Source organism: Ahaetulla prasina, chromosome 1 (genome assembly GCF_028640845.1).
Source record: "Ahaetulla prasina isolate Xishuangbanna chromosome 1, ASM2864084v1, whole genome shotgun sequence".
Classification (NCBI taxonomy): Eukaryota; Metazoa; Chordata; class Lepidosauria; order Squamata; family Colubridae; genus Ahaetulla; species Ahaetulla prasina.
The window spans coordinates 373,003,873-373,075,961 of record NC_080539.1 but is presented as its reverse complement, the minus strand read 5'-3'; the positions used below and the strand labels follow the sequence as shown (position 1 = coordinate 373,075,961).

General features: G+C 44.8%; 1 protein-coding gene across 1 annotated transcript; it reads left to right on the top strand.

Annotated features, from left to right (window-relative positions):
• The first annotated feature begins 20,777 nt into the window (after window positions 1-20,777).
• Window positions 20,778-59,058, top strand: LOC131188383 (perilipin-3-like). The gene is made up of 8 exons (XM_058163621.1): window positions 20,778-20,855; window positions 31,221-31,291; window positions 32,423-32,618; window positions 34,649-34,731; window positions 36,693-36,990; window positions 41,255-41,454; window positions 54,386-54,517; window positions 57,792-59,058. The coding sequence occupies exons 2-8, from the start codon at window positions 31,229-31,231 to the stop codon at window positions 58,218-58,220; spliced, it is 1,401 nt and encodes a 466-aa protein (XP_058019604.1). The 5' UTR covers window positions 20,778-20,855; window positions 31,221-31,228; the 3' UTR covers window positions 58,221-59,058.
• Window positions 59,059-72,089: the final 13,031 nt, after the last annotated feature.

Sequence of the window (72,089 nt, the reverse complement as noted above, 5' to 3'; positions counted from 1 at the left end):
CCTCTTTATCTTAAAGTAACAACTCAAGTTTATAAGGAAACATTTTAAGTTCACTTACAAGATAAGTTTATGAGGAAACATTTTAAGTTCACTTACAAGAGAAAAAAAAAATTCAGTCTTGCATTTACTGTGTGTTTAAATGATTTTACCTGTTCCTGAAGCATGTGAATCCAGTTTTTTTCTTTCTCATCAGTTGTTGAAACTGCATTTTGTTGAAACTGCATTATCTTTTAGTAACTGCAATATTGATGTGTTGTTTCTTTTCAAACTCTGCCTGCAAGATATCTACCCCCCCCCTTTTTAATCCTGTTACAATGCCTTTCCTGAGAAGATTACCCACAAAAGTGGGGAGGAGATCCTATTCTAATGTCTTTCAGCCCTGAAAAGATGACTCTGCAACTGGAAGCAGAGCACATGGTTCCAGATGCTGCCCCCAGAGGAGACCTTCCATTTGTTGGAGCCAGAAATTGAGTTTGAATCCAGCCCCCACTGAAAGTCATCACAGCAACCAGATTGGAGCAGACCTTTCCAAACCTGACTGACCAACAAGCATGCCACCCAAAAGATATGAAAGAAAGGACCCTGAGATGTACAAATAAAGACTAAAAGACTCTTTTCAATTCCCAGAAGACAACTGGAAAGACTATGGGGAGGTGGAAATTCATTGTAAGGTTTTCTGTCTTGTCTCATTTACATTGTAATCAGTCTAAAGTACTCATGTAAGGATTGTATTTGAGTGGCTACCACAGCAAGTTCTGAACACGTTAGATTTTTGTCTGGTGGGAGGAAATATGTCCAAAATGTTTGTATTGCCTGTATTGTAAAAGTAGCTGCATACACAGGCACACACAGAGAGACACACCATTCAGAATTAGTCTATTCCTTCACTTACCTCCACACAAGACTTCTAGGTTGATTTTGCTCTGTGGCACTAAAAGCCCAAGGAGTCAGATCTCCTGCTAATTCCATGGGGAGGCATCCCCTCAGGCAATTCCTCTCTTGAAGAGATAGCAGAAAAGTGATATCAAAACCCAAGCCCTGACTATGACTCACAAATGATGCTGCCCAGTTGCCCAGTAAAGCAAGATATGTTGCACTGGTGGTCTCATGAGTAGAAGTCCCAGGGCTCATTGTGTGTAATTTAAAAAAAAAAGAAAGAAAGGACCCTGAGATGTACAAGTAAAGACTAAAAGACTCTTTTCAATTCCCAGAAGACAACTGGAAAGACTATGGGGAGGTGGAAATTCATTGTAAGGTTTTCTGTCTTGTCTCATTTACATTGTAATCAGTCTAAAGTACTCATGTAAGGATTGTATTTGAGTGGCTACCACAGCAAGTTCTGAACACCTTAGATTTTTGTCTGGTGGAGGGAAATATGTCCAAAATGTTTGTATTGCCTGTATTGTAAAAGTAGCTGCATACACAGGCACACACAGAGAGACACACCATTCAGAATTAGTCTATTCCCTTCACTTACCTCCACACAAGGCTTCCCCTAGGTTGATTTTGCTCTGTGGCACTAAAAGCCCAAGGAGTCAGATCTCCCTGCTAATTCCATGGGGGAGGGGCATCCCCCTCAGGCAATTCCTCTCTTGAAGAGATAGCAGAAAAAGTGATATCCAAAACCCAAGCCCTGACTATGACTCACAAATGATGCTGCCCAGTTGCCCAGTAAAGCAAGATATGTTGCACTGGTGGTCTCATGAGTAGAAGTCCCAGGGCTCATTGTGTGTAATTTTTTTTTAAAAAAGAAGAAAGGAAAAAGCCTGGATTGCACACTGATTAACCTCAATTTGGACTGAAAAAATCTTGGATAGACTAAAGTAAGAGCTAGGGCAGGTTTAGTAACCAACCCTTGGAAATGAGCAGCCTGTAATTTAAAGGAAAACCATGGCTGTGAAAATTTTGGGATGTGTGCTTGCTTGACCTGACTGGAAGCTCTCAGAAAGTGATATCTAACAGCTGAAATTAATTGGCATAGAAAATTGGATACTGTAAAATTCTTACCAGAACTTTTCCCCTGGCTGCTAGACCTTCATGGTTGAAAGCTTTTGGGAGCCACTGAAGGAATCTTTTTTTCTGTTGTCTCTATCAATGGCTTCCTTTGCATCAGGAAAATTAAAAGCACCCACTGATTTGATCAATTTTAATTTTTGCCAAGAGCATGTTTCAAAACTCACGTTTTGAAAAAAAAAAAAAGTAGGGATTGTAGGAATTTAGCACCCACCCCCCTCCTAGAAGAATGAAATATTCTAGGAAATATTTTAAAAAGCAGAATATTATACCTTCCTGGATGAGAAATGGAGAAACATATTTTAAAGACAAAGGAGCTCCCTGCAACTTCCTGACTCCCCCCCACCTTTGTCAATGGGCCATTAAAAGCCTCAGCTAAGCTCACTCAATCCCCCCATGATTTGCAACACAATACAACTGAAACTCACCACATGGCAAGGCTCAAGCAAGCTTGAGAGACAGCCAGCAAGGCTAGCTAAGACCCCCACCCCCTGGGAGTCTGACAACCAATCAGGATACTCTTCCTGTGCCCCAGAAAGGTCAAAGCTCAGAAAAATCATAAAACCAGGGAGCACACAGGATCTCGGGCCCCTTTTCTGTTCAGGAACTCAAGCCATGTGATCCTGACCACCATTAAACCATCTTTCCAAGCAGCCTCCACGTTTCCAGTGTCTTTGTCCCCACTTGGAACTGAACCCAGATGGATATTTCTTCCAACAGAAGGAAGGAAGGAAGGAAGGAAGGAAGGAAGGAAGGAAGGAAGGAAGGAAGGAAGGAAGGAAGGAAGGAAGGAATTGTTGGAAGAAATATCCATCTGGGTTCAGTTCCAAGTGGGGATAAAGACACTGGAAACATGGAGGCTGCTTGGAAAGATGTTTTAATGGTGGTCAGGATCACATGGCTTGAGATCCTGAACAGAAAAAGGCTGAGATCCTGTGTGCTCCCTGGCTTTATGCTTTTTCTGAGCTTTGAACTTTCTGGGGCACAAGAAGAGTACCCTGATTGGCTGTCAGACTCCCAGAGGTTGGGGGTCTTAGCTAGCCTTGCTGGCTGATGTAATCTTCCCAGGTGCCATGTGGTGAGTTTCAGTTGCTAGATGGGTTCTATTATGATGCAGATGATGGTTGATAAAGGTGGGGGGAAATGAGTGAGCTTAGCTGAGGCTTTAATGGCCCATTGACAAAGGTGGGGTGGGAGTCAGGAAGCTGCTTTGTCTTTAAAACATGTTTCTCCATTTCTCATCCAGGGAAATATATTCTGCCTTTTTAAATATTTTCTAAAATATTTCATTCTTCTAGGAGGGGGGTGGGTGCTAAATTCCTACAGAAGGAAGGAAGGAAGGAAGGAAGGAAGGAAGGAAGGAAGGAAGGAAGGAAGGAAGGAAGGAAGGAAGGAAGGTCCAGTTGCCTCCTGAAAAAGCACCTTTGGGACAACCTTGAATTGGATGGCTGAGAATCTCTGCGGACTTTCCGATTCACTTAACAACCATACTGACTTATCAACTGCCGTGATTCACTTAGCAGCCGTGGCAAGAACGGTCCATCAAATAAGGGAGGGAAGAGCGGGAATGTACTTAAATTGGTTTAACAAACAAATTCGCTTAACGAACGAACGTCTCCCTCCTGATTAGCAGAAAGATGTTATTTCAGCCGCTTCTCTTGCATATTGTTTGGTTTGGTTCCTTAATTATTTTCCTCCGCCTCTCCCCACCCAACCTCGCTTTCTAATTGGGGAGAAAACAAACGAGTTACCCACTATTGTTTCAGCTTGCAAATGGATGACAAAGGCTCAAGTCCCTTGGAAGTTTTTAAATTAAATCCAATCGCTTCGAAGATATTCGGCAATTGGCGGTGATTTAACCGAGCAATAAAACCCAAGTTAAAATAGCACTTGCTGTATCCCAGAGCGGGTTTTTTTCTTCTTCTGGCATTTATTTGCTTATCTGCTCCTTCCTTTAAATAATCCCTGCGATTGATGTAAACAGAAATAAAGGAAAATTAAGAATTAAGGCAGGGGGGGAGGAGGAGGAGGGAAGGGAAGGGAATACTGCAGGGAAATAAAATTGACGGAGGAATTTGGGCTGGATCTGGCACGGGGACCAATTCAATTGGCATCTAAGCTAGCTCGGCACCCGCCAAACTCTTTAAAAAGACGGTGGCCAGAAATATTGAATCCAACAAGAAGACCCATCTCCAGAATACAATTTTTACGAGATTAAATCCGTTTCCATAGTAATAATAATATCAGAGTTGGAAGGGACCTTGGAGGTCTTTTAGTCCAACCCCCTGCCCAGGCAGGAAACTCTACACCGTTTCAGACATATGATTATCCAACATTTTCTTAAAAATTTCCAGTGTTGGAGCATTTACAACTTCTGCAGGCAAGTTGTTCCACTGATTCATTGTTCTAACTGTCAGGAAATTTCTCCTTAGTTCTAAGTTGCTTCTCTCCTTGATGAGTTTCCACCCATTGCTTCTTGTTCTACCCTCAGGTGCTTTGGAGAATAGTTTGACTCCCTCTTCTTTGGGGCAGCCCCTGAGATATTGGAACACTGCTATCATGTCTCCCCTAGTCCTTCTTTTCATTAAACTAGACATACCCAGTTCCTGCAACCGTTCTTCATATGTTTTAGCCTCCAGTCCCCTAATCATCTTTGTTGCTCTTCTCTGCACTCTTTCTAGAGTCTCAACATCTTTTTTACATCGTGGCGACCAAAACTGGATGCAATATTCCAAGTGTGGCCTTACCAAGGCATTATAAAGTGGTATTAACACTTCACGTGATCTTGATTCTATCCCTCTGTTTATGCAGCCCAGAACTGTGTTGGCTTTTTTAACAGCTGCTGCACACTGCTGGCTCATATCTAAATGGTTATCCACTAGGACTCCAAGATCCCTCTCACAGGTACTACTATTGAGCAAGGTACCACATATACGGTACCTGTGCATTTTGTCTGCTCCAGCTCACCGCATCAATATGTGGTGTTCTCACTGGCTGATTTGGAAAACCATACTATGATGGTGTGGGAAGGCTCCCCCCTCCTCCTTCTAGAGCAGGGGTGCCAAACTCAAGGGGTGCTTAAATCTGGCCCGCAGTGCCAGCCTGGAAATAACAAAGAACTGGCCCGCCATGCCTCTGGCAGCTAAAACAGGGCATGTGGGGGAGCTGCGCACGGCCCCCACAAATCAGGAGTGAAATGTTCCCGGTTCGGACCAGATCACCTGATCCAGTAGTGATGGCAGGAGCAGGAGCGTCGGGCGAAGGGCGGATGCAGATGCCATTTTGGCTCTGGCGCGAATGGCGCCTGCTGAGAAGAGCCCACGAGAAGAGCTGAGTCGGACTGCGGCTCGCCCAGACCTACCGCCCGTAGATCATCCTCCCGACAGCTGGAGGAGACCTTTGTCTCGTTAGACCCCGGCTGCGGGAAGGTTGGAATGTCGGGCGGCGGCGGATGGCGGCGCCATTTTGGCTGGGCGTGGCGCGGAGTGGCGCCCGCTGAGAGGAGTTAGGCGGTTCGCGGTTCGCTACCAGGCGGCCGCATGAGTCACCAGCGGCCAATTACCGGCGCTTTTGGCAGCGTGCCTTGCATCGGCGGAAGCGTCTAGCGGCAAGGATACCATCTGCGGTTTTGACATCAACACCAATGACATCGTTGGCGGCCATTACCATCGGCGCCATGATCATCTCGACGACGGCGGCCATTTTGGAAGGCGCGGTGGCGCGCACTAGAAATGGCTGGTTTGCTGCAGCCGCCATCATGACATCGGCGGCGGGGCGGGCCGCTGATCTTTTAGCGGCTCTGTTAACAGCATTGATACTAACGACCCTTTCGATGGCAGATGGCGGGGTCCATTCGCCGGGGGATGGCGCCCTCTGGAAAGAGTTGGACGGACTGCGGTTTTACTGCTGGACTGTCTGTCATTACCGCGGCGGACGGTTTGCCGCATTTTCTTTAAGCGGCTACCGCCGGTTTGGACATGGACTGCTCGGGCAGGCGGAACTTTGACTTTAGTTGACGGGCGATACCATGGGCAGAATCCACCAGCCCAACTTCCATCCTTTATTCCATCAGACTGTTGCCGTACCGGCCTTTTGCCATGGTCTGTAACTATTCAGGTTCTGCCTGTTGTCCGCGATACCATCTATCGACCTGGGATTTCCCTTTTTTTTCCCCGCTGTCATTTACATCTTAATCGCATGAAATATCGTCTGCGAACTTCTTCGACTGCGAGGTTCCCCGCCTCGCAGGAATGGCCCTCTGGGTTATCGAGGCCGGCCTTTGAGGGTCTTGGGACCCGGAGAGGTGGCATCGAGGAAGAAGAATTTGTGGGGCTTTATATAGGTTTTTAATAAGGGTTTTTAAAGGGGAGGGTAGTGTCGGGTGGGGAAGAACCCGTCGGGAGGGGCAGGTCTAGTCCCGGAAACTGTTCCGGCGTTTATCCATTAGGTCCGAGGGAGGGTGAGGTGCGTTCCAGAGGTGGAAGTTGGTTCCATCTGTACGGTAAGTGGGAGGGGCAGATATGGCGGAAGCAAGGGGCCATATCGCTTTCTGGGAGCTCGTGCTCGCTGTTTAAAAGCGATCACGTGCTCCGGCCCCCCAGTCTTTTCCCGTTCCCCGGTAGGCCAGGATCCTCAGAGCCCGGGCCTCCGGTTGATGTTATGTAATGCCCGGTCCGTGGTTAATAAAGCCCCCCTGATTTGTGACCTTATTCAGGGGGAATCCACGGACTTTATGGGCATTACGGAGACCTGGTTGGGCGCAGAAGGGGGCGTGCCCCTAGTTGAACTGTGCCCTCCAGGTTTCCGAGCATTCCATCAGCCGAGGGCCCAGGGTAGGGGTGGAGGGGTGGCGGTTGTTATGAAAGAGGGTCTGGAGCCGAGAGAGACCACTGTTCCTCAGATAGCCGGCTGCGAATCCCTTCTTGTGAAGTGGGGCCATAAGAATCAGATGGGTCTGTTGATCGCGTACCTGGCTCCTTGCTACGTGACTACAGCCCTGCCTGAGCTGCTGGAGGTGCTAGCCGGGGTGGCGGTGGAGATCCCCAGACTTTTGGTCATGGGTGACTTCAACTTGCCATCGGCCGGCTTGTCGTCGACAGTGGTTCAGGAGTTCCAGGCTTCCATGATGGCCTTGGACCTGGTTCAAATAACTGATGGCCCTACCCACGCGGGGGGATCCGCGCTGGACCTGATTTATATCTCTGGACAGTGGTTTAATGATCTGGTAGTAAGAGATTTAGTGATGTTACCGGTGTCATGGTCAGATCATTTTCTCCTCTGCCTAGACTTTCAGACCGCTATTCACCACCAGGGGAGGAACCAATCGTTGGTTCCGTCCCAGGCGCCTGATGGACCCTGAGAGGTTCCAGGCGGAGCTTGGGCGTTTCCTGAGGATCTTGCCCACGGCACGACCGAAGAACTAGTTGCGGCCTGGGAACAGGCGCGGCTGGGGCTTTGGACCGTGTCGTGCCTTTGCGACCTCTGACCCGGCGCAGATCTCAATTAGCTCCTTGGTTCTCTGAGGAGCTGAGAGATGAAACGCCGGAGAAGACGCCTAGAGAGCGTTTGGAGGTCCAGCCGTTCGAAGCTGATCGGACACTAGTTAGGTCTTTTCAAGACCTACCTAGTGGCACTGAGGGTGGTGGCGCTCGCTTCCTCCCTCATTGCGTCGGCAGATAACCGCCCGGCCGCCCTGTTTGGGTAACCCGTTCCTCCTTCACCAGGGGGGATGACCTACAGGGACGTGCCGAGGAGTTTAACGGTTATCTATACGATAAAATCGCTCAGCTCCGGGATAGCTTGGACCAAGATTGCGATGATCCGGATGAGATGACTGAGGCGTCTTGTTGATACCGTTTGGGATGAGTTGATTCTGTGACTCCGAGGCGTGGACAGGCTGCTGGGAGGCTGCATGCCACTACATGTTTACTGGACCCGTGCCTCCTGGCTGGTGCTGGCCACACAGGAGGTGACACGAGGCTGGCTCAGGGACATTTATTCATTCAAGACTGGACTGATTTTTAGATTTTAAATTTCTAAATTTTAAATTTTAAATTTTAAATCTTCTGTAATTTTATATGGGGTATTTTAGGTTGGTCAATTTGACGGTTTTAATTCGCCACTATTGAATAGGTATTTTAAATTGATTTTTAACTTTGTATACTTATTGCTTTTTATCTTGGCTGTACTGCCCTGAGTTCTTCGGGAGAAGGCGGTATAAAAGTTTAATAAATAAATAAATAAATAAATAAATAAATAAATAAATAAATAAATAAATAAATAAATAAATAAATAAATAAATAAATGGCAGCGGATGGTTTGGAGGGTCAAAATCCCTTAAATATTTGAAATTTCCTCAAGAGGGTTTTTAAAGGGGGGAGGGTAGTGTCGGGTGGGGGGAAGAACCCGCCGGGAAGGGCAGGTCTAGTCCCGGAAACTGTTCCTGGCGTTTCTCCATTAGGCCCAAGGAGGGGTGAGTGCATCAGAGGTGGAAGTTGGCTCCATCTGTACGGTAAGTGGGAGGGGCAGATATGGCGGAAGCAAGGGGCCATATCGCTTTCTGGGAGCTCGTGCTTGCTGTTTAAAAGCGATCACGTGCTCCGGCCCCCCAGTCTTTTCCCGTTCCCCGGTAGGCCAGGATCCTCAGAGCCCGGGCCTCCGGTTGATGTTATGTAATGCCCGGTCCGTGGTTAATAAAGCCCTCCTGATTTGTGACCTTATTCAGGGGGAATCCACGGACTTTATGGGCATTACGGAGACCTGGTTGGGCGCAGAAGGGGGCATGCCCCTAGTTGAACTGTGCCCTCCAGGTTTCCGAGCATTCCATCAGCCGAGGGCCCAGGGTAGGGGTGGAGGGGTGGCGGTTGTTATGAAAGAGGGTCTGGAGCCGAGAGAGACCACTGTTCCTCAGATAGCCGGCTGCGAATCCCTTCTTGTGAAGTGGGGCCATAAGAATCAGATGGGTCTGTTGATCGCGTACCTGACTCCTTGCTACGTGACTACAGCCCTGCCTGAGCTGCTGGAGGTGCTTGCCGGGGTGGCGGTGGAGATCCCCAGACTTTTGGTCATGGGTGACTTCAACTTGCCATCGGCCGGCTTGTCGTCGACAGTGGTTCAGGAGTTCCAGGCTTCCATGACGGCCTTGGACCTGGTTCAAATAACTGATGGCCCTACCCACATGGGGGGATCCGCGCTGGACCTGATTTATATCTCTGGACAGTGGTTTAATGATCTGGTAGTAAGAGATTTAGTGATGTTACCGGTGTCATGGTCAGATCATTTTCTCCTCCGCCTAGACTTTCAGACCGCTACTCACCACCACAGGGAGACGGAACCAATACGTTGGTTCCGTCCCAGGTGCCTGATGCACCCTGAGAGGTTCCAGACGGAGCTTGGGCCGTTTCCTGAGGATCTTGCCCACGGCACGACCGAAGAACTAGTTGCGGCCTGGGAACAGGCCGCGGCTGGGGCTTTGGACCGTGTCGTGCCTTTGCGGCCTCTGACCCGGCGCAGATCTCAATTAGCTCCTTGGTTCTCTGAGGAGCTGAGAGAGATGAAACGCCGGAGAAGACGCCTAGAGAGCGTTTGGAGGTCCAGCCGTTCCGAAGCTGATCGGACACTAGTTAGGTCTTTTTCAAAGACCTACCTAGTGGCACTGAGGGTGGTGAGGCGCTCCTACGCTTCCTCCCTCATTGCGTTGGCAGATAACCGCCCGGCCGCCCTGTTCCGGGTAACCCGTTCCCTCCTTCACCAGGGGGAGCGGGATGACCCCTTACAGGGACGTGCCGAGGAGTTTAACGGTTATCTATATGATAAAATCGCTCAGCTCCGGGATAGCTTGGACCAAGATTGCGATGATCCGGATGAGATGACTGAGGTGCGTCTTGTTGATACCGTTTGGGATGAGTTCGATTCTGTGACTCCCGAGGACGTGGACAGGCTGCTGGGGAGGCTGCATGCCACTACATGTTTACTGGACCCGTGCCCCTCCTGGCTGGTGCTGGCCACACAGGAGGTGACACGAGGCTGGCTCCAGGGGACATTTATTCATTCAAGCGGGACTGGACTGATTTTTTAGATTTTTTAAATTTCTAAATTTTAAATTTTAAATTTTTAAATCTTCTGTAATTTTATATGGGGTATTTTAGGTTGGTCAATTTGACGGTTTTAATTCGGCCACTATTGAATAGGTATTTTAAATTGATTTTTAACTTTGTATACTTATTGCTTTTTATCTTGGCTGTACACTGCCCTGAGTTCTTCGGGAGAAGGGCGGTATAAAAGTTTAATAAATAAATAAATAAATAAATAAATAAATAAATAAATAAATAAATAAATAAATAAATAAATAAATAAATAAATAAATGGCAGCGGATGGTTTGGAGGGTCAAAATCCCTTAAATATTTGAAATTTCCTCAAGAGGGTTTTTAACTTTGTATACTTATTGCTTTTTATCTTGGCTGTACACTGCCCTGAGTTCTTCGGGAGAAGGGCGGTATAAAAGTTTAATAAATAAATAAATAAATAAATAAATAAATAAATAAATAAATAAATAAATAAATAAATAAATAAATAAATAAATAAATGGCAGCGGATGGTTTGGAGAACCGGTAGCAAAAATCCCCCGCCCATGCCTCCCCCGCATTTGCCCCCCCAAAACCCTCACCAGAGGGTTTTTTTTTAACTTTTAAAAGCATTTTTTTCTTCAGCTGGAAAAATGATTTTAAAAGTAAAAAAAAAAGCCTCTGATGATCACACGGCTCAGCTGGAATCGTCAGAACCCTTTCGAAGCATTTTTTCTACAACCTCTTCAGCCGACTGGGTGAGCATTGCCAATAACAATAAATAATAAAAATAATAAAGTACACAAAACAATAAGAGGTACTAAAAACCAACTTTCACACTTTACACACACACAACACAACACGCACAATGTAAAAGCAGCTGCATCTCACCGAAAATGGCCCCTGCAACAAGCAGAAACCTCACACAGCCACAAAAAGCCCAAAAACCAACTTTCACATTTTACACACACACAACACAACACAACACAACAGACTCACACACAATGTAAAAGCAGCTGCACCTCACCCAAAATGGCCCCTGCAACAAGCAGAAACCTCACACAGCCACAGAAAGCCCAAAAACCAACTTTCACATTTTACACACAACACAACAGACTCACACACAATGTAAAAGCAGCTGCACCTCACCCAAAATGGCCCCTGCAACAAGCAGAAACCTCACACAGCCACAAAAAGCTCAAAAACCAACTTTCACACTTTACACACACACACAACACAACACAACAGACTCACACACAATGTAAAAGCAGCTGCACCTCACCCAAAATGGCCCCTGCAACAAGCAGAAACCTCACACAGCCACAAAAAGCCCAAAAACCAACTTTCACATTTTACACACACACAACACAACACAACACAACTGACTCACACACACACACACACAAAATGCCACATACAGCTTTGTGAGAATTTGTGTGTTTGTGTAGTTAGAGCGAAACTACTATTTGGAGGCAACAAAGCTCACTTAACCCCTGTCTTGCTTAGCAACAGAAATGTAGGGCTCAATTGACGTCGTAAGTCGAGGACTGCCTTTAACCCGAATAGTTCTGAATAAGGATGATGTCTAACCCATCAGGAGGAATCCTACCAGAGAAAATTAGTAAATAACATATTTATTCGATTATACATGTAATTACAGCAGCAAGAATTGCTTTTGCGCGAAATTGGAAAGCAGAGAAAATACCCCCGGAAGGAGAAATTTTAGATTGTGCAGAAATGAACGGATTAACTCTGATGATTAAAGAAAGAGAGGATTCGGAATATTTTAAGATATGGGATAAATTTTACCATTGGTTAGAAGAAAAGTATAGATGAGCAATGGATAAATTATGTAAGAAAGTGATAATAATGTATCTGTGGAAAAGTGTTAATAGTTTAAATTGGAATGAAGAAAGAAGAAACCCCGAGATGTCACACGGAAGGAATTACTGATGTTTTTTTAAATGTATGTTTGTCTATAAAAAAAAAAGGGGGGGGACGCGGTGGCTCAGGGGCTAGGACGTTGAGCTTGTCGATCGAAAGGTCGGCAGCTCAGCGGTTCAATCTAGTGCTGCAGCGTGATGAGCTCCGTTACTTGTCCCAGCTTCTGCCAACCTAACAGTTTGCACGTAAAAGTGCAAGTAAAAATAGGACCCCTTTGGTGGGAAGGTAACAGCGTGCGCCTTTGGCGTTGAGTCATGCCGTCCAGATGACCACGGAGACGTCTTGGACAGCGCTGGCTCTTGAACACAAGAAGCGATCACCCCTAAGTCAGGAACAACTAGCACATATGTGCGAGGGGAACCTTTACCTTTACCTGTCTATAAAAAATATTTTTTTTAAAAAAAAGGATGTATCCTCCCTTTTAGGAAGCATCACTTTCATGGGGGGGGGGTGTTGCCACGGTAACAAGAGTCTTCACAGCAAAAGGAATATAGAAGATAGTTGCCATAGCCACTAACTCTTCCGTCCTCCCATCCGAGATTCCAGTTTTCATGCGCTCCAGATGTCATTATATTAATTGCAGAGGTCCCACAGTGAAGGGCCAATTGACTTAAGTCCTGGTTATTGTGCCAGCCAGCCAGCCATGCCCTTCTCTAGAACATTCCATTCAGGGGGTGAAATCTAAAATTTTTCCCTACCAGTTCTGTGGGCGTGGCTTAATTGGTGGGCGTGGCTTGGTGGTCAGGTGACTGAATGGGCATGGCCAATAATATTAAATAATAAAAATAATAACAAAATATACAAAACTTGGGAGCGCACTGGTCTACCTTTTTTAAAAATAGAGGCACCGGTCTACTAATTGCCTTTTTTTCGGAGCGCACCGGTCTACCTTTTTTAAAAATAGAGGCACCGGTCTACTAATTGCCTTTTTTTCGGAGCGCACCGGTCTACCTTCTTTAAAAATAGAGGCACCGGTCTACTAACTGCCTTTTTTTCGGAGCGCACCGTTCTACCTTCTTTAAAAATAGAGGCACCGGTCTACTAATTGCCTTTTTTTCGGAGCGCACTGGTCTACCTTCTTTAAAAATAGAGGCACCGGTCTACTAGCCGTCTTACAGCGCTGATCAGTTGTAGTGTGGCCCTTTGAAGCGCCGCGGCAATCATTTAAGGCTGTTTGCAGTTATATCACCACCAAGAGCTTCAGGGACAGAGAAGAGGAACAGCGAGGTGTGGGCGGTGCAGGGGGGGGGCAGGGATGTTTGCTACCAGTTCTCCGAACTACCCGCCCCCATCACTATCAGATCGCACGATCCGGTCCAAACCAGAAGCATTTCACCCCTGATTCCATTCCCTTCTTGCCAATGTGCTGGCTGGGGAATTCTGGGAGTCAAAGTCCACACATCTTAAACTCACCCTGCTAGAGAAACACTGCTTTAGATCAAGGATCTTCAAACTTGGCAAACTTTTAAGACTGGTGGATTTCAACTCCCAGAATTTCCCCAGCTGTCTGGGGAATTCTGGGAGTTGAAGTCCACGAGCCTTAAAGTTGCCAAATTTGGAGATCTGCTGGCTGGGGAATTCTGGGAGTCCACAACTCCAACTTGACAAACACCGGCACCTTCCACCTACAAAACTTGCAAAGATGTTCCCAAATAATAATTCAACATATTGGAAATGCAAAAAAAATTCAGCAACATATTGCCATCTATGGTGGATGTGACCGGCAGCAATAAAATTCTGGGCAAATATCAAAAAATGGCTAGAAAAAAATAACAGAACAACCAGTTGAAAGCAAATCGGAAACTTTTTTTTTTTTTTACATTTATATCCCGCCCTTCTCCGAAGACTCAGGGCGGCTTACATTGTGTAAGGCAATAGTCTCATTCTATTTGTATATTTATATACAAAGTCAACTTATTGCCCCCCCCAACAATTTGGGTCCTCATTTTACCTGCCTTATAAAGGATGGAAGGCTGAGTCAACCTTGGGCCTGGTGGGACTTGAACCTGCAGTAATTGCAGGCAGCTGTGTTTAATAACAGGCTTCTTACAGCCTGAGCCACACCGCGGCCCTTATTAGAAATCTTTATGAGAACATTCACCAAAGAAATAAAATATATAATTTTACACATTATAACAACTGTACGAAGAACACATGCGCAAAATTGGAAACAGGAAAAGATACCAACAGATGAAGAAGTGATAGGGAAAGTTTTATCCTGTGCCGAAATGGACAAGTTAACAAAAGAAATTAACGCGAAAGAAGAGACAGATTATTATATAATCTGGGAGAAATGGTATAAATGGCTTGACTCTAGAAATAAAGGGAAAAAAATAAAGGGGAGAAATTAAAACGTACTGAATGCATTAGAAATGTACAATATGTAATTAATAAATATGTAAGAATCTAGAAAAGTAAAGCTATTAGTATTAGATAATTAAATGTAACTAAAGAAAAGGGGATAAGAAAGATAATAAAATAACAAATGTGATATGGGGAAAAGGTATAAAAGCGAAAGAAGACCACTAAGAAACGCTGTTTAGAAATATGAAATATTTAAATGTTATGTGTTTTGTGTTTGTCAGATTGTGTATCACGTTAAAACAATAAAAAGAGAGAGATAGAGAAACACTGCCTTAAATCAAGGATATCCAAACTTGACAAAACTTTTCAGACTTGTGGAGTTCAATTCTCAGAATTCCCCAGAGGCTCCAAAATTGGAGACCTCTATTTTAAACCATTGCCGGGCACCGTAGCCGTGATTCCTCCTTAACAGCTCGCCTGTTTGGAACCCTCACCACATCTCTGACATCAATACAATTGAGCGAGTTCAGAAATATTTTACAAGAAGAGTTCTCCATTCCTCTGAAAACAACAAAATACCTTATCCCACCAGACTTGAAATCCTAGGCTTAGAAAACTTGGAACTCCGTCGCCTTCGACAAGACCTAAGTTTAACTCACAGAATCATCTATTGTAATGTCCTTCCTGTTAAAGACTACTTCAGCTTCAATTGCAATAATACAAGAGCAACCAATAGATTTAAACTTAATGTCAACCGCTTTAATCTAGGTTGCAGAAAATATGACTTCTGTAACAGAATCATCAGTGCTTGGAACACTTTACCTGACTCTGTGGTCTCTTCCCATAATCCTAAAAGCTTCAACCAAAAACTGTCTAAAAATTGGAGAACAGGAGTTGAAGGTGTTGAAAGAGATTCCTTCAAAGATGTTAAGAGACAGGAAGGAATTTGCTTTTTTTACACAAGAACTTAAAAAACATCAGATTCAATTCAGATGGGAGGTGCCAGTTGGACTGACAGTATTCTATCAAGGAAGGAGATATAGAATTGACACTGTTTTAAAGGCAAAGGATTTTCTTTCTACAGTTTTGAAAGTCGAAATAGAAGTGATAGAAAAACTTCAAGAGACTCAAGAAGGCGTGGTGATCCAAGAGCCTTTATTGCTGCCAGTATTAGAGGAACCACAAGAGCAAAGGGTGACAAGAGGGCCCTTAAGCGTAAGAAGAGCAACAGTCTCAAAGTAAAAGTCAGGATCCCAGTATGGAAGCTGTGGGAGGAGCTAGACGGAAGATACCGGAGGAGGAGCTTCTGTTATCTGCTTCAAAGCTTCAGGAGGCCAGTAATGGCAAATAGAATCTTGTCATGGAATGTTAATGGCTTGAATTCAGCTCAGAAAAGAAGGAAAATATTTCACTACTTGAAACAATTTAAAAATGATGTGATTTGTTTGCAAGAGACACATATAAAATTATCAGACCAAAAATATTTAATTAATTCAAAATTGGGTAACCATTTTGTTGCATCAGCTTTGGAAAAGAAGCATGGAATTGTTGTATATATCAGGAAGGATATACCAGCTAAGTTAATTGAGGCAGATATTCAAGGAAGATTTATTGCTATTGAACTGGTGATAGATGCAAAAAAGACTTTGTTGATAGGTATTTATGCACCTAATCAGCAACAAGAAAAGTTTTACAAAATGTTACATGAGAGGTTGACCCTCTGGGATTATAGTTCGTTTATTTTATTAGGAGACTGGAATGGAGTAATTGATACAAGAAGGATAAGAGAACCTCCTCCAAGAAGATACCTATACATGCAAAATTACCAAAATCCTTTTTTGAAATGATGGAAGACTTTGAGTTTAGAGATATATGGAGGTTACGGAATCCAGATGAGAGAGATTTTACTTTTTTCTGATAGGCATCAATCTTTTCACGTATTGATTTAATTTTAATTTCTAATGACTTGCTTTCTAGGGTGAAGAAAACGAAGATATTTCCGAGGTGTTTAACTGACCATAGCCCAGTATGGATGGAATTATTACAAGGGAAAAAAGGTGGTAGAACATGGAGGTTGAATGAAAATCTGTTTAGATATGAGGATAATGTAACTTATTGTAAGAAACAGTTAAAAGAATTTTTTGATTTTAATATGTACAAAGGGACACCTATAGGAACTGTGTGGGAGGCGAGCAAAGCGTTTATTAGAGGGATATTGATTTACTTGGACAATAGGCAAAGGAATAATAAACAAAGGCAGCGTAGGTATTTGGAAGAAGAAATTCAAAGGAAGCAACAGTTATTAATTCAAAACCCACAAGATCACAAACTTAAAGAGGCTATAAAAATATTACAGAGTCAATTTAATATGTTAATGGCAGACCAGGTGGCAACGAATAAACATAATACCTTTTGTAATGCAAATAAACCTGGGAGATGGTTGGCATATAATTTAAGGAAGAAACAGAAAGCACGTGTCATACAAAAAATAGAATATAAAGGTAAAGAGATATACCAACAGGATAAAATTAAAAAGGCATTCTCAGAATTTTATACTGCACTATATGCAAAAGACAAAATATTGAATAGGGACATTTATGATTATTTGAAAGATTATAAGGTTAATATTCTAACATTAGAACAGAGGGAGGAGCTGAATCGGCCGATAGATACTGGAGAAATAGTGGAGGCAATTAAACAATTAAAAATGGGGAAAACCCCTGGTACAGATGGTCTTACAGCAACTTATTATAAAAAAACACAGGATGAAATATTAGGCCCACTTAAAGAATTATTTAATCAGATACAATTAGGAGTGGGAATACCCCCGTCATGGAAAACATCTTTTATTTCACTGATACCGAAAGAGGAGCAAGACTGCTCTAAACCTGGTAACTACAGGCCGATTTCACTTTTAAATAATGATTATAAGATTTTTGTAAAAATAATAGCAAATAGATTAATGTTAGTTTTACAACAAAGAATTCATACTGATCAATCTGGTTTTATAAAAGGGAGGCAGATGAGGAATAATGTTAGACAGATTATTAATATATTGGAATATTTGGAAAAGAAGAATACTTCAGCGGCACTTATTTTTTTGGATGCAGAGAAAGCCTTTGATCGATTGCATTGGGATTTTTTATTTAAATTAATAGAGAAAATGCAATTTGGAGACTGTTTTATTAGAATAATTAAAGCGATTTATGGAGAGCAAACAGCACAGATTATAGTAAATGGTAGCTTGACAGAAGTTATTAAGATTGCGAAAGGAACGAGACAGGGATGTCCCTTATCACCATTATTGTTTGTTTTGACTCTGGAACCATTATTAGATAAAATACGAGAATTAATGAAAATAGAGGGAATTAAGATTAGACAATATGAGTATAAAGTTAGAGCTTTTGCAGATGATAACATAACATAACATAACATCAGAGTTGGAAGGGACCTTGGAGGCCTTCTAGTCCAACCCCCTGCCCAGGCAGGAAACCCTACACCATCTCAGTCAGATGGTTATCCAACATTTTCTTAAAAATTTCCAGTGTTGGAGCATTCACAACTTCTGCAGGCAAGTCGTTCCACTGATTAATTGTTCTAACTGTCAGGAAACTCCTGAAACAAAACTTGATTAGTTTCCACCCATTGCTTCTTGTTTTACCCTCAGGTGCTTTGGAGAATAGTTTGACTCCCTCTTCTTTGTGGCAACCCTGAGATATTGGAACACTGTTATCATGTCTCCAGTAGTCCTTCTTTTCATTAAACTAGACATACCCAGTTCCTGCAAGTTCATTATCCTCCAGTCCCCATGTGATGATGTTTAATTAAAAATCCTATAAATTCAAGTAGATTTTTGTTGGAAGTAATTGATAAATATGGAAAGGTATCAGGATTTAAAATAAATCAGAATAAAACAAAAGTGATAATTAAAAATATGTCTATACAACAGAAACAAAAACTAGAGGAAATGACAGGATTTGAGGTAGTAAAAAGGTTAAATATTTAGGGTCTATTTTAGCTCATCGAACAAGAAACTTTATAAGAATAATTATGACTTGCTATGGCAAAAAGTTCAGAATGATATGAGTGGCTGGAAGAAATTGCAGTTATCCCTATTGGGAAGGATTGCGGCTATTAAAATGAATGTGTTACCTAGATTTTTGTTTCTGTTCCAGATGATACCAATAATTAAAAGGATAAAAATTTGGAAGATTGGCAGATTGGGATTAACAAATTTATATGGCAGGGTAAAAAGGCGAGGTTAAAATGAAAATAATACAGGACTCACGGGAAAGAGGTGGTTTAAGAATGCCTAACTTTAAATTATATTATGAAGCAGTAGCCCTTTCAGTAATAAGTGACTGGTTTAACTTAACAGAGGAAAGAATTTTGAATATAGAAGGTTATGACTTGTTATATGGATGGCATGCGTACTTATTTTATGAAAAAAAGTGGATAGGGCTTTTAAGAATCATGTGTTGAGAAGGGCTCTTTTGCGGGTCTGGAAAAAATATTCCTATAAATTAGAATACAAGATTCCTATATGGGCGAGCCCTAGGCATGCAATAGAGAATATAAATATAGAACAGAAACAGGAAATGATTACTTATAAAGAACTTTTGTATGCTGAAGGAGGTAGATTGCAATTAAAATCATTACAGGTATTAAATGAAGAAGGGAGGAATTATACTTGGTTTCAATATGGGCAAATAAGTGCTAGATGGAAAGAAGATCAAAAAATTGGTATAATGCAAAGGGAGGAAAATTTAATGAAGCAAATTAGAAATCAGACCCAGGAGCATATAAAGAGATTGTATAATGTGTTGCTTGAAATAGATTCGGAAAGGATTTGGTAAAGGATTGTATGATAAAATGGGCACAGAATATTCAGGAACCAATAATGTTGGAAACATGGGAGAAAATTTGGGTTAGAAATGTTAAGTTTACACAAGCACAGAATTTAACGGAAAATTTTTATAAGATGTTTTATAGATGGCACTTAGATCCCAAAAAATTATCATGTATGTATCCTAATATCCAAGCGAAATGTTGGAGGTGTGATTGTGATGATGCTACATATTTTCATATTTGGTGGACTTGCAAGAAAATTAAGGTCTTTTGGATAAGAATTTGGTGGATTATTCAAAATGTACTGAAGAAGAAGATAAAGTTCCTGCCACAATTTTTCCTTTTGGGAATTATAACGGATTGTACAGGATTGAGACTAAATTGATTCTGAATTTAATAACAGCAGCAAGACTGTTGATTGGACAATACTGGAAGAAAGAAGAGATACCTACAATAGAAGAATGGATATTGAAAGTTATTAATTTGGCTGAGATGGCTAAAATCTCAGCGTTTTTAAAAGACAATACGCAGGAAAGATATTTAATTGAATGGAAAAAATGGATTGATTATCTACAAAACAGATATCAGATTAAGAAATATCAGATTGCCTTTGAATAATTAGAAAGTTATTTTATGTAATGGGAGGGGTTGGGAGATGAAAAGCTTTGGATGTGGTTATTTGGATTGGAAGGAAAATTTTATTCTATGTTTGGTTTATGTATAACAATACCTTGTGATTGACCCGGAAGCGGGGAGGAGGAGGAGGGGAAGGGGTTGTTTTTTGGGAGGAGGAGAAAAAGGAAATGTTTTGTTTTTTAAAACTCTTTCAATAAAAAAAAAACAAAAAAAAACTTTCTACTATTGACCTCACCCCATTCCTAAGAGGACCATAAGGGGCGTGCATAAGCGCACAAACGTGCCTACCGTTCCTGTCCTATTGTTTTTCTTTTCTTCTTCCTATATATATATTGATGCTTATACCTCCTAATATTTACTCATATATATGTTCATATACTATATAATCCTTTTTCTATGATGTTGTGACAAATAAAATAAATAAATAAATAAATAAAAATCCAAACTGTAAACCTTGCCATCTATGTCCTATTATTCCCTTCCAGCCGCATTCTGCATATGCCCAGAGGCACTTTTTCTCTTTTTTCCCCCCTTTTCCTCTGCACACATTCTACCGCTCTTCCCTTCTTCCTTACCTCCCCCCCCCCCCCGCCACTCAACAATATTCCGGGGCTTCTAATATTACTAATAATTATTAATTATAAACCCCTTCCTTTTTTTCTTTTCTTCCTTTCTATCTTTTCTTTTATGTACACTGAGAGCTTATGCACCAAAGACAAATTCCTTGTGTGTCCAATCACACTTGGCCAATAAAAATTCTATCCTATCCTATCCTATTTTTTTCCGCCCTATCCAGAAACGCCTCGCTAAATTTTCAACCCACGTGCAGCGCGAAGTTTCGCTCTCCGCCCGCTTCCGTCCCGTCTCTTTCCTCATTGGCTGAAGTCCAGCCCTCCCCTTCGCTGATTGGCTCCGACGCGCTGCGATGGAACGAAAATTCCCGGGCCAACGTTCTAACCACGCCCACCCACCCCCGCTCTGGATCAGCTGCAGTTGTTCGCTGGTGGAGTTGAGGTCGCGACGTCGATTCACACGGGAGTAAGAGGGTAAGGAGTAGCTCCACCGGGTCGGAAACGTACGTGCAATGGGGAGGAAAAGCGTGGGAATCGGAGCCGCCGGCTTCGAGGGAGACTTTTTCCCCAATATTCCGCGCTTCAGGGAAAATCCAGAAGTTCGGTGACTTGAGATTTTAATGCGGGGAAACTCGCGCGTGGGAACGCGTGCCTGCGAGTTTCTGTTGTGCCTCCTTGAAACTCGTAAAGGAGCTGCTGCTTTGCACGCCCGAACTTGTAGATTAGACTATTTGCCCTGCGGGGTGAACTAACCGCGTGGTTTCCTCTGGTGCGATTTTTTTTTTTTAATAAAACAGATTTTAAATATTTAAAAGGTTTTTGTTTGTTTTGTTTTGTTTTGTTTTGTTTTCCCCTGAGTTGTCATATCAAGCCAAGCGGGCGAACAATGAAAATCCTTGTGCCCGTTTTGATTTAAAAAAAAATGTATATTTATTTATTTATGCCATGTTTTTTTTTTCCAAAGTGATTCGAAGTTTGCCAGAACTTTAAAGAAAGTTTTTGGAAAAGATCTATCATTTGATTAAAAAAAAAACCCAACCCTAAAGTGATGTCAAATATTTCTTTCCCGGCCGGGTTCAACTTTCTTCTTTAAAAGGAGAAGTGGTTGATGTGGAAGGAATCCAGCTGTTGTTGGTTGTGATTTTCTGTTTTGTTTTTAAAAAACTTTATGGGCTGTTTTGAAACGTTTTTTGATACGTTTGTATATTGTTTTTGTTGGATTGTTGTTGTGAGTTGGCCAGACTTGCTTAGATGAGGTGGGAGGCATTAAAAACAATTTATCCCGCCTGTTTCCTCCTCTCTCTCTCTCTCTCTCTCTCTCTCTTTCTAGCTTTCCCTCTCTTACACATACACACTCATCCTGAATACGTGCAATCACACACACACACACATATGATTAGCCCCTGATTTTCGACCACAATTGAGCTCAAAATATCTGTTCTTAGGTGAGATGTGTTGAGTGAGTTTTGCCCCATTTTACGAACTTTCCTGCCTTCATTGTTAAGTGAAACACGGCAGCTGTTAAATTAGTAACACGGTCCTTAAGTGAATCCGACTGCCCCATTGACTTTGCTGCTCAGAAGGTCGCAAAAGGAGATCACGTGCCCCCCTCCCAGGACATAAATATGAATCAGTTGCCAAGCCTTTGAATTTTGATTGTGGGACCAAGTGGTGGTGGGGGGAGGTTTGCTACAACGGTCGTAAGTGTGAAACATGATCCTAAGTCACTTTTTTTCAGGGCTGTCGTAACTTTGAACGGTCACTAAAGGAGTGGTTGTAAGTCAAGGACTGTCTGGACACACTTCAAGATGATGATGATTATTATTATTATTATTTTACTTACACAAAATGACAGTATACACAGCAAACAAGATAACTATGCTGGATTTCGTATCACAGATCACTAGTCGAACCCTTCCCAAGCGTTTAGGACTGCGTGATGTATCGGCGAATTATGCGAGCAGATCCCAATAAGGTGGCCTTCTGCAGCTGACCAATGGTGATCTTTTTATTTTATTTTTTATTTATAATTACATTTCTATACTGCACCATCTCCCGAAGGACTCAGGGCGGTTTACAGCCAACACACACCAATACAATATAAATATAATAAATAACAATATTTAAAAACAATGAAAAGCAAATATTTAATGGCCGAGTCACTAAAATGGTCAGAGACCGATTAAAATCCATTAAAATTTTGTTAAAATATGTCTTAGGGTAATCCCGCTCGGTGAAATAATAATTGGTCAGCGCCAATTGCTTTGAAGTGCTTGCCTAGGTCTTTAGGCACAGCTCCCAGTGTGCCGAGTACCACTGGAACCACCTGCACTGGTTTATGCCAGAGTCTCTGCAATTCGATTCTCAAATCTTGATATCTGGTGACTTTTTTCAAGTTGTTTCTCATCAATTCTGCTGTCACCAGGTATAGCAATGTCGACTATCCACACTTTTGTCTTTTCCACAATCTTATTATTATTATTTCCCTCCAGAAATTAGCATTTCTTTTATATCAGGGGTCTCCAACCTTGGTCCCTTTAAGACTTGTGGACTTCAACTCCCAGAGTCCCTCAGCCAGCAAAGCTTTGCTGGCTGAGGGACTCTGGGAGTTGAAGTCCACAAGTCTTAAAGGGACCAAGGTTGGAGACCCCTGTTTTATATAGATCGGTGATGGTTAACCGGATGAATGCACGCACGCATGGCCGAACCCCCAAAATTCAATGCAAGCGCACCCCCACAGATGCCCACAGTCCCCACGCATGCGCCCTGGGACCCCCGCACCCCATTTTCGATTCCAGGTTGATGCAGGAGACTTTTCAGGCCCAAATCAGGGCGTGGTGTCCCCCCACCCCCGCACCCTATTTTGTGCCTGAAAGCCCCCAACTTTCCCCCCCCATGCATGCAGTCTGCCACCGTGCGTGGGTGTCCCCCACATGCGCCCCACCCCCTTTGGTCAAAACCTGAAGACCAGCTGGCTGGTGTGAGTCACCCATGCATGTACAGTGGAGCTGGGCTGGGGCGACAACTGGCGTGAGCACGAACAGGGCTCTGTGTACCACCTGTCATATATTCGCCATCATGGCTATAGATGCTAACAAGAAAGCTGTAGGCTAAGTGTGATTTTAATAACAGTTTTTATTAGGCTTTTAAAAAAAAAAGGATGTCGCTGCAGCTTCCTTCCCACTTCTAGAATCTTTGGGTGCCAAAAAGTTCATCTATCAGAATTAAGAGCTGGAAAGGACCTTGGAGGTCTTCTAGTCCAGCCCCCTGCTCAAGCAGGAAACCCTCTACCATTCCAGACAAAGCACCAGTGAAGAAGCATCCACAACTTCTGGAGGCAAGGAGTTCCTCTGGTTAATAGTGCTCATTGTTAGGAAGTTTCTCCTTAGTTCTAAGTTGCTTCTCTCCTCGATTAGTTTCCACCCATTGCTTCTTGTTCTACCCTCAGGTGCTTTGGAGAATAGTTTGGCTCCCTCTTCTTTGTGGCAGCCCCTGAGATATTGGAAGACTGCTATCATGTCTCCCCTAGTCCTTCTTTTCATTAAACTAGACATACCCAGTTCCTGCAATCATTCTTCCTATGTTTTAGTCTCCAGTCCGCGAATCATTTTTGTTGCTCTTCTCTGCACCCTTTCTAGAGTCTCCACATCTTTTTTGTATTGTGATAAGAACACAGAATTGGCTCAGCGTAACAGAGTTGGAAGGGACCTGGAGATCTACTAATCCAACCCCCTGTTTAGGCAGGAGAGACCCAAATACAATTTGAGACAAGTGGCTGTCCAGGCTCTTCCTAAAAACTTCCAGCGTTGGAGCATTCACAACTTCTGGAGGGAAGCTGTTCCGCTGGTTAATTGTTCTATCGGGAAATTTCTCCTTAGTTCTAAATTGCTTCTCTCCTTGATTAGTTTCCACCTATTATTTCTTGTCCTGCCTTCATGGGGGCTTTGGAGAATAATTTGTTCCCCTCTTCTTTGTGGCAGCCCTTCAAATACTGGAACACTGCTATCATGTCACCTCTAATTCTTCTTTTCTCTAGTCTAGCCAAACCCAAATCCTGCAACTGTTCTTCATATATTTTACTTTCCAGGCTTTTTATTTATTTATTTATTTTATTTTATTTATTTGCATTTATATCCCGCCCTTCTCCGAAGACTCAGGGCGGCTTACATTGTGTTAAGCAATAGTCTTCATCCATTTGTATATTATATACAAAGTCAACTTATTGCCCCCAACAATCTGGGTCCTCATTTTACCTACCTTATAAAGGATGGAAGGCTGAGTCAACCTTGGGCCTGGTGGGACTTGAACTTGCAGTAATTGCAAGCAGCTGTTTTAATAACAGACAGACTTAGTCTGCTGAGCCACCAGAGGCTCATCTTAGTTGCTCTTAGTTGCTTAGTCATCTTAGTTGCTCTTCTTTGCACTTTTTCTATAAAAGTCTCAACATTTTTTATTTTTTTTTGGTAATGTGGGGACTAGATTGTTGGCTGATAAAACTGAGGACTTTGAGCGTGTTGGGAGTTCATGACTCCTGACCGTGTTGATTTGTGAGGAATGGGAGAATGGAAGGATAGGATAGGATAGGATGAGATGGGATAGGAATAGGGTATGATAGGATAACAATAGAATTACAATAGAATTACAATAGCATATTATTACAATAGAATATTATTACAATAGAATAGAATTAGAGTAGAGTAGAATAGAATAGAATAGAATAGAAATAGAATAGAACAAGAATAGAATAGAATAGAATAGAATTACAATAGAATAGAATAGAATTTTATTGGCCAAGTGTGATTGGACACACAAGGAATTTGTCTTGGTGCATATGCTCTCAGCGTACATAAAAGAAAAGGTACCCTTCATCAAGGTACAACACTTACAATGCAATCCTAAACTGCATTAACAGGGATACAATCAAGATCAAGTGAGATACTAATACCACTCTATAAAGCCTTAGTAAAACCACATCTAGAATGCTGCATCCAGTTTTGGTCACCACACTCTAACAAAGAGGTTGAGACTCTAGAAAAAGTGCAGAGAAGAGCAACCAGGATGATGAGGGGACTGGAGGCTGAAAAATAAGATGGACGGTTGCAGGAACTGGGCATGGCTAGTCTAGTGAAGAGAAGAACCAGGGGAGACAGGATAGCATCTTCCAATATTTGAGGGGCTGCCACAGAAATGAGGGGGTCAAGTTATTTTCGAAAGCACCTGAAGGCCGGACAAGGAACAATGGATGGAAACTGAACAAGGAGAGATTCAACCTGGAAATAAGGAGGAATTTCCTGACAGTGAGAACAAGCCACCCATGGAACAGAAGCTGCCTTCAGAAGTTTTGGGAGCTTCATCAGTGGAGGCTTTCAAGAAGAGACTGGACTGCCATCTGTCAGAAATGGTGTAAGGTCTCCTGCTTGGGGTGGGGGATTGGACTAGATGACCTCCAAGGTCCCTTCCAACTCTGTTAATCTGTTAATGTTCTGTTAATAACATTTTCTCAGCTTCCTCTTTGGGGGATAAAAATGTTTCTCAGGATTTAAATTTGTGGGAATATCCTTGATTGGCTTGAAACATTTAATGCCGAAAGAGAAACATTATTTTCTGAACTGTGGCTCCTGGCCAAATTAAAAGGACCTTGGCTAGTCTTTCAGCACAGAAATAGAATATCATAAAATGGATCTGCCTTGCCCTTCTAACAATGTTGGTTTCTGCTTTTCAGTGACAGGAGCTTATATATTTTTTTAAAAAAACCAGTTTGGTTTCCCCCTTTACTGTCAATCGGTGGGAAACTTCACCTCTGTGGTTCAGACTGGTAAGACAGTCTGTTATTAACAGCAGCTGCTTGCAATTACTGCAGGTTCAAGCCCCACCAGGCCCAAGGTTGACTCAGCCTTCCATCCTTTATAAGGTAGGTAAAATGAGGACCCAGATTGTTGGGGGCAATAAGTTGACTTTGTATATAATACACAAATGGATGAAGACTATTGCTTGACATAGTGTAAGCCGCCCTGAGTCTTCGGAGAAGGGCGGGATATAAATGCAAATTAAAAAAAAAACCTTTCCCTGTGAAATGGGCCTGCAAGGCCATAGGTTTCCACAAATATGTTAGATGGGGGGTTGGCTTAGAAGATCTCCAAGGTCCCTTCCGATTCTATTATTCTGCTCCTTCAAATAACCTGTGTAAATTCAGCATTTTATTTAGTTCCTTACTTAATGTAGACTACAGAATAACAAGAGTTGGAAGGGACCTTGGAGGTCTTCTAGTCCAGCCCCCTGCTCAAGCAGGAAACCCTACACCATCTCAGTCCAACATTTTCTTAAAAATTTCCAGGGTTGGAGCATTCACAACTTCTGCAGGCAAGTCGTTCCACTTATTAATTGTTCTAACCCTCAGGAAATTTCTCCTTAGTTCTAAGTTGCTTCTTTCCTTGATCAGTTTCCACCCATTGCTTCTTGTTCTACCCTCAGGTGCTTTGGAGAATAGTTTGACTCCCTCTTCTTTGTGGCAACCCCTTAGATATTGGAACACTGCTATCATGTCTCCCCTTGTCCTTCTTTTCATTAAACTAGACATACCCAGTTCCTGCAACCATTCTTTAAATGTTTTAGCCCCCAGTTCTAGTTTAATCATCTTTGTTGCTCTTCTCTGCACTCTTTCTAGAGTCTCAACATCATGGCGACCAAAACTGGATGCAATATTCCAAGTGTGGCCTTACCAAGGCCTTATAAAGTGGCATTAACACTTCACATGATCTTGATTCTATCCCTCTGTTTATGCAGCCCAGAACTGTGTTGGCTTTTTTGGCAGCTGCTGCACACGGATGGCTCATATCTAAATGGTTGTCCACTAGGACTCCAAAATCCCTCTCACAGTTACTACTGTAGGAATTTAGCACCCACCCCCCTCCTAGAAGAATGAAATATTTTAGAAAATATTTTAAAAGGCAGAATATATTTCCCTGGATGAGAAATGGAGAAACATGTTTTAAAGACAAAGCAGCTTCCTGACTCCCCCCACCTTTGTCAATGGGTCAGAGACAGAAACCCATTGTCCCCACCTTTGTCAATGGGCCATCATCTGCAACATAATAGGACCCATCTAGCAACTGAAACTCACCACATGGCACCTGGGAAGATTACATCAGCCAGCAAGGCTAGCTAAGACCCCCACCCCCTGGGAGTCTGTCAACCAATCAGGATACTCTTCCTATGCCCCAGAAAGTTCAAAGCTCAGAGAAAGCATAAAGCCAGGGAGCGCACAGGATCTCATCCCTTTTCTGTTCAGAATCTCAAGCCATGTGATCCTGACCACCATTAAACCATCTTTCCAAGCAGCCTCCATGTTTCCAGTGTCTTTGTCCCCACTTGGAACTGAACCCAGATGGATATTTCTTCCAACACTACTATTGAGCCAGGTGCTACTTACTGGTGCAGGAATTCTGTGTAGGTCCATTTCAAGGACATCTGATCATCAGCCGTTCATTGGCGTCCTTAGCACTGTTTCTGAAGAATGACATTCTAGAACAGACGTCCTCGACTTATGACCATAACTGAGCCCAGAACTGTGATCGTAAGTCCCTTGTGGTCGTACATCAACCTGCATTTAATATCAATTGGCATTTTGCGTACTGATAATCTGTGTATATTTTACAAAGCTGAAAGGCGAGATGTAGAAAGCAATCGGGTAAAGGTAAAGGTAAAATTGAATAAATAAATAATAAATAAAGGTTCCCCTCGCACATACGTGCTAGTTGTTCCTGACTCTAGGGGGCGGTGCTCATCTCCGTTTCAAAGCCGAAGAGCCGGAGGATTTCTCCGTGATCGTGTTTCCGGGATGACTCAATGCCAAAGGCGCACGGAACGCTGTTCCCTTCCCACCAAAGGCGGTCCCTATTTTTCTACTTGCATTTTTTTACGTGCTTTCGAACTGCTAGGTTGGCAGAAGCTGGGACAAGTCACGGGAGCTCATCCCGTTACGCAGCAGCACTCGGGTTTCGAACCGCCGAACTGCCGACCTTTCGATCGACAAGCTCAGCGTCTTAGCCGCTTGAGCCACAATCACGTAAAGGATTGGGCTTGTGCCAGTTTGCCTAATAAGGGGTACGAGCCCCGTTGCACCCCATTGTGTCGTCACCAAATAAGGAGAGAATTCTGCAGTCGACTTGCCTGAACATGTTGTACCCAGGGATTGTATTTCTGTGTGCGAGTCGCCACAGGGTGACATTCCTGGCACGAGCTTAAAAGAACGATAGCCATCCCAAAGTGACTAAGGACTTTTTTGTGCCCCTGGCAAGCAGCCCAGTGGGACAGGAGTTAATTTTCTGAGCATATTTGTCTGGCACATCAAGGCTCTTTTATTCTGGAGTGACTAGAGGTTATAATTTAAGATTTATTTTGGATTATGATTGTTAGTTTTGATACCCTGCATTTTGTTCTGGGAAGTCGGGGGTGGGGGGGAAGGGGAACTGGGGGGGGGTTGAGGGTAGAGGATGGAGTGATGGTTAATGTACAGGGATTATTGAAGATGTATAAATATAATTAATGTAGGGTCGGGTCTGCCCAGTTACCATTTTAGAACGGTGGGGAGGGAGAAAAGAGGAGAGAGTAGGACGTAGGAAAGAGGAGAAGAGGAAGGAAGAGGAAGGAAGAGGGAGAAGGAAGGTGTAGGGTGGAGGGAGGAGAGGATGTAGATAAGAGAAGGGGAGGAAGTTCTGGAAAGTAGAAGAAGGTAGAAGTGGGAAGAGAGTTAAAAGGAGGGGGTGGTGACTGGGCAAGCCCGACTAATTGTATATGATTGTACATTGGATGAGTTGTTGGATATGAATGTAAAAATAAAACTTTTTTATAAAAAAAAAAAAGGCTGTTTTATTCCTTGCCTATCCTCTTCCCTTCCCGCTCGATTGGGTTCTCAGATTATGCCCTACAGAAATGCGATTTGCTAGCCCGGGGAGACCTTTGAGGGCCAACCCAGCTTACTTTTAGCCCCTGGTGATGTCGTTCCCATTTTTCAGCTACGTCATGAGGACTAGAAACAAGGAAGCATTGCAAAAGACCAGGCGTTTTGGTTTTTGAAAAAGAAAAAAACAAAACACCTCAGGAAAAATGGTTACTAAGTGAGTTTTGCTCCATTTTAATAATAATTAATAATAATAATAATAATAATAATAATAATAATAATAATAATAATAATAATAATAATAATAATATCATCAGAGTTGGAAGGGACCTTGGAGGTCTTCTAGTCCAAGCCCCCTGCCCAGGCAGGAAATTTTACGAGCTTTCTTTCTTGCCACCGTTGTTAAGCGAATCACCACCGTCATTAAGTAAACCACAAAATTGTTAAAGTGAATCGGGCTTCCCCACTGACGTCGCTTGTCAGAAGGTCGCATCGGGGAATCGTGTAACACAGCAACCGTTATAAATATGAGACTGAATTTTGATCTCGTGACCGTAGAGATGCCTCAGTGGTCCGAAGTTTGTGGAAAACGGCCATAAGTCACATTTTTTTCAGTACCGTTTGTAACATCGAATGGTCACTAAACAAATGGTTATAAGTCAAGGACTACCTGTATTAGTTCTTTCTGATTCTCTTCCGTCGTGCTGTTCCTTTCATCGGTTTTGCTGTTTTAGTCTTCTTTTAATTGTTATGAGATGTTTTAACTGATCGCACAATTCTAAGGAATTCCTGGTGTTGACTCGACAGAGGTTGACAGATGTTGAGGCAGCCTTTCTCAAACGTGGCGGCTTGAAGGTAAGGTGGGCTTCAACCCCCAGAATTCCCCATCCAGCCGGTTGCCTGAAGCATTCTGGGAATTGAACTTCAACTTTTTGAAAGTTGACAAGGTTGGGAAACAGTGTATTAAGTAGTGAGTTCAAGAGTCTTCCGTCAATGGTTGAAGTGAGCTTATAGTCTAGGAATGAGACAATGGGCCGTTGTGCTTTTAATATGCCGTATTTAAGGTCATTGTAAGGGACTGAGCGTGCTTAGTAAGTAATATTTTCATTGGAACTTTTTATATGGATATTTCTTCTTCTCCTTCTCATCCTCCTCCTCCTCCTCCTCCCCCTTCTCCCTTTTTCTCTTCTCATCCTCCACCCATCCTTCTCATCCTCCACCTTCCTCCTCTTCTTATTTCTCCTCCCGCCCCTTCTCCTCTTCCTCCTCCCCCTCCTCCTCTTCTCCTTCTTTTCATTCTCCTCCTCCTCTTCCTCCTCCTCCTCCTCCTCCTCTTCTCCTTCTCTTTCTTCTTCACCCCCTCCTCCTCCTTCTCTTCTCCTTCTTTTCTTTCTCCTCCCTCCTCTTCTTCTCCTCTTCCTCTTCTCATCCTCCTCCTTGTCCCACTCCCTCTTTTCCTCCTCCTCCTCCCCTCCTCCTCCACCACCTTCTCCTCTTCCTCTTCCTCCTCTTCTCATCCTCTTCCCCTCCTTCTCGTCTTCTCCTTCCTCCCCTCCTTCTCCCTCTTCCTCTTCTCCTCCTCCTCCTTCCATCCTCCTTCTCTTCTTCCTCCTCCCTTCCTCCTCCACCTTCCTCCTTCTTCTCCTCCTCTTCTCCTTTCTCCTCTTCCTCCTCCTTCGCCCTCTTCTCCTTCTCCCCCTCCTCCTCCTTCTCTTCTCCTGCTCTTCCTCCTCCTCTTCCTCCCCCTCCTCCTCCATCTTTAGATTATTGCTGTCCTATACCTTTGTAGATTTCACTGATAACATTTTAAAAACGAATTAAGAAATAAAATACCATAGCGTCCCTCCAGTTATCCTTTCCTCCCCCCCCAATCCCCTAATTTTAAACCCGCTCAAAAAACCGGGCAACACGTTCCAATTCCCGCCTCTTCTGCTTTTCAGCGTCACCCATGTCGTCGGAAGAAAATGTGGAGAACCACGCGGTTCCTGATGGCCAACTTTGGGAGCAGCAGGTAAGTTCTCTAGGCCTGGATTCCCCCTTCATTCCTATAAACCCTGGTAGGTTTTCACCCGGATTTGCTGAATAAGCCATCGTCGGGTCAGGTTACAGCGATGGCGTGGAAACCACAGCAGTTGTGTCCACGTCACATCCTGGACCAGGGGTCTGCAAACTTGGCTCTTTTAAGACTTGTGGACTTCAACTCCCAGAAGTCTTTGCTGGCTGAGCAACTCTGGGAGTTGAAGTCCACAAGCTTTGCCGGCTGAGGAACTCTGGGAGTTGAAGTCCACAAGTCTTAAAAGAGCCAAGTTTGCAGACCCCTGTCCTAGACCAAAGGTCTGCAACCTTGGCAACTTTTAAGCAGGGGTGGGAGTCAGCCGGTTTGGATCGGTGCGGGCGAACCGGATGTTCATTTTAATCTGGTTCGGCGAACCGGTTATTCCAAGGACTGGCTGACCCCGCCCACTCCACCCCTCCCAGGAGTCTCCGCATGGCCCATTTTGGGTGCCAGGTAAGTGCAGGGCACGCATGGAGGCTCTGGGAGGAAAAACCCGGGTGTACCGGAAGTCCGGAAACAGCCCCATTACAGGCCTCCAGAGCCCAGGGGAGGCCGTTTTTCACCTTCCTGGAGGTTCCAGGAAAGCCTCCGGAGCCTGGGGAGGGCAAAAAAATGGGCCTACTGGAAGTCCGGAACGGCCCATTTCCGGCCTCCGGAGGGTGTGCGAAGCAAACCGGTTGTTACAACCGGTGAGGCCCACCACTGACTTTAAGACTTGTGGGCTTCAACTCCACATCACATCCTAGAACAGCTAGAAAGCTGGCTGGGGGAATTCTGGGAGTTGAAGTCCGCCAGGCTTAAAGTCGCCAAGGTTGGAGACCCCTGTCCTAGAGCAACCATTGCTGGCTGAGCAAATCTGGGAGTTGGAAGTCCACAAGTCTTCAAGTTGCCAAGATTGGAGACCCCTGTCCTAGAGACCCCGACTGGCCATTTGATAACTTGGGGTCCAGTTGGGAAGCTTTGAGGTCTGGTTGGCAAGTGGCGGCTGCCAAGCCTCAACCCCCCACTCCCACCCCCTTCCAACTCAAGGCCGCCGGGATCGGCCGCCGATTTCCGTTGACTTCACCAGGAATTTTGTCCTTGCAGAATGTGATGGGTCGGGTGGCCAGCCTGCCCTTGGTGAGTTCAACCTGCCACCTGGTCTCCTCGGCCTACGCGTCCACCAAGGAGACGAGTCCCTACTTGAAGTCCGTCTGCGATGTGGCCGAGAAAGGGGTGAAGACCCTCACGGCAGCTGCCCTGTGCGGTGCCCAACCTCTGGTCACCAGACTGGAGCCTCAGAGTGAGTAAGAGGGTTGGAGCAATGTTTTTGTCGTGTCCCGCTCCTCCGCTGACGGCCGGGTTGGGGAAGTCCGTATCAGGCGTGCCTCTGCAGCTCTGCCAAAGTCCTAGCAAAGTTCTCAAGGCAGGCAGGAGACCAGGAAGTGACTTCAGCAATCCAAGGTAGACTTTGCCTTACTCAGAGAATGCCAGAAAGCAGATCCTTTATATAGGCCACGGGGTGTGGCTCCATGACTCAGCACTTATCCAGGCCTGCCCCTCCCTTCCTTTTGCTGACGCCGCCTATCAATTCTCCTGAAGCGAGGATCTCTCCAGGCTCCAGCTGTTGGTAATTCACATTCCTCAGGCTCACATGCTGTGGGGGAGGGAGAGGGGTCTAGTTGCTCCGTTTACCTGGGCATGGTGCCAAGGCTAGGGGCTGGAGGCATGTCAGGCCCCTCTTCTTGCTCGGCCTGTCTGGGCATGGTGCCAGGGCTGGGGCCTGGAGGCATGCCAGGACATTCCTCAGCGTTTGGCAGGAGATAAGAGGGAGCCGGCTGCGGGGAAAGCGAGCGAGACACAACAGTTTTGTGGGGAGGTGGCTGGAGTAGATGGGCTCCAAACTTGGGCACTGAAATGGACAGCCCTGTTGTGTGTGTGTGGTGGGGGGATGAAGCGGTGGAGCCCTACCTTGACCAGGGGGATGGACTGAATGACCTTTTAAGGGTCCTTCCAGATTTTCTGCCCTGTGGCCGGCCTGCTTCACGAGTTGTGGTTGGAGCTTGTTGGATGAGTCCGATCTTTCTTAATCTTGGAAACTTTTAAGACACGTGGACTTCCACACCCAGAATTCCCCAGGCACGTGGGCTTCCTCTCCTAGAATCTCCCAGTCAGCATACTGCCTGGGGAATTCTGGAAGTTGAAGTCCACATGTCTCGAAGTAGCCGAAATTGAAAACTAGATGACCTCTGATATCTTCCTAGCCCTTCCATTCCAGGCGTCTGCCTAGAATTAAGACACTCTTAATCTTAAAACCGGCCCTGCATACTTCGATGAACAATCAATACAAGTCTGATGCCCAGCCATCATTCAAACAATCCTGAGGACTAGCACCTTGAAACATTTTTTTTGCAGATGTGATGGTTGGCAAGGTGATGGGAAAAAACAAACAGAGCTGCTGATCTGGTGTGTTGCTCACGTCTTTGTATTTTTTGGGAAGTATCCCCAAATAGTTTGAGAGATGTGCAAAAAAAAAAAAAAAAAGGTCCATTGCTGAGAAAATATTGGAAAGTTTAAGCATGCTGGCTGTGGAATTCTGGGAGTTGAAGTCCTCAGAGGATGGCTGGGGAATTCTGGGAGTTGGTCCTCAGAGGTTGGCTATGGAATTCTGGGAGTTGAAGTCCACAATGCTGACTGGGGAATTCTGGGAGTTGAAGTCCACAATGCTGGCTGGGGAATTCTGGGAGTTGAAGTCCCCACATGCTGGCTGGGGGATTCTGGTAGCTGAAATCCATCCATGCTGATTGGAGAATTCTGGGAGTTGAAGTCCCCACATGCTGGCTGGGGAATTCTGGGAGTTGAAGTCCACAATGCTGGCTGGGGAATTCTGGGAGTTGAAGTCCCCACATGCTGGCTGGGGAATTCTGGGAGTTGAAATTCCCAGATGCTGGCTGGGGAATTCTGGGAGTTGAAGTTCACAATGCTGGCTGGGGGATTCTGGGAGTTGAAGTCCCCACATGCTGGCTGGGGAATTCTGGGAGTTGAAATTCCCAGATGCTGGTTGGGGAATTCTGGGAGTTAAAGTCCCCACATGCTGGCTGGGGGATTCTGGGAGTTGAAGTCCCCACATGCTGACTGGGGAATTCTGGGAGTTGAAATCCACAATGCTGGCTGGGGAATTCTGGGAGTTGAAGTCCCCACATGCTGGCTAGGGGATTCTGGGTGTCCAAATCCACACATCTGGAAATTGTCAGAAGATTTAGAAACCCTTCTTAGATCAGTGAAGGGGATTGTGCGAACCCAGCTGAGCCGTTCTTCTGTGTATCTTCCCAGTTGCAACAGCCAGTGTGTACGCATGCAAAGGACTGGATAAACTGGAAGAGAAACTCCCTATCCTGCAGCAGCCGTCTGACAAGGTATGGGGGGGGGGGCCCCTTCGCCACGGGCGTTCCGATTTCATGACGAACCCACTTTGGCTTGAATCACGTCGCAGAGTCAGTCTGCCGCCTCAGCAACTGACTGATCTCTGTGTGGTCTCCCATCCATCCTGGAGAAACACAAGACGGCAGGCAGACCCAGGAACTTCACAGGGAGTGGATCCCTGAGGCAGCTCTACTTTGGACCAAGCTGGCAGGTTGAGGGAACCCACTTTCCTGAGTTCAGAGAAATTTCAGGGCTTTTGCATCTATAATAATAATAAATAACAACAACCACAACAACAGAGTTGGAAGGGACCTTGGAGGTCTTCTAGTCCAACCCCCTGCCTAGGCATCTGTTAGTCTTGGATTCAAGAATTCCTGTATATACCTCATTTTGGGGTAAAGTTTTGAAACGAAACCACTTCTAGCCAAGGAGAGGCAGCCCTTGACCTACGGCCGCAACTGAGCCCCAAATTTCTCTCGTTGAGTGACTTGTGACCCACTTTGCGGCCTTTTTTTGCCACGGTTGTCAAGTGAATCACTGCAGGTGATAGGTTAGTGACACGGTTGTTAAGTGAATTTGGCTTCCCCATTGACTTTGCTTGTCAGAAAGGGATCAGGTGACCCCAGGACACTGCCACGCGTCTGAATTTCGATGACGTGACCATGAGGATGCTGGGACAGTTGTAAGTGTGACAAAATAGTCACACAGCGCACTTTCTGTGCTGTTGTGAACGATCCCTAAACAAACAGTACGTGTCATTTTTTTCCTTCCCCCCCCACCTCATGTTCCTTACATTAAAATGGATATTTATCCCCTTATTTAGATGCATTCTGTGGATTCCTTCACTTATTCATTTAGAGCGAATTCAGGGGTGAAATCCAGCAGGTTCTGACAGGTTCTGGAGAACCGGTAGGGGAAATTTTGAATAGTTCGGAGAACCAGCAAATACCCATCTCCGGCTGGCCCCAGAGCGGGGTGGGAATGGGGATTTCGCAATATCTTTCCCCCTGTCACTCCCACCAAGCCATGCCCACAGAACCAGTAGTAAAAAAATTTGGATTTCACCACTGAGCGAATTTATTCAGGATCTCTTCTTAAAAACGTCCAGTGTTTGAGCATTCACAACTTCTGGAGGCAAGTTGTTCCACTGATTAATTGTTCTAACCGTCAGGAAATTTCTCCTTAGTTCTAAGTTGTATCTCTCCTTGATTAGTTTCCACCCATTGCTTCTTGGTCTACCCTCAGGTGCTTTGGAGAATAGTTTGACTCTCTCTTCTTTGGGGCAGCCCCTGAGATATTGGAACACTGCTATCATGTCTCCCCTAGTCCTTCTTTTCATTAAACTAGCCATACCCAGTTCCTGCAACCGTTCTTCATATGTTTTAGCCTCCAGTCCCCTAATCATCTTTGTGGCTCTTCTCTGCACTCTTTCTAGAGTCTCGGCATCTTTTTTACATCGTGGCGACCAAAACTGAATGCAATGTCCATGAGCTCAAGACCTATTTATTCATCCGTGCGGGACTGGCTTCATGATTTTTAAATTTTATAATTTTATACTTTTAGAGAGTTTAATTTTAATAGGATATTGTTTTATATCTCAGCCCATATATAATAAGTTTTTTAATTGTTGTTTTAATTGTATATTGTTCTGTTTTTATTATGGCTGTGAACCGCCCTGAGTCCTTCGGGAGAAGGGCGGTATAAAAATCTAATAAATAAATAAATAAATAAATAAATAAATAAATAAATAAATAAATAAATATTCCAAGTGTGGCCTTACCAAGGCATTATAAAGTGGTCTTAACACGTCACGTGATCTTGATTCTATCCCTCTGTTGATGCAGCCCAGAACCGTGTTGGCTTTTTTGGCAGCTGCTGCACACGGATGGCTCATATCTAAATGGTTGTCCACTAGGACTCCAAGATCCCTCTCACAGTTCATTTCCCTTCCCAGGTGGTAGCAAACACCAAAGAATTGTTGTCCAACAAAGTCACGGGAGCCCGAGACGCCGTGTCCAGCACCGTCCATGGGGCGAAGCGAGCCGTGTCCAGTGGCGTGAACGGGATGGTGGACATGGCCAAGGGAGCCGTCCAAGGCAGCATGGAGATGACCTGCTCTGTCGTGGCAGGGGGTGTGAACGGCGTTATGGGCTCCAGAGTGGGCGAGATGATCACCGCCGGTGTGGATACTATGCTGGGAAAATCCGAAGAATTTGTGGATTATTATCTCCCCATGACAGATCGAGAGCTCGGTGGGTACTAATTTCTAATTCAGCAGCTTGCCCTAATCCAGATGTTGTCAGGTGGTCCTCGACTTAACGACCACAACCGATCCCCCAAAATTTCGGTTACTAAGCGAGAGAAACGAGTTTTGCCCCATTTTGTGAGCTTTCTCGCCACAGTTGTTTTTTTTTTATTGAAAAAGTTTTAACAAACAAAATATTTTTCCCCTTTTCCCCTTCAAAACCCCTTCCCCCCCCCCCGGCTTCCCGAGTCAATCACAAGGTATTGTTATACATTGTTAGTATATATATATTGGTAACTAACAATATATTAATATATATTGTTAGTTACCACCTTTAAAGCGCTCCATGGCATAGGACCGGGTTACTTACGGGACCGCCTGCTGCTACCGGCGATCTCCCATCGACCAGTGTGCTCCCATAGGGAGGTTCTCCTCGGGGTGCCAATGTCGGCTGGCGACACCCAGGGGGAGGGCCTTCTCTGTGGGGGCACCAACCCTCTGGAACACGCTACCACCAGGTATCCGTCAACTCCCTGATCTTCGGACCTTTCGACGCAAGCTGAAAACATTTTTGTTTCACCATGCAGGACTGGCCTAGTGGGGTTTTAATAAGGGGTTTTATTGGTTTTAAGTTCTTCAATCAACTCTAAATTTTCCTTTGTATTAATTGATTTTACTTTGACTGTAAACCGCCCTGAGTCCTTTGGGAGAAGGGCGGTAGAGAAATCGAAACAACAACAACAACAACAACAACAACAACAACAACAACAACAACAACAATAATAATAATAATAATAATAATAATAATACATGAACCAAACATAGAGTAAAATTTTCCCTTCTAATCCAATTAGCCTCAGCTGAGTCTTTTCATTTCCTAACCTCCCCCATTACATTCTAAAATAATACATCCGAATTATTCAAAGGCAATCGGATATCTGTCTCGCCACAGTTGTTAAGTTCGTCACACGGTTTTTAAGTGAGTCTGGCTTTTTCGTAAAAGGGGATCACGTGAAACACACATGCACACGCCATGGACTCTGCACCCGTCATAAATATGAGTCGGTTGCCCAAAAGTCTGAATTTTGGATCACGTGACCACAGGGCTGCTGGAGTGGTCATCAGCGTGAAAACCCATCATAAGTCACTTTTTCAGTGTGACTGTAACTTCGAATGGTCACTAAATAAACCATTGTAAGTCAAGGACTTCTTACGCTAAATAGTAGTATTGAAGAAAAAGGTCATAAATTGCAGTCATTTTTTTTTTTTTTTGAATGTATATCCCGCCCTTCTCCGAAGACTCAGGGCGGCTTACACTGTGTCAAGCAATAGTCTTCATCCATTTGTATAATTATATACAAAGTCAACTTTTATTGCCCCCAACAATCTGGGTCCTCATTTTACCTACCTTATAAAGGATGGAAGGCTGAGTCAACCTTGGGCCTGGTGGGACTTGAACTTGCAGTAATTGCAGGCAGCTGTGTTAATAACAGACAGACTTAGTCTGCTGAGCCACCAAAGGCCCCTTGCCTATGGGATGTGGCCAGCAGCCTTTGATACGAGCCAGTTGCCAAGCATGTCAAATACAATTGTGTCAAGAGTGTCAAAATTTTGGAACCAGCAAAATTGTAATAGCATTAGCCCTTAATAATAATAATAACAATAATATTTTAATTTGTATACCGCCCTTCTCCCGAAGGACGCCCTTCTCCCGAAGGACTTAGAATTATATATCACTTCACAGAGCTTTCCGGCCCCCTCTAAGCGGTTTATGGAGTCAGCATGTGATCCCCAACAATCTGGGTCCTCATTTTACTGACCTCGGAAAGATGGAAGGCTTGAGCCGGTGAGAGTCGAACTCCTGGCAGTGGGCAGAGTTTGCCTGCGATACAGCACTACTGTGCCACCAGAGCTCTTGCGACAAAGAAATGGGGGGGGAGAAAAACGATAGATCGATATTGTAGATAGTAGAGAGAGAGAGATTAGGTAGGTAGGTAGATGTAGATATAGAGATAGATGGACGGACGGACAGACAGACTGACTGACTGGATAGATGGATGAATGGATGGGCAGAAAAATAGATTAAAAAATGGATGGATGGACAGACAGATAGTGGATGGATAGATAGAGGAAGGATGTATGGATGGGCAGAAAAATAGATTAAAAAATGGATGGATGGACGGACAGATGGTGGATGGATAGATAGAGGAAGGATGGATGGTGGATAGCTAGAGATGAATGGACGGATGGACAGAGAGACAGAGGATGGATGGATGGATGATGGATAGAGATAGGCAGAAAAATCGATAGAAAAATGGATGGATGGATGGATGGACAGATGGTGGATGGATGGAGAGATAGATGATAGAGGAAGGACGGATGGATGGTGGACAGATAGAGATAGATGGATGGACAGAGAGACAGGCAGATGGTGGATAGATAGATGAAGGAAGGAAGGATGGATGGATGGATGGGCAGAAAAATAGATTAAAAATGGATGGATGGATGGACAGATGGTGGATGGATAGAGATAGATGGATGGATGGATGGATGGACAGACAGACAGGATGAATGGATGGGCAGAAAAATAGATTAAAAAAATGGATGGATGGACAGACAGATAGTGGATGGATAGATAGAGGAAGGAAGGATGGATGGATGGATGGGCAGAAAAATAGATTAAAAAATGGATGGATGGATGGACAGATGGTGGATGGATAGGTAGAGGAAGGATGGATGGATGGACGGACAGACAGACAGGATGGATGGATGGGCAGAAAAATAGATTAAAAAATGGATGGATGGACGGACAGATGGTGGATGGATAGATAGAGGAAGGATGGATGGATGGTGGATAGCTAGAGATGAATGGATGGATGGACAGAGAGACAGAGGATGGATGGATGGATGGTGGATAGATAGAGATAGGCAGAAAAATCGATAGAAAAATGGATGGATGGATGGACAGATGGTGGATGGATAGAGAGATAGATGATAGAGGAAGGACGGATGGATGGTGGACAGATAGAGATGGATGGACAGAGAGACAGACAGATGGTGGATAGATAGATGAAGGAAGGAAGGATGGATGGATGGATGGATAGATAGAGATGGATGGACGGATCGATGGCTAGATAGAGGAAGGATGGATGGATGGATGGTGGATAGCTAGAGATAGGAAGAAAAATCTATAGAAAAATGGATGGATGAATGGACGGACAGATGGTGGATGGATAGAGAGATAGATGATAGAGGAAGGATGGATGGATGGATGGTGGATAGATAGAAAGAGATGGATGGACAGAGAGACAGACAGATGGTGGACTGATAGAGATAGACAGAAAAGTAGATAGGAAAAACAAATGGATGGATCAATGGACGGATGGACGGACAGATGATGGATGGATAGAGAGAGACAGAGAATAGCAATAACACTTAGACTTATATACCGCTTCACAGTGCTTTACAGCCCTCTCAGTAGTGGTTTACCGAGTCAGCCTCAGACGGAAGGCTGAGTCATCCTTCAGCCACTGAAGATCGAACCCCTGGCGGTCGGCAGAATTAGCCTGCAATACTGCACTCTAACCCCTGCGCCACCAGACCTCGTAAAGTCTACCCTTTCAAAGTCCGTTGTAATTTCAAACGATCGCTATGGGACCGGTCGTAAGTCGAGGACTACCCGTACCTGTAACTACAACTCTCCCGGCTATGAGGTGTTGTGTTGTGTCTGCGCCCCCCAAGCCGGGCCCCCTGCCAGAAAGTGACTTGGAAAGTGAGGGGGAAGGGCCATCAGGACTTACCTCGGGAGCACCGGCTTCCCTGGCTCAGCTCCAGGAGCCAGAGGCAGACCAGGTGGAGGAGATAACGAGGCCTCCATCCCCTGACTCTTTCCCCCCCCCCAGGCCACGCCTCCAGACCCAGCTGATGGCAATCAGGCCTGGCTGGACCCTAGGTTTCGTAGGCAGGAGAGGCGGGAACAACAGAAGCAGGGGTGGGGCAGGCCTAGGAAGTGCTGAGTCATGGAGCCACATGCCACAGGATATAAAAGCAGCGAAGGCTGCTGTGCCTCTTCGTAGCAGGCAAATCAACTGCTTAACTAAGAGCTGAAGTACCGTTTGTTCCTGGGTGACACATCGGCCTCAAGGGAGATAACGGAGTCACTTGGCAGACACTCGCTAGTTTGCTGCCAGAGCTGATAGTGCCAGCTAATTAAGCCATTGCTTGGACAGAGACGAGGGGGGACAGAACGTGTTGTCTTTTTGTTCTTCCAGCTGAACTGGCCACCTCCGTGGAGGGCTTCGAAATCGGCACGGTGGATCAGCAGAAGGAGCGGAAAAGCTATTTTGTGCGCCTGGGTTCCTTGTCCGGCAAACTCCGCCAGCGCGTCTTCCCGCATTTCCTGGCTAAGTTGAAAGAGGCCAAAGAAGGCACCCAAGATGCCCTGGGCCAGGTCCACCAGACCTTAGTGCTGGTAAGCGACACCTCCTTTGAACAGATTTTCTCCAGAGGTTGTGGGCGATTCATTACTGGAAGTTGTTTTAAGAAGAAACTGGATGGCCATTTGTCTGAAATTGTCCAGGGCAGGGGTCAGCAAACCTGGCTCTTTTAAGACTTGTGGACTTCAACTCCCAGAGTTCCTCAGCCAGCTTTGTTTCACTGATTAATTGTTTTAGCTGTCAGGAAATTTCTCCTTAGTTCTAAGTTGCTTCTCTCCTGGATTATACTTCCATATTTCCATACTTCCACCTCTCACAATACTTGACAACACAGTATCAACAATAGAAACCTTCAAATTTCTGGGTTCTATCCTATCGCAAGACCTAAAATGGACAGCTAACATCAAAAACATCATTAAAAAAGGACAACAAAGAATGTTCTTTCTGCACCAACTCAGTAAGCTCAAACTGCCCAAGGAGCTTCTGATCCAGTTCTACAGAGGAATTATTGAGTCTGTCATTTGCACCTCTATAACTGTCTGGTTCGGTTCTGCAACCCAACGAGACAGACACAGACTTCAGAGGATCATTAGAACTGCAGAAAAAACAATTGCTACCAACTTGCCTTCCATTGAGGACCTGTATACTGCACGAATCAAGAAGAGGGCCGTGAAAATATTTGCAGATCCCTCACATCCTGGACATCAACTGTTTCAACTCCTACCCTCAAAACGACGCTATAGAGCACTGCACACCAGAACAACTAGACACAAGAACAGTTTTTCCCCGAAGACCATCACTCTGCTAAACAAATAATTCCATCAACACTGTCAAACTATTTACTGAATCTGCACTACTATTAATCTTCTCATCGTTCCCATCACCAATCTCTTTCCACTTATGACTGTATGACTGTAACTTTTTGTTGCTATCATTAAGGGTTAAAACGTACCCTATGACCATCATTTGTGTTGTAAATGTACCTTGATGAAGGGATCTTTTCTTTTATGTACACTGAGAGCATATGCACCAAGACAAATTCCTTGTGTGTCCAATCACACTTGGTCAATAAATCCTATTCTATTCTATTCTATTCTATTCTATTCTATTCTATTCTATTCTATTCTATTCTATTCTATTCTATTCTATTAGTTTCCATCCGTTGCTTCTTGTTCTACCCTCAGGTGCTTTGGAGAATAGCTCGACTCCCTCTTCTTTGTGGCAACCCCTGAGATATTGGAAGACTGCTATCCTGTCTCCCCTAGTCCTTCTTTTCATTAAACTAGACATACCCAGTTCCTGCAGCCGTTCTTCGTATGTTTTAGCCTCCAGTCCCCTAATGTTGTGACCCAGGTTCCTGGACCCAGACTCCTGGACTCGGATGATTCAGAAAATGAGGGAGAAGACCTGGCAAGCCCTGCTTCTCTTGAGCCCTCTCCCTCCCTGGCACCCACTCAAAGGGAGGGGCCGGCAAGGCCTGATTCTCCCGGGCCTTCTTCTGATTTGGCAACGCCCCAAGAACAGTTTTGGAGGGACGCAAGATTACGAAGGCTTGATCGACGTGCGCAGCAGCGGAAGAGTTGGGACAAAGCCAAGTCATAATTGTCATGCAGTGACATCTGCAGAGACTATAAATAGGAGGCGGACTTCCTGGTTTTTGTCTTGGACAAAGCAATGAATTTGGCGCAAGCTAATTCATGGAGGGAAGAATATATTCGTGAGTAATTCTGGCCTTATCTATAATTTCCTCGTTATCTCCAGAAACTTGGCAGGCCCGTGGGTAGACGTGGCCAGGACATGTATCTATGTAAATAAAAGGAAAAAAGGAAGGCCTCTGACGGACTCTTTGCTGGGAGTATTGGGGAAGGAAACAGAACATTTTGTCCAAGACCTGACTAAAACATCTTCCACCAAAGATGGATCAGCAGCAGGTACAGCAGCAGTTAGAGCAGCTACAGCGGCTAATCAACAGCTCCAGCAGCAAGTGGCTCACTTGGCAGGCCAACTTGCTGCCAGGAATGTGCCTGCAGCCCCCATCCTCCCACTCCTCCTCCTCGCAGTGCCCGATAACCGTGCGGATAAGTTTTCTGGGCAGCCTGAGATGTTCCCGACCTTCTTGGGACAGTGCCAGCTCTACATGGCTATGAGGCCAGAGGATTTCCCAGACGACCGGGCTAAGGTGGCCTTCGTGATTAACCTTCTTTCCGGCTCGGCTGCTCGATGGGCCACGCCCTCTTGCTCCAGGACAGCCCCTGCTGGCGGACCAACAGCGTTTTGGCAGCACCTCGCACCATGTATGAGGACCCGTTCGAATGCTGACGGCAACCAGGCGCCTTAAGGAACTCCGTCAAGGGAAACGCCCCTGCAGGAGTACATCACGAATTTCGTCTTTGTGCCAGGACTCTGACTGGAATGATGCAGCGCTGGTGGGACGTTCAGGAGGGACTCTCTGGGCAATTACAAGACGAGCTGGCCCGCGGGGAGGCGCGGCGGACCCTCGACAACTTGGTGCCCCTTTGTCTCCGCCTCGATGCCCGTCTGCAACGGCGACCGTCCCGTCGCACCCCCCGGGACCCTCCGTCGACATCTGCACCCCCACTTCCTGCACCACCAGCACCCAGGGTCGCCCCACGTTTTGTAACCGCTGCGGAAGAGCCCATGGAGTTGGGAGCGGCCAGACCTCGCCTAACAGCCCAGGAGCGGAACCGGAGGCGCCAAGGGGGATTGTGCCTGTACTGTGGGGAGCCCGGCCACTTCCGCTTCTTGCCCCAGAAAGCGGCGGCACGACGCCGTCCCCGAATCACAGCGTGACCAATCGAATGGAGCAGGCCCGACCTCGGGAAACCCTAGGTCGGGCACGCATTAAGCCCCACTGGACGCTATGGAAGTAGACTCTGGGCCCCTCGGCATCTGATTCTGGACACACGGATATGGTTGGGGAACCAGTCGGACGGGCTCCAGGCGCATGCGCTGGTGGACTCAGGGGCCACAACAAACTTTATGGACCAGGCCTTTGTGACCCAGTTTGCGGTCCCCGTGGTTCCGGTGGACCCTCCGATGCGGGTAGAGACAATTGATGGACGAGAACTGGTGTCCGGCCCCATTAAATTCGCCACCCAGCCTTTGCGCCTGGCTATTGGGGACCATGAGGAGGCGATCCAGTTTTATGTCACGGCGGACCTTCATTTTCCCTTGGTCCTTGGGTTGGCCTGGCTTTGGACCCACGATCCTCAGGTGGCCTGGTCGCGGAACGCCATCTCTTTCCCGAGTCTGCAGTGCGTCGATCACATCCGCCACACCTGTGCCGGCCAGAACGTCCCCACCGCTGCCATCACCTTGCCTCCTGAGCTGACGGACTTCGCCGATGTGTTCAGCGAGAAGGAGGCGGACCGACTACCCGCATCGGCCCCACGATTGCCCGTGGACCTTCTGCCCAACGCACCACTGCCTGTGGGACGCCTGTATTCCATGTCGGAGCCCGAGTTGGCCGCCTCAGGGACTTCCTGGACAAAAACCTGGCCCGAGGGTTCATCCGCCTTCAAAGTCCCTCTCGGCCCCGGTCCTCTTTGTGAAGAAGAAGACAGGGACTTGCGCCTATGCTGTGATTACCGCCGGCTAAACGCCATTACGGTGCGGAATCGCTACCCCCGCCGCCATCCCGGAGCTACTGGAAAGGTTGCGGGAGGCCACGATCTTCACCAAGCTCGATCTCCGGGGCCTACAACCTGGTGCGGATACGAGAAGGAGACGAATGGAAGGCGGCATTCGGCACCCGATACGGACACTACGAATACACTGTCATGCCATTTGGGTTGACCAATGCTCCGCCGTTTTCAGCACTTCATGAACGACGTGTTCCGAGACATGTTGGATCGGTTCGTGGTTATCTACCTGACGACATCCTGATTTACTCCCGGTCCAGGAAAGCCACCTTCGACACGTCAGTCTGGTTCTGCAACGCTTGGAGCAACAACTCAATGCGAAGCTGGAGAAATGCGTCTTCTTCCGGACTTCCATAGAATTCCTCGGCATATCATCTCGCCCGAGGGCATAGCCATGGACCCATGTAAAGTAGAAGCTTTGTGTAGCTGGGAAGCCCTCGTCGGGTGAAGGATGTTCAGCGCCTACTGGGCTTCGCCAACTACTACCGGACCTTCATCCCGGCTTCGCCACACTGACAGCTCCACTTACCCAGCTCCTCAGGAAGAAGGTTGCATTCGGTGGGGTCCCCGCAGCAAGAAGCATTCACAGCCCTCAAGAAAGCCTTCGTCACGGAACCCGTCCTGAGGCATCCCGACCCGCTCCGGCCTTTTGTGGTGGAAACGGACGCGTCAATGTGGCTCTGGGAGCGGTGCTGCTACAGGCTCCGACGAATGGTGGCACACTTTTCCCTGCGCTTACTACTCCGGAAACTCAACCTTCCGAGCGCAACTACACTATCTGGGAAAAGAGTTGCTGGCTATCAAGGCTGCATTCGAGGCTTGGCGACACCATCTGGAGGGCCCGACATCAGGTGGAGGTCGAGCGGACCATCGGAATCTCGAGCACCTCACCACAGCTCGGAAGTTAAACCAGCGGCAGATCCGGTGGTCGTTGTTTTGCCCGGTTCAACTTCCGCGTGACCTACATTCCCAGCGGTCACAACCGGAGGGCGGATGCCCTGTCCCAAGCCAGAGTACCTCTGCGCCAAGGACCCCTTCCTCCACGGACAGTGCTGCCGGCAGAAGCCTTGGCCGCAGCACGGAGCCAGTGGACTTGCGGGCCCAGGTGCGAGGCGCAGCGCCAGGACGCCTGGTCGCAGCAAAGGAGGCGGAGGTGGGCCCCACGTCCCTTGGACCTTGGAGGAGGACTTACTCAAGTTTCGGGGGCGATTATATGTGCCCACAGGACCACTCCGAGCCCTCGTCATGACCCAGTGCCACGACAACCCTGCAGCAGGACATTTTGGGTTCTTCAAGACCCTCCACCTGGTGACACGGACCTTTTGGTGGTTCGTGCGGCATGATATACATGCCTACGTGACATCCTGCGTACCGTGCCGGCAAGCCAAGACCGCCACGGGGGCCCCTCCCGGGCTCCTCCAGCCCTTGCCGACACCCGACAGACCCTGGGGGGCGATCTCTATGGATTTCCTGACAGACCTGCCGCCGTCCTCTGGGTTCACCACGGTGCTGGTGGTGGTGGACATGCTCACCAAGATGGCACACTTCATCCCATGCCGCGGACTGCCCACAGCCGCAAAAACGGCCCGTCTCTTTCTGCAGCACATCTTCCGCCTCCATGGTCTACCGGACAGGGTGGTTTCGGACCGCGGAGTTCAGTTCACAGCCCGCTTCTGGAAGAGCCTGATGGCCGCGTTGGAGGTGCAGGTATGTCTGTCGTCATCGCACCATCCGGAGACCGACGGGGGTACAGAGAAGGTCATCGGTATACTGGAACAGTATCTCCGTTGCTTCATCAACCAGCAACAGGACAACTGGGCCGACTACCTGTCTCTGGCGGAGTTTGCTTTTAACAACTCTCAGCACACCTCTACTCAGATGACCCCGTTCTTTGCCAATGTGGGGTACCATCCGCGGCTCTTCCCTCTGGCACCACCGGACTCTCCTGTTCCCGAAACGCAGACCTTCCTGACGGAATTGCATGCGGTCCAACAGTTGGTACGTCAGCAGCTGAATCGGGCAAAGGAGGACTACAACGGTCCGCTGACCGCTCCCGACGGGCAACGCCCCGCTGGCAGTTGGAGACCGGGTGTGGCTCTCCACCAAACACCTCCCGTCCGACCGGCCGGTAAAGAAGTTGGACCACCGATTCATCGGCCCGTTCCCTGTCGAGGCAGTCATCAACCCCGTAGGCTACCCACTGACCCTGCCACGATCCATGCGGGTCCAGCCCGTTTTCACGGTCCCTCTTGGTTCCTGAGGCCACACCGAGTCCCCTTCGGTGCCCAACAGCACCCGTCACTGTCGCCGAGGACGGGTCGGAGGAATACGAAGTCCACAGCGTACGAGACTCTCGCTGGCTAAAGGGTCGTTTCCAATATTTGATCGCGTGGAAGGGATACGGGACTGATTTCTCCTGGGTAGGTGCCTCCGACGTTCATGCCCCTGACCTGGTGCAGGCCTTCCATGAGCAGAACCCAGCCCGACCGCATCCCGATCGTCAGCCGCCGGGGAAGGGCCCTGCGGTGAGGGATAGTGTTGTGACCCAGGTTCCTGGACCCAGACTCCTGGACTCGGATGATTCAGAAAATGAGGGAGAAGACCTGGCAAGCCCTGTTTCTCTTGAGCCCTCTCCCTCCCTGGCACCCACTCAAAGGGAGGGGCCGGCACGGCCTGATTCTCCCGGGCCTTCTTCTGATTTGGCAACGCCCCAAGAACAGTTTTGGAGGGACGCAAGATTACGAAGGCTTGATCGACGTGCGCAGCAGCGGAAGAGTTGGGACAAAGCCAAGTCATAATTGTCATGCAGTGACATCTGCAGAGACTATAAATAGGAGGCGGGACTTCCTGGTTTTTTGTCTCGGACAAAGCAATGAATTTGGCGCAAGCTAATTCATGGAGGGAAGAATATATTCGTGAGTAATTCTGGCCTTATCTATAATTTCCTCGTTATCTCCAGAAACTTGGCAGGCCCGTGGGTAGACGTGGCCAGGACATGTATCTATGTAAATAAAAGGGGAAAAAAAGGAAGGCCTCTGACGGACTCTTTGCTGGGAGTATTGGGGGAAGGGAAACAGAACACCTAATCATCTTTGTTGCTCTTCTGTGCAAATGAAGGATAGAATGTGTAAATGCCTTTTGCATTGTGTAAGAAGAGCTATGCATGCTGGACGATGGAAGATTTTTGGTAAACATAACATTTTGGGCAACCTCTCCCATCTCTGCTTTTTGACCTTTGTTAGATTGAACGTGTCAAACACGGGGTGGACCAGACCCTGCAGAACGGCCAAGAGAAGCTCCATCACATGTGGTTGGTCTGGAGCGAGATGCCTCCTGCAAACTTCAAGCCCCTGAATTCATCAACGCAGGTAACTTTGCAGGTTTTTTTCTGACCTGTTTAGGACCAGATTCTTTCTATCTATCTATCTATCTATCTATCTATCTATCTATCTATCTATCTATCTATCTATCTATCTATTTATTTATGTTTATTACTTTATTTATTTTATTTTTAATTTGTTTTTTGTTTTGTTTTATTATTTTATTTTACCTTTATTTCACTGTTATTTATTTTGTTATTTTCATTTCATTCATTCATTAATTTCATTAATTTATGTATTCTATTATTATTTTATTTATTTTAAGTTGTTTTTTAATTTTGTTTCATTTTTTGTTTTTTTTTGTTGATTGTTTTATTTTTATTATTAGAGATATGAGTAAGAGTTTTCAGCACATTTTGTGCTGAAAACGCCCTCGGCTTATACTCGGGTCTATACGGCTTATACTCGAGTTTTTTTTTTTTTTTTAAGCCCCTCGGCTTATACTCGAGTATATACGGCTTATACTCGAGTTTTTTTTTTTCTTTTTTTCACATTTTACCGGACGGAAGCCCTGCCGGTGCAGTGAGAGGGCGGGGCGGGGAGCCGCCAGCCTTCTCAGCTGAGGGAGGAGGGTTTCCCAACCGGTAGGTGCCTCATTTCCCACCCTCGGCTTATACTCGAGTCCCCAGTTTACCCCAGTTTTTGGGGTAAAATTGGGGACCTCGGCTTATACTCGGATCGGCTTATATTCGAGTATATACGGTATTTCTTTTGTTTTAATGATTTGTTTTATTTTTATTTTTTTTAGCTTTGTTACTTCGTTTAGTTTTTATTATTTTGATTTATTAATTTGTTTTTTTAGTTATTATTTAGTATAGTTTTTATTATTTTGATTTACTAATTTGTTTTATTTTTATTTTCTTTTTAGTTTATTATTATTTAGTTTAGTTTTTATTATTTTGATTTATTAATTTGTTTTATTTTTATTTTTTTAGTTTATTATTTAGTTTTTATTATTTTGATTTACTAATTTGTTTCATTATTATTTTTTTTAGTTTATTATTATTTAGTTTGGTTTAGCTTTTATTATTTTGTTTTGTTTCATTAATCAAATTTAGTTTCGTTTAGTTTTGCTGTGAACAAATTTCCTCTCTCGGTACTAAACCAATCAACCAGTACTAAACCTACACTAAACCAATAGCATCTTGCAACATGTTAAACCATGGTTTATAAACCAGGATGCCTGCAATCGATTAGCATTCCAGTTACAGACCACCAAACAGGAGTTTGGTAGTCGGTGATAACGTAGCCTCTGTCTAATTGCTTCTGTTCTTTAAAAGTCAACGTTATATTCTCAACCTTTAACTTTAAGCCTGGTGGACTTCAATTCCCAGAATTCCCCAGCAAAGCAAAGCTGGCTGGAGTATTCTGGGAGTTGAAGTCCTCCAGGCTTAAAGTTGCCAAGGTTGGAGACCCCTGGTATCAGTAGTTCTTGATTTATGGCCAGAGCTGGAATCGAGATTTCAATCACTAAGTGAATCAGTCAGTAACCTGATTCCGGGACATTGCAGCTGTCGTAAATATGAATCAATTGCCAAGAATTTGAATTTTGATCGCGTGATCCTGGGGATGCCGTAATGTTTGTGCCAAAAATGATCACAAATCACTTTTTTCAGTGCTGTAGTAACGTCCTCTTAGAATAGAATAGGATAGGATAGGATAGAATAGAATAGAATAGAATAGAATAGAATAGAATAGAATAGAATAGAATAGAATAGAATAGAATAGAATAGAATAGAATAGATTTTTTTTAATTGGCCAAGTGTGATTGGACACACAAAGAATTTGTCTTGGTGTATATCCTCTCAGTGTACATAAAAGAAAAGATACCTTCATCAAGGTACAACACTTACAACACTTAATGATAGTCATAGGGTACAAATAAGCAATCAGGAAACAATCAATATCAATATAAATCATAAGGATTGCCAGCAACAAAGTTACAGTCATACAGTCATAAGCGGAAGGAGATGGGTGATGGGAACGATGAGAAGATTAATAGTAGTGCAGATTTAGTCAATAGTTTGACAGTGTTGAGGGAATTAATTGTTTAGCAGGGTGATGGCCTTCGGGAAAAAATTGTCCTTCTGTCCCTTTGCCCCAAATAATAACTTTGCGTAATCACCATTTTGATCAACAAGGTTCATTGTATTCTTCAAACTTTGACCTTATTGAAAGGGGGGGGGGTAACCTCTTTTTTTTTTTCACTCTTTTTTTTTAAAGGGCTAAACTTTTTTTTCTTAAAGAAGAGTGGAGAACTCTTCTTGTAAAATATTTCTGGACATGTTCAATTGTATTGATGTCAGGAATGAGGTATGGATTCCAGACAGGCAAGCTGTATTCAAGAATTGGTCTAGCAAATGTTTTATAAGCTCTGGTAAGTAGTGTAGTGTTTCTGGAGAAGAAGCTACGTAAGATTAGGGTTATATTTTATATTTTAGTAATACAGTGTTTTATATAGTTTTAACGTATGTATGTAATGCTTATAGAGTTGGTGGGGTTTTGTAATGTTTTAAAATGGTGATAGTTATATTAATGAAAAAGGGAAGATGTTACAAGGGTTACGTCTGCAGTCTTGGCAGGATTAGTTTGAGATGTGTTCCCCGATTCTCGAGGAGAGCCACTCCTGTGAGGTATTTTCGGTTCCTGTCATATGTAGATATATATATATATATATATATACCAGTAATGATGGCTTGTTTTTGTGACCCAGGCCCAAGTAGATAGTAGAAAACTCAGTCTGTGAAGAAAAACAACAACACTTTATTCAAACAGCTGAGAATTACTTCATTCCCAGCGTCGTTCCACTAAATTAAAGCAAATTCCTCCCAACGCAAATTCCTCAGTCCTATCGCAAACCTTGGTCCAATTAGGCAAACTGCCAAAGCCCTTTCTTGGCAAATGTTCAGAAGTCACAAAAATAAATACAAGATGTAGACGAAGAAGAAGACGCAGCTACCAAGGTTGTTTTCTGGGAAAGCTCAAATGCCGTTGCTGGTCTGTTTTAAGCCTTATTGGAGGGGCCAATCATCTCTTGGCCTTACTCCCGAGTTGTCCTTTTTGCTTGAGCTGCTCTTGCCTTTTGGCAGCTCTTCTCATGCGTGCATTAGGAACAGGCTCCTCCTGTCCCTCTGCCTCACTACTATCAGTCTCTGGAGGCTCTGGAGTCCGCACCTCACTCCCCGATGGCCCTGGCTTCACCTCAGCCTCATCGCTGTCCGACTCCGTTGCCAGCTCCGTAGGCTGCTGACGGACCACAACACATTGGGGTTCTTTTATCTATGATTAAAACTACTTGAAACATTTGGGTTTCCAGTGCGCCTGTGCACATATGCATGCATGTTCCGGTTTGAAGGTTGGCCATCACTGTTCTAGGGGATCTTTTCCTTTTGACTTCTTAAACACTTTTTCCGATGCTGTTTTCTAGGTCGAATCCCAGACGCTGGCCATGTTTCGTGGACTGACTCAACAGGTCCAGCTTTCCTATTTGACCCTCATGTCCCAGCTCCGGGGTCTGCCCGCCGGCATCCAAGACAAAGCCAAGCTGATCTGGCACACGTTGGAGGACCTCCACGTATCCTTCTTGGCCGCCGGTTCCTTCCAAGAGGTGCCGTCCGCCGCGTTGGCTGAGAGCTGTCAACGGATCGTCAAAGCCCGGGTTCGTGGACGAAATGGTGGACTCCGTGGTGCAAACCGTCCCCCTGCGTTGGGTGGTGGGCCCGTTTGCACCCTGCCTGGTGGAACTACCTTACGCTGCCGGCATGGAGGGGAATGAAGAAGGAGAATACCCCAGACCCAAACGCCCTGCGGAGCCCAAAGTAAGAGCAGAAGGAAACTGTCATTTAGAGAGCTGAAGGACACGAGGTTCCAGAACGGCTCCTGCCAACACTTAGAACTGTCTTGCAAATGGCTGAAAAACTGGAAAAATATATAGAATTTTATCAGGAATGCGGATTTCAGAAAGATTGCCTTATCTGCTTTCGGTTGTGCCTTTAGAAGAAACTTTCTCCACCTCGGTCCCTTTCAGATACAGGTAGTCCTCGACGACATCCTGATTTACTCCCGGTCCAGGAAAGCCACCTTCGACCGCCAGTCTGGTTCTGCAACGCTTGCGGGAGCAACAACTCAATGCGAGCTGGAGAAATGCGTCTTCTTCCGGACTTCCATAGAATTCCTCGGGCATATCATCTCGCCCGAGGCATAGCCATGGACCCATGTAAAGTAGAAGCTTTGTGTAGCTGGGAAGCCCTCGTCGGGTGAAGGATGTTCAGCGCCTACTGGGCTTCGCCAACTACTACCGGACCTTCATCCCGGGCTTCGCCACACTGACAGCTCCACTTACCCAGCTCCTCAGGAAGAAGGTTGCATTCGGTGGGGTCCCCGCAGCAAGAAGCATTACAGCCCTCAAGAAAGCCTTCGTCACGGAACCCGTCCTGAGGCATCCCGACCCGCTCCGGCCTTTTGTGGTGGAAACGGACGCGTCAATGTGGCTCTGGGAGCGGTGCTGCTACAGGCTCCGACGAATGGTGGCACACTTTTCCCTGCGCTTACTACTCCGGAAACTCAATCCTTCCGAGCGCAACTACACTATCTGGGAAAAGAGTTGCTGGCTATCAAGGCTGCATTCGAGGCTTGGCGACACCATCTGGAGGGCCCGACATCAGGTGGAGGTCGAGCGGACCATCGGAATCTCGAGCACCTCACCACAGCTCGGAAGTTGAACCAGCGGCAGATCCGGTGGTCGTTGTTTTGCCGGTTCAACTTCCGCGTGACCTACATTCCCAGCGGTCACAACCGGAGGGCGGATGCCCTGTCCCGCAAGCCAGAGTACCTCTGCGCCAAGGACCCCTTCCTCCACGGACAGTGCTGCGGCAGAAGCCTTGGCCGCCACGGGAGCCAGTGGACTTGCGGGCCCAGGTGCGAGGCGCGCGCCAGGACGCCTGGTCGCAGCAAAGGAGGCGGAGGTGGGCCCCACGTCTCCTTGGACCTTGGAGGAGGACTTACTCAAGTTTGAGGCGATTATATGTGCCCACAGGACCACTCCGAGCCCTCGTCATGACCCAGTGCCACGACAACCCTGCAGCAGGACATTTTGGGTTCTTCAAGACCCTCCACCTGGTGACACGGACCTTTTGGTGGCCCCGAGTGCGGCATGATATACATGCCTACGTGACATCCTGCGTACTGCGTGGCAAGCCAAGACCGCCACGGGGCCCCTCCTCCTCTCCAAGCCCTTGCCGACACCCGACAGACCCTGGGGGGCGATCTCTATGGATTTCCTGACAGACCTGCCGCCGTGCTCTGGGTTCACCACGGTGCTGGTGGTGGTGGACATGCTCACCAAGATGGCACACTTCATCCCATGCCGCGGACTGCCCACAGCCGCAAAAACTTTCTCTTTCTGCAGCACATCTTCCGCCTCCATGGTCTACCGGACAGGGTGGTTTCGGACCGCGGAGTTCAGTTCACAGCCCGCTTCTGGAAGAGCCTGATGGCGCGTTGGAGGTGCAGGTATGTCTGTCGTCATCGCACCATCCGGAGACCGACGGGGTACAGAGAAGGTCATCGGTATACTGGAACAGTATCTCCGTTGCTTCTTGTTCTACCTTCAGGTGCTTTGGAGAACAGCCTGACTCCCTCTTCTTTGTGGCAACCCCTGAGATATTGGAACACTGCTATCATGTCTCCCCTAGTCCTTCTTTTCATTAAACTAGACATACTGAGTTCCTGCAATCGTTCTTCATATGTTTTAGCCTCCAGTCCCCTAATCCTCTTTGTTGCTCTTCTGTGCAAATGAAGGATAGAATGTGTAAATGCCTTTTGCATTGTGTAAGAAGAGCTATGCATGCTGGACGATGGAAGATTTTTGGTAAACATAACATTTTGGGCAACCTCTCCCATCTCTGCTTTTTGACCTGTGTTAGATTGAACGTGTCAAACACGGGGTGGACCAGACCCTGCAGAACGGCCAAGAGAAGCTCCATCACATGTGGTTGGTCTGGAGCGAGATGCCTCCTGCGAACTTCAAGCCCCTGAATTCATCAACGCGGCCCGAGGTAGCTTTGCGGTTTTTTTTCTGACCTGTATAGGACCAGATTCTATTTATTTATTTATTTATTTATTTATTTATTTATTTATTTATTTATTTATTTATTTATTTATTTATTTATTTATGTTTATTACTTTATTTTTATTTTTTTAATTTGTTTTTTGTTTTGTTTTATTATTTTATTTTACCTTTATTTCATTGTTATTTATTTTGTTATTTTCATTTCATTCATTAATTAATTTCATTAATTTATGTATTCTATTATTATTTTATTTCTTTTAAGTTGTTTTTTAATTTTGTTTCATTTTTTGTTTTTTTTAGTTGATTGTTTTATTTTTTTATTATTTCTTTTTTAATGATTTGTTTTATTTTTATTTTTTTTAGCTTTGTTATTTCGTTTAGTTTTTATTATTTTGATTTACTAATTTGTTTTATTTTTATTTTTTTAGTTTATTATTATTTAATTTAGTTTTTATTATTTTGATTTATTAATTTGTTTTTTATTTTTATTTTTTTAGTTTATTATTATTTAGTTTAGGTTTTATTATTTTGATTTATTAATTTGTTTTATTTTTTTTTTTTAGTTTATTATTATTTAGTTTAGTTTTTATTATTTTGATTTATTAATTTGTTTTATTTTTATTTTTTTAGTTATTATTTAGTTTTTATTATTTTGATTTGCTAATTTGTTTTATTTTTATTTTTTTTTTAGTTTATTATTATTTAGTTTAGTTTTTATTATTTTGATTTATTAATTTGTTTTATTTTTATTTTTTTAGTTATTATTTAGTTTTTATTATTTTGATTTGCTAATTTGTTTTATTTATTTATTTTTATTTTATTATTATTTAGTTTGGTTTAGCTTTTATTATTTTGTTTTGTTTCATTAATCAAATTTAGTTTCGTTTAGTTTTGCTGTGAACAAATTTCCTCTCTCGGTACTAAACCAATCAACCAGTACTAAACCTACACTAAACAAATAGCATCTTGCAACATGTTAAACCATGGTTTATAAACCAGGATGCCTGCAATCGGCCAGCATTCCAAGCCACAGACCACCAAACAGGAGTTTGGTAGTCGGTGATAACGTAGCCCTCTGTCGAATTGCTTCTGTTCTTTAAAAGTCAACGTTGTATAGGTCGGGTCCCCAACCTTGCCAACTTTAAGCCTGGTGGACTTCAATTCCCAGAATTCCCCAGCAAAGCAAAGCTGGCTGGGGTATTCTGGGAGTTGAAGTCCTCCAGGCTTAAAGTTGCCAAGGTTGGAGACCCCTGGTATCAGTAGTTCTTGATTTATGGCCAGAGCTGGAATCGAGATTTCAGTCACTAAGTGAATCAGTCAGTAACCTGATTCCGGGACATTGCAGCTGTCGTAAATATGAATCAATTGCCAAGAATTTGAATTTTGATCGCGTGATCCTGGGGATGCCGCAATGTTTGTGTGAAAAATGATCGCATATCACTTTTTTCAGTGTTGTAGTAACGTCCTCTTAGAATAGAATAGAATAGAATAGAATAGAATAGAATAGAATAGAATAGAATAGAATAGAATAGAATAGAATAGAATAGAATAGAATAGAATAGAATAGAATAGAATAGATTTTTTTTATTGGCCAAGTGTGATTGGACACACAAGGAATTTGTCTTGATGCATATGCTCTCAGTGTACATAAAAGAAAAGATACCTTCATCAAGGTACAACACTTACAACACTCAATGAAAGCCACATGGTACAAATAAGCAATCAGGAAACAATCAATATCAATATAAATCATAAGGATTGCCAGCAACAAAGTTACAGTCATACAGTCATAAGTGGGAAGAGATGGGTGATGGGAACGATGAGAAGATTAATAGTAGTGCAGATTTAGTCAATAGTTTGACAGTGTTGAGGGAATTAATTGTTTAGCAGGGTGATGGCCTTCGGGAAAAAATTGTCCTTCTGTCCCTTTGCCCCAAATAATAACGTTTGCGAACCGTCACCATTTTGATCAACAAGGTTCATTGTATTCTTTCAAATCCTTTGACCTTATTGAAAGGGGGGGGGACCTCTTTTTTTTTTTCACTCTTTTTTTTTAAAGGGCTAAACTTTTTTTTCTTAAAGAAGAGTGGAGAACTCTTCTTGTAAAATATTTCTGGACACGTTCAATTGTATTGATGTCAGGGATGAGGTATGGGTTCCAGACAGGCAAGCTGTATTCAAGAATTGGTCTAGCAAATGTTTTATAAGCTCTGGTAAGTAGTGTAGTGTTTCTGGAGAAGAAGCTACGTAAGATTAGGGTTATATTTTATATTTTAGTAATACAGTGTTTTATATAGTTTTAACGTATGTATGTAATGCTTATAGAGTTGGTGGGGTTTTGTAATGTTTTAAAATGGTGATAGTTATATTAATGAAAAAGGGAAGATGTTACAAGGGTTACGTCTGCAGTCTTGGCAGGATTAGTTTGAGATGTGTTCCCCGACTCTCGAGGAGAACCACTCCTGTGAGGTATTTTCAGTTCCTGTCATATGTAGATATATATATATATATATATACCAGTAATGATGGCTTGTTTTTGTGACCCAGGCCCAAGTAGATAGTAGGAAACTCAGTCTGTGAAGAAAAAAAAAACACTTTATTCAAACAGCTGAGAATTACTTCATTCCCAGCGTCGTTCCACTAAATTAAAGCAAATTCCTCCCAACGCAAATTCCTCAGTCCTATCGCAAACCTTGGTCCAATTAGGCAAACTGCCAAAGCCCTTTCTTGGCAAATGTTCAGAAGTCACAAAAATAAATACAAGATGTAGACGAAGAAGAAGACGCAGCTACCAAGGTTGTTTTCTGGGAAAGCTCAAATGCCGTTGCTGGTCTGTTTTAAGCCTTATTGGAGGGGCCAATCATCTCTTGGCCTTACTCCCGAGTTGTCCTCTTTGCTTGAGCTGCTCTTGCCTTCTGGCAGCTCTTCTCATGCGTACATTAGGAACAGGCTTCTCCTGTTCCTCTGCCTCACTACTATCAGTCTCTGGAGGCTCTGGAGTCCGCACCTCACTCCCCGATGGCCCTGGCTTCACCTCAGCCTCATTGCTGTCCGACTCAGTTGCCAGCTCCGTAGGCTGCTGACGGACCACAACACATTGGGGTTCTTTTATCTATGATTAAAACTACTTGAAACATTTGGGTTTCCAGTGCGCCTGTGCACATATGCATGCATGTTCCGGTTTGAAGGTTGGCCATCACTGTTCTAGGGGATCTTTTCCTTTTGACTTCTTAAACACTTTTTCCGATGCTGTTTTCTAGGTCGAATCCCAGACGCTGGCCATGTTTCGTGGACTGACTCAACAGGTCCAGCTTTCCTATTTGACCCTCATGTCCCAGCTCCGGGGTCTGCCCGCCGGCATCCAAGACAAAGCCAAGCTGATCTGGCACACGTTGGAGGACCTCCACGTATCCTTCTTGGCCGCCGGTTCCTTCCAAGAGGTGCCGTCCGCCGCGTTGGCTGAGAGCTGTCAACGGATCGTCAAAGCCCGGGGTTCGGTGGACGAAATCGTGGACTACGTGGTGCAAAACGTTCCCCTGCCTTGGGTGGTGGGACCGTTTGCACCCTGCCTGGTGGAACTACCTTACGCCGCCGGCATGGAAGGGAATGAAGAAGGAGAATACCCCAGACCCAAACGCCCTGCGGAGCCCAAAGTAAGAGCAGAAGGAAACTGTCATTTAGAGAGCTGAAGGACACGAGGTTCGAGAACGGCTCCTGCCAACACTTAGAACTGTCTTGCAAATGGCTGAAAAACTGGAAAAATATATAGAATTTTATCAGGAATGCGGATTTCAGAAAGATTGCCTTATCTGCTTTCAGTTGTGCCTTTAGAAGAAACTTTCTCCACCTCGGTCCCTTTCAGATACAGGTAATCCTCGACGTACGACAGCCATCGGGCCCAGAATTTATGTTGCTAAGTGAGAAATTTGTTAAGCGAATTTATGACTTTCCTTGCCACGTTTTGTTAAGGAGAAAGCAGTGCAGTTGTTGAACTAGTAACACTGTCCTTAAGTGAATCTGGGTTCCCCGTTGATTTTAATCATCAGAAGGTCGCAAAAGAGGATCACGTGACCTCCTCCTCCCCCGGAGACACTGCAACGGTCATAAGTATGAAACAGTTGCGTCTGAATTTTGATCATGTGATCACAGGGAGACTGCAACGGTTGTGGGAAAAGTCGCCATAAGTCACGTTTTCCGGTGCTGTTTCAAACAGTTACTAAATGAACTGTTGTAAGTCGATGACTCCCTTTAGGTGGACTTCAACTCCCAGAATTCCCCAGCCCGCAGGGAATTCTGGGAATTGAAGTCCACCCATCTGAAAGAGACCGAGGGTGTAAGAAACACCACAAGCTTAGATTACGGTGTCGATGGGAGGATCAAAATAACCAAGATGGTGCCTTGAATGTTTTATAAAAGGGGTGTGGGTTCAAATCGGGCCCAAGCGGCCATCTTCGTTGTTTCAATGTACCCTCTCTGCAGACGGCCCTACGAGCATCCTATCGAATTGAATAAACGGATTTTCTTGCAGCCGAATCTTGATTGAGCCAAGCCAGAGGCATTAAAAGTCTCTCCCAAATGTTAAAAAAGATTTCCTTAAGCTTTTTTTCCTCCATACATGAGGAAATTCACAGAGACCCATCATCCTGCTGAATGGTTTGTTTCGACGATCGGACACTGAACACATGCAAAAGATCTGGCTGCCTAGGCAATCATCTCTCAAGGGTGGTTTATAGTTAGCTTTTTGGCCTATTGCAGGGGGTTGGGCTAGATGATCCTTGGGTACTGTTGTGGTCCGCCAGCAGCCTGAGGAGCTGGCAACGGAGTCAGACAGTGATGAGGCTGAGGAAGAGCATGGGCCAGTCCTGGAGGCTGAGGAAGGTCCGGATGAGGGCTCTGCGTCGGAGGCAGCGGTGGGGCCAGGGCCATCGGGGCGTGAGGTGCGGACTCCAGGGCCTCCAAAAACTGACAGTAGTGAGGCAGAGGAACAGGAGGAGCCTGTTCCTAATGCGCGCATGAGAAGAGCTGCCAGAAGGCAAGAGCAGCTCAAGCAGAGAGGACGACTCAGGAGTAGAGCCAAGAGATGATTGGCCCCTCCCATAAGGCTTAAAAGATCAGCAACAGCGTTTGGGCTCTTTGCCGGAAAACAACGTTGATAGCTTTGTCTTGCTGCATTTATTTCTTGTCGGCCTCTTCTGCTTTTGAACTTTTTGCCTAATTAGACCAAGGTTGGTGATAAGACTGAAGAATTGTTGTTAGGAAGAATTTGCTTTGATTTAGTTTGGACGACGCTGAGAATGAGTTAATTCTCAGCTGTTCGAATAAGGTTTGTTTTTAAACTGACTTGAGTTTCCTACTACCTACTTGGGCCTGGGTCGCAACAGGTACCTCTCCCAAGTTCACTTAGGACCATAAGTGAGCCCCAAATGCCCATTGCTAGGTGAAAGCAATTGTTGTGTAAATTGTGCCCTGCTTTACCACAGCTTTTTTGGTCATAGTGGCTAAGTACAATCCGCTGCGGTTGTTAAGTGAATCGGGAGGTTGTTAAAAGAGCCTGACTTCCCCCATTGACTTGGCTTGTTGGAGGCCAGCTGGGAAGGTCACAAATGGGAGTCGCATGACCCAGGCACATTCATGCTATTTGCCAAATGCCCAAATTTTGATCGCCTGACCATGCGGGGTGTTGCTGCAACGGTCATGTTGTGACTCGTCCTCCCTCCTCTCCTCAGCCGGGCCCCTCCCGTCTCCAACCGGGCCTGTTATCAGACTCCGAGTCTGATAATGAAGATGAACGGCCTGTCATGCCTCCAGCCCCCGGCCCTGGCCCCATGCCCGGAAAGGATTCTAGGAGTGAAAGGACAAGCCCGATAAACCTCACTCATACAGCGTGTATTCCTTTGGCTCAGCCTTCAGAGCAGGAAGCCAGCCAGGTGCTGGAATTACTCGGCCGTACTCCCTCTGGCCCCTCCCTTTCCCTGACAGCAGATCCAGCTGAAGACAATTCAGGGTGGGAGGACCCTCGCTTCCGGAGATCTGAGAGGCGACGCCAGCAGAAGGAGGGGTGGGGCAGGCCTGGATAAATGCTGAGTCATGGAGCCACACCCACAGCCTATATAAAGGACCTGCTTTTGGCAGTCCAACCTTGAGTCAAGCAAAGTCTTATCGAGTTTGCTGATACCGGACCCTATCGCTGAAGTCACAACTTGGACTCCTGCCTGCCCTGAGAAACCTCGAAGGAACTTGGCAAGCTGCAGAGGCTTCGTTGCCAAGTTTGTTACGGACTTCCTTGACTCGTTCGTCGGAGTGGGAGTGGGACACGACAGGTCATATGTCTGAAAAACGAGGATTACCTGTAGTTAAAACTTGTATCAGGACTGAGATAAATATGAGGGATAAATTCCTGAAAGAAAGAAAAAAAAATCAGTCAGGAAAAAAAAAGTATTTGGAAATATTCCCACAGAATTTCACATATAACCAATTTCCAGTTCTTTCAAGAAAGTGTGTAGGGATGTGATGAATGCTTCCGATATGGTACATACAGCGAGGTATGAATAATATTTTAATATCCTTCAGTGAATGAATACGATAAAGAATATCCCGACCTCTTCGAAATGCAGAGCTGGACGGAAATGGCTCGTTCCCCTCGCTGAATGCGAAAGAGGTAAAAAGAGGAGACAGAAGCGGAATTGGATAGGCTGAGAAGGAGGAGAAAGACCGACGGGCGGAAGAAAAATAAAGAAAAAAGGAAGAAAAATAAACCCGGTTGCCCATATAACATATGGGGAGATCCTGACCAGGGAAAAGGTTGTTCCATAGTTTAGCACAGTGTCTGAACTGATCATCGTAGAGGTGGAGGAAAATAGACCAGTTTGGCCTAATAGTGAAGGCACCTGGTTAGAAAGGGGGAGACCGGGAGTTCTAGTCCTGCCGTAGGCGTGAAAGCCAGCTGAGGGACTTTGGGCCAATAGCCGGGAGACGGAGTTCTAGTCCTGCCTTAGGAGTGAGAGGCAGCTGGGGGACTTTGGGGCTGTCACCAGGAGACAGGGAGTTCTAGTCCTGCCTTAGGCATGAAAGCCGACTGGGGGACTTTGGGCAAATCATCAGGAGCCTGGGAGTTCTAGTTCTGCCTTAGGAATGAGAGGCAGCTGGGTGACTTTGGGGCCATCACCAGGAGATAGGGAGTTCTAGTCCTGCCTTAGGAGTGAGAGGCAGCTGGGGGACTTTGGGGCCGTCACCAGGAGATAGGGAGTTCTAGTCCTGCCTTAGGCATGAAAGCCGGATGGGTGACTTTGGGCCAATAGCCGGGAGACGGAGTTCTAGTCCTGCCTTAGGAGTGAGAGGCAGCTGGGGGACTTTGGGGCCGTCACCAGGAGACAGGGAGTTCTAGTCCTGCCTTAGGAGTGAGAGGCAGCTGGGGGACTTTGGGGCCGTCACCAGGAGATAGGGAGTTCTAGTCCTGCCTTAGGAGTGAGAGGCAGCTGGGGGACTTTGGGGCTGTCACCAGGAGGCAGGGTTCTAGTCCTGCCTTAGGAGTGAGAGGCAGCTGGGGACTTTGGGGCGTCACCAGGAGACAGGGAGTTCTAGTCCTGCCTAAGGAGTGAGAGGCAGCTGGGGGACTTTGGGCCCGTCACCAGGAGATAGGGAGTTCTAGTCCTGCCTTAGGAGTGAGAGGCAGCTGGGGGACTTTGGGGCCGTCACCAGGAGATAGGGAGTTCTAGTCCTGCCTTAGGAGTGAGAGGCAGCTGGGGGACTTTGGGGCCGTCACCAGGAGATAGGGAGTTCTAGTCCTGCCTTAGGAGTGAGAGGCAGCTGGGGGACTTTGGGGCCGTCACCAGGAGATAGGGAGTTCTAGTCCTGCCTTAGGCATGAAAGCCGGCTGGGTGACTTTGGGCCAATAGCCGGGAGACGGAGTTCTAGTCCTGCCTTAGGAGTGAGAGGCAGCTGGGGGACTTTGGGGCCGTCACCAGGAGATAGGGAGTTTTAGTCCTGCCTTAGGCATGAAAGCCGACTGGGGGACTTTGGGCAAATCATCAGGAGCCTGGGAGTTCTAGTCCTGCCTTAGGAGTGAGAGGCAGCTGGGGGACTTTGGGGCCGTCACCAGGAGATAGGGAGTTTTAGTCCTGCCTTAGGCATGAAAGCCAGCTGAGGGACTTTGGGGCAGTCACCAGGAGATAGGGAGTTCTAGTCCTGCCTTAGGCATGAAAGCCGGCTGGGTGACTTTGGGCCAATAGCCGGGAGACGGAGTTCTAGTCCTGCCTTAGGAGTGAGAGGCAGCTGAGGGACTTTGGGGCAGTCACCAGGAGACAGGGAGCTCTAGTCCTGCCTTAGGAGTGAGAGGCAGCTGGGGTACTTTGGGGCCATCACCAGGAGACAGGGAGTTCTAGTCCTGCCTTAGGAGTGAGAGGCAGCTGGGGTACTTTGGGGCCGTCACCAGGAGACAGGGAGTTCTAGTCCTGCCTTAGGAGTGAGAGGCAGCTGGGGGACTTTGGGGCCGTCACCAGGAGACAGGGAGTTCTAGTCCTGCCTTAGGAGTGAGAGGCAGCTGGGGGACTTTGGGCCCGTCACCAGGAGACAGGGAGTTCTAGGCCTGCCTTAGGAGTGAGAGGCAGCTTGGGGACTTTGGGGCCGTCACCAGGAGACAGGGAGTTCTAGTCCTGCCTTAGGAGTGAGAGGCAGCTGGGGGACTTTGGGGCCGTCACCAGGAGATAGGGAGTTCTAGTCCTGCCTTAGGAGTGAGAGGCAGCTGGGGGACTTTGGGGCTGTCACCAGGAGATAGGGAGTTCTAGTCCTGCCTTAGGCGTGAAAGCCAGCTGAGGGACTTTGGGCCAATAGCCGGGAGACGGAGTTCTAGTCCTGCCTTAGGAGTGAGAGGCAGCTGGGGGACTTCGGGGCCGTCACCAGGAGACAGGGAGTTCTAGTCCTGCCTTAGGAGTGAGAGGCAGCTGAGGGACTTTGGGCCAATAGCCGGGAGACGGAGTTCTAGTCCTGCCTTAGGAGTGAGAGGCAGCTGGTGGACTTTGGGGCCGTCACCAGGAGACAGGGAGTTGTAGTCCTGCCTTAGGAGTGAGAGGCAGCTGGGGGACTTTGGGGCCGTCACCAGGAGATAGGGAGTTCTAGTCCTGCCTTAGGAGTGAGAGGCAGCTGAGGGACTTTGGGGCCGTCACCAGGAGACAGGGAGTTGTAGTCCTGCCTTAGGAGTGAGAGGCAGCTGGGGGACTTTGGGGCCGTCACCAGGAGATAGGGAGTTCTAGTCCTGCCTTAGGAGTGAGAGGCAGCTGGGGGACTTTGGGGCCGTCACCAGGAGATAGGGAGTTCTAGTCCTGCCTTAGGCATGAAAGCCGGCTGAGGGACTTTGGGCAAATCACCAGGAGCCTGGGAGTTCTAGTTCTGCCTTAGGAATGAGAGGCAGCTGGGTGACTTTGGGCAGTCACCAGGAGATGGTGAGTTCTAGTTCTGCCTTAACCATGAATGGCAGCTGGATGACTTTGGGCCAGTCCCTCCCTCTCTGCCCAACCCACCTTACAGGGTTGTTACTAGGGAGTAAATAGGAGGAGGAAGGTGTGTTGGCTATGTTCACCATCTTGGGTTGTTTGTAAAAAAAATAAAAATAAAAGTGGGATACAAATGAACAGTTCATTTTTAGAGCTGGGCTTACATGTTGACATGTGTGTGGATGGGAAGCAAGAGAGAGAGAGAGAGTGGGCTCTTTTGCTAACTTTTCCAAGGATGAGTCATTCCAACAGCAAGAGGAACAAAGGAAGGGGAAGGAAAAGGGAAGGAAGGAAAAAAATGAGGGAGGGAGAACAGGAGGAAGAGAAGAAAGATGGAAGAAAGAAAGGAATGTGAAAAAGAGAAAGAAAAGGCATGAAAATAAGGACAAGAGAAAGGAAGGACAAAAGGAAGAAAAAAAGGGAGGGAGGGAAGAAAGAAAAACGGCATAAAGAGGAAGAAAAAAAAGGAACTGAAAACGAATAAAAAGGAAAAAAGGAGAAGGGAAAATAACCAAAGGGACATTATTATTAATAAAAGTGTGTCTTTGGTTATTGGGATATTGCGATTATTAATAGTAATTGCAGTAATCTCTATTGCCACTTGATCCTAACATTTTGCTCCTGGTGCGGCACCGAAAACATTTTTGGGGAGAAGATGGGACTCGAACCCGTCAATTCTCTGTTGATCGAAGATATACGCATGCGCTAATTCTTCAAATGGCAAAGGAACTACGGCGCCTGCAATAGCTCTCGACGGCCACTGGGTCGAGCTCTTCACCGCGCATGCGGAGAACGCGAACAAAGCCACCATCCTCCTTCAGAGGAACGAAAGGGAAACCTTCTGCGCTCGCGAGAAATTTAGCGCTTGAGAAGGCTCTGCGCAAGCGCATAAAAGCCCTACTATGAGTGCGCACGCGCGTGAGGAAGGGCTGGAAGCAAAGCATTATGGGCATTGTGGGCAAACAATTGTTTTGTTATTAAAAGCTTTATTATTTCTGCCAAATAAAGTTTAGCATTTATTTTGAACATCTGGGAAACTATGAACAAAGTTTTTGCTCCCTTGATTTTTGAAGTGTTGAATTAAAAAAGAGTTTTTAATTACTCATATATATGTTTATATACTATATAATCTTTTTGTATGATACTTATATATATTGTTGTGACAAAATAAATAAATAAATAAATTTTAAAAATGCTGGAATCGCTTTTCGATGTTAATATTATATAAAATTGTTATATATTATATTTCTACATATCTTGCCTCTATTTTATCATATGCAATTTCATCTTCTCCTCCTGAACGTCCTACCTGGCTAATATATAAAAACTACTGAATTTAAAGAATTATTTTAATGGGGAAGAAAAATTGGATTTTTAATTTTTTTATTAATTATATCGATAAGGCCTGCAGAAAGGAAATATCCCTATACTGATAGATTATGTGCAAGAGTTGCACATCAGCTATTGGGCAGGATTAAAAGAACAAATATTTATTTATTTATTTATTTATTTATTTATAGAAAATATATATTTTCTCCTAGAAACTAAAGAATTTAAAGAGAAATTTTGTACATGCTTACACAGAAATGAGCCCATCTGAGTTCAACAGACTTTCTGTATATCGTATATTTGATAGTAGATGTTTGTGTGGGTTGGGAAAATGGAGAAAATAATATTAGCTGTAAAGATTAAATACAGCTAGTCCTCGATCGGCGACCACAGTTGAGCCCAAAATTTCTGTTAGTAAGACATTTTTTTTTATTTATTTTTTTTATTTTATTTTTTTATTTTTGTTTACATTTATACCCCGCCCTTCTCCGAAGACTCAGGGCGGCTTACAGTGTATAAGGCAACCTCAACCTTTTGTCACAACAGTATACGCCAACATTGACATAAAACAACAACACATCATATAAACATATATATAAGCAAAAGTATGCAACAACTATATTAATTTGATATAATGAAAGGGAACAATAGGACAGGAATGGTAGGCACTTTTGTGCTCTTATGCACGCCCCTTATAGTCCTCTTAGGGATGGGGTGAGGTCAGTAGTAGACAGTTTTTGGTTAAAGCTTTTGGAATTTTGAGAGGAAACCACAGAGTCAGGTAGTGTGTTCCAAGCATTAACAACTCTGTTACTGAAGTCATATTTTCTGCAGTCAAGATTGAAGCGGTTAACATTAAGTTTGAATCTATTGTTTGCTCTTGTATTATTGCGATTGAAGCTGAAGTAGTCTTCAACAGGAAGGACATTGCAATAGATGATTCTGTGTGTTAAACACAGGTCTTGTCGGAGTCGGCGGAGTTCTAAGTTTTCTAATCCCATAAATAAACTGAAATAAATAAATCTAATTTATTGATTATCTAATTTATAATTTATTGAGTTTTGCCCCATTTCTTGCCAACTGTCGTTAAGTGAACCCCTGCAGTTCTTAAGTTAGTGACACGGTTGTTAAGTGAATCCATTAACTTTCCTGCTCAGAAGGTCATAAAAAGTGGATCCCATGACCCCGAGATGTGATAAGTACACGCTAGTTGCCAAGTGTCCAAATTTTGATCACGTGCCCATAGAGCTACTGAAATGGCCATAAGTTTGAAAAATTGTCATAAGTCACTTTTTCAGTGCTGTTGCAACTTTGAGTGGTCATTAAATGGATTGTTGTAAGTCGAGAACTACCTATATCAGGGGTCTCCAACCTTGGTCCCTTTAAGACTTGTGGACTTCAACTCCCAGAGTCCCTCAGCCAGCAAAGCTGGCTGAGGAACTCTGGGAGTTGAAGTCCACAAGTCTTAAAGGGACCAAGGTTGAAGACCCCTGACCTATATGATATAAATGCGATCATGCAGTTACAAACCTTGAGGCTGGGTTGAATTTTAGCCCAGAGAAAGCTGAACTTTATCTATTTAGGCAAGTGAGTCACAATCACACCCTGAAGGTTTGCACATAGTTCAGAGACCACCACCCTCAGGTGACCAAGGACCACCACCACCCCGTTTATAATCAGCTGATAGCCAAAATATACACAGAAGCACCCAGGTTAATCCCAGGTAACACAAAGCAGATAATTTTTTCTTTCAAACAAAAATGACTTTGCAGCTTTGTGATCCATCTCATGAATTCAGCAACCACAAAATTTATTGTTGCTTTTTAATACAATTTTGTAAATTTCCAGTCAGGGGATCATCTAGTGGTGTCTGAAAATTCTGAAAACCCACCCTCCCCCCCAAAAAATCAAAGAGTCTCTCTAGTCAAGATTGATTTCTAAACACAGATTGTTATGTTCATCCTCTATGCCCTTTTAAAAAATCTTTGCAGGCTAATTTCAAAGGGTTTAATTACTTTTAGGGTGGTCTCACTGTGAATTATGTTGGGTTTTAACAAGTGGGTAACTTTTATCTTAGCGTCAGTATTTTTAGTCAGCTACTTTGAACACAACGCATCGAAAAATGCAACCTCCAGATTGCATTGTTTTTATTTGTGCTAAATAAAAACTAGCAGCTATGCAAAAATGGATAGATTAATGCTTAAAATTAAGGAAAAGGAAGAAACTAAATACTTTTTAACATGGGACTAATTTTATCAATGGCTAGCCAATAAAAACAGGAGTTAGAAATATGGAAAAATAAGAAGGTCTGATTCTATAAGGAAGGTTTATTAAAATGGATTGTTGTAAGTCGAGAACTACCTATATCAGGTCTCAACCTTGGTCCTTTAAGACTTGTGGTTCAACTCCCAGAGTCCCTCAGCCAGCAAAGCTGGCTGAGGAACTCTGGGAGTTGAAGTCCACAAGTCTGACCTATATGATATAAATGCGATCATGCAGTTACAAACCTTGAGGCTGGGTTGAATTTTAGCCCAGAGAAAGCTGAACTTTATCTATTTAGGCAAGTGAGTCACAATCACACCCTGAAGGTTTGCACATAGTTCAGAGACCACCACCCCCAGGTGACCAAGGACCACCACCACCCCGTTTATAATCAGCTGATAGCCAAAATATACACAGAAGCACCCAGGTTAATCCCAGGTAACACAAAGCAGATAATTTTTTCTTTCAAACAAAAATGACTTTGCAGCTTTGTGATCCATCTCATGAATTCAGCAACCACAAAATTTATTGTTGCTTTTTAATACAATTTTGTAAATTTCCAGTCAGGGGATCATCTGGTGGTGTCCCATCCCGATTCTGAAGACACCCCCCCCAAAAAAATCAAAGGGTTTCTCTAGTCAAGATTGATTTCTAAACACAGATTTTTTATGTTCATCCTCTATGCCCTTTTAAAAAATCTTTACAGGCTTATTTCAAAGGGTTTAATTACTTTTAGGGTGGTCTCACTGTGAATTATGTTGGGTTTTAACAACTGGGTAACTTTTATCTTAGCGTCAGTATTTTTAGTCAGCTACTTTGAACACAACGCATCGAAAAATGCAACCCCCAGATTGCATTGTTTTTATTTGTGCTAAATAAAAACTAGCAGCTATGCAAAAATGGATAGATTAATGCTTAAAATTAAGGAAAAGGAAGAAACTAAATACTTTTTAACATGGGACTAATTTTATCAATGGCTAGCCAATAAAAACAGGAGTTAGAAATATGGAAAAATAAGAAGGTCTGATTCTATAAGGAAGGTTTATTAAAATGGATAAGCAAAATACTATGATTATTAGGAGATCATTACCAATGTGATGAATATTATTGTAAATACGATTATCTCTCAAAATTATTTGTACACAGACAATACTCTGTTTAGTTAGAAATGGAATTTCTCATAAAACTTTAAAAAAAAACTAGCAGCTGGACTTCCGGTTTGGCACCGTAGGTGATGGCGGTGATCTTTACGATCACCAACCTCTGGATTATGTGGAATCGCTAGGACAGCTTAAATCTGCTGTCCAGCGGTTCGGAAAACCCCCTCTTCGGGAGAAGGAGAAGGGGTGAGCTGAGGGCAGAGGTTGAATTTCCTAAAGCCCCTGAGAAAAAGGGGTTTGAAGGGTTAAGTTCCTCAGTAACCCGAAGTGCTCCAGATCCGAGGATTCTTCTGCTTTGGCGGAACCAATCACCACGACCAAACGCCGAGATTTATTTTGGACAATAAAGGATTATACCGGACAGAACGAAAGTGGGAGAACTTTAAGCAAGTAGCCAAGCCGATTCCCCGATACTTTGTAACAAGCTTGAAAACAGCAAGAAAATGGAGGCGAATTGTTAACAAGTTAACGAGTGGAAAGCGAAAGTGATACTTTCAGCGTGTGCCTCTGCAGTTGGTAATTTGCATGTTACTTGCTGCTTTAACTCTTTGCTGCCTGCTGATAGAATCTAGGAGATTTTTAAATACTGCTTTAAAAGACTGTGTTTCTCAGAGTTAAGAAGATTTAAAGTGAATATTAAGTTGGAAATAAATAAATAATTTTATAGAAGATGGCAGCCAAACAATTAAAGTCTACTGTAACAAAGAGCTCTGGAACTTTATCAGCTGGTGCCTCTCCAGCTCATACAGCAGAGACTAGAACATTGAATTTAGAGGCGTTACAAGAGAACTTAAAAGGCTTTATAGAAGATGGCAGCCAAACAATTAAAGTCTACTGTAACAAAGAGCTCTGGAACTTTATCAGCTGGTGCCTCTCCAGCTCATACAGCAGAGACTAGAACATTGAATTTAGAGGCGTTACAAGAGAACTTAAAAGGCTTTATAGAAGATGGCAGCCAAACAATTAAAGTCTACTGTAACAAAGAGCTCTGGAACTTTATCAGCTGGTGCCTCTCCAGCTCATACAGCAGAGACTAGAACATTGAATTTAGAGGCGTTACAAGAGAACTTAAAAGGCTTTATAGAAGATGGCAGCCAAACAATTAAAGTCTACTGTAACAAAGAGCTCTGGAACTTTATCAGCTGGTGCCTCTCCAGCTCATACAGCAGAGACTAGAACATTGAATTTAGAGGCGTTACAAGAGAACTTAAAAGGCTTTATAGAAGATGGCAGCCAAACAATTAAAGTCTACTGTAACAAAGAGCTCTGGAACTTTATCAGCTGGTGCCTCTCCAGCTCATACAGCAGAGACTAGAACATTGAATTTAGAGGCGTTACAAGAGAACTTAAAAGGCTTTATAGAAGATGGCAGCCAAACAATTAAAGTCTACTGTAACAAAGAGCTCTGGAACTTTATCAGCTGGTGCCTCTCCAGCTCATACAGCAGAGACTAGAACATTGAATTTAGAGGCGTTACAAGAGAACTTAAAAGGCTTTATAGAAGATGGCAGCCAAACAATTAAAGTCTACTGTAACAAAGAGCTCTGGAACTTTATCAGCTGGTGCCTCTCCAGCTCATACAGCAGAGACTAGAACATTGAATTTAGAGGCGTTACAAGAGAACTTAAAAGGCTTTATAGAAGATGGCAGCCAAACAATTAAAGTCTACTGTAACAAAGAGCTCTGGAACTTTATCAGCTGGTGCCTCTCCAGCTCATACAGCAGAGACTAGAACATTGAATTTAGAGGCGTTACAAGAGAACTTAAAAGGCTTTATAGAAGAAAAATTTAAAGTAATAACTGATGAGATGTCTGAAATGAAAGAGCAGATATCAGAAATTCAAGTGGGAAATAAAGAAGTTAAAGAAGGATTTGTAATGGCAGTACAAAGTTTGGCAACGAATGTGATTTTATTGGAAGAGGAGGTTGAAGAAATTAAGCAACATAATTTAAAATTAGAAAATAAAATGGATGAATTTCAAAGTAAAATGGAAAAACAGAGGATGAAATAGTTTTGATACAATATAGAAATATGGAATTTGCTCTTAGAATTCGAGGTTTGAAAGAAAATAAGGAAGAGAATTTAAGGAAATTTTTCTGAAGTATTTGCTGAGATATTAGCAGCTCGTCCAGCAGATGTGGCTTATCAAATTGATAAAATATATCGTGTGAATTCTTGGATAGCAAGGCAAAAAGTTGCCAAGGGATGTTGTTATTTATTTTACAAACAGAATAGTGAGAAATCAGATTTTGCAAGCTTCATATAAGGGAGAAGATTCAGATTGCTGGTCAAGATATCTTGATATTAAAGGAAATTCCACCAAAAATGTTAAGGGCTAGGAAGGAATTTGCCTTCCTGGTGAATGAACTTAAAAACATCAGATTGAATATAGATGGGATATTCCAACTGGTATAATAGTATATTATGCAGGAAAGTACATCGTTTCAATACGGTTGGAAAACCCCTCTTCGGGAGAAGGAGAAGGGTGAGCTGAGGGCAGAGGTTGAATTTCCTAAAGCCCCTGAGAAAAAGGGGTTTGAAGGTTAAGTTCCTCAGTAACCCGAAGTGCTCCAGATCCGAGGATTCTTCTGCTTTGGCGGAACCAATCACCACGACCAAACGCCGAGATTTATTTTGGACAATAAAGGATTATACCGGACAGAACGAAAGTGGGAGAACTTTAAGCAAGTAGCCAAGCCGATTCCCGATACTTTGTAACAAGCTTGAAAACAGCAAGAAAATGGAGGCGAATTGTTAACAAGTTAACGAGTGGAAAGCGAAAGTGATACTTTCAGCGTGTGCCTCTGCAGTTGGTAATTTGCATGTTACTTGCTGCTTTAACTCTTTGCTGCCTGCTGATAGAATCTAGGAGATTTTTAAATACTGCTTTAAAAGACTGTGTTTCTCAGAGTTAAGAAGATTTAAAGTGAATATTAAGTTGGAAATAAATAAATAATTTTATAGAAGATGGCAGCCAAACAATTAAAGTCTACTGTAACAAAGAGCTCTGGAACTTTATCAGCTGGTGCCTCTCCAGCTCATACAGCAGAGACTAGAACATTGAATTTAGAGGCGTTACAAGAGAACTTAAAAGGCTTTATAGAAGAAAAATTTAAAGTAATAACTGATGAGATGTCTGAAATGAAAGAGCAGATATCAGAAATTCAAGTGGGAAATAAAGAAGTTAAAGAAGGATTTGTAATGGCAGTACAAAGTTTGGCAACGAATGTGATTTTATTGGAAGAGGAGGTTGAAGAAATTAAGCAACATAATTTAAAATTAGAAAATAAAATGGATGAATTTCAAAGTAAAATGGAA

What these genes read in the sequence shown, in the direction of transcription:
- LOC131188383 (XM_058163621.1), top strand. Translation starts at nt 31,229, where the DNA reads ATGTCGTCGGAAGAAAATGTGGAGAACCACGCGGTTCCTGATGGCCAA. An exon ending in TGCAGCAGCCGTCTGACAAG is followed by an intron (nt 34,732 to 36,692) that starts GTATGGGGGGGG and finishes TTCCCTTCCCAG; the next exon opens with GTGGTAGCAAACACCAAAGA. An exon ending in CATGACAGATCGAGAGCTCG is followed by an intron (nt 36,991 to 41,254) that starts GTGGGTACTAAT and finishes TTGTTCTTCCAG; the next exon opens with CTGAACTGGCCACCTCCGTG.